This window comes from Xyrauchen texanus, chromosome 43 (genome assembly GCF_025860055.1).
Source record: "Xyrauchen texanus isolate HMW12.3.18 chromosome 43, RBS_HiC_50CHRs, whole genome shotgun sequence".
Lineage (NCBI taxonomy): Eukaryota > Metazoa > Chordata > Actinopteri > Cypriniformes > Catostomidae > Xyrauchen > Xyrauchen texanus.
In genome coordinates, this window is record NC_068318.1 from 10,301,894 (window position 1) to 10,358,916 (window position 57,023).

At 42.4% G+C, this 57,023-nt stretch overlaps 1 protein-coding gene, 2 long non-coding RNA genes and 1 pseudogene across 3 annotated transcripts in view; all 4 read left to right on the plus strand.

Moving 5' to 3' along the window:
• LOC127636056 (uncharacterized) overlaps positions 1 to 595 on the plus strand; it is a 1,907-nt gene extending 1,312 nt beyond the window's left edge. The window contains exon 3 of the long non-coding RNA XR_007969548.1: positions 446 to 595. This is a non-coding gene — a long non-coding RNA (uncharacterized LOC127636056). The remainder of the gene's footprint in view (positions 1 to 445) is intronic.
• Positions 596 to 8,709: 8,114 nt separating this feature from the next.
• LOC127636055 (uncharacterized) lies at positions 8,710 to 15,930 on the plus strand. Its single transcript, XR_007969547.1, has 4 exons — positions 8,710 to 8,893; positions 12,303 to 12,424; positions 13,679 to 13,721; positions 14,345 to 15,930. It is a non-coding gene; the product is annotated as an uncharacterized LOC127636055 (long non-coding RNA).
• Positions 15,931 to 20,965: 5,035 nt separating this feature from the next.
• On the plus strand, positions 20,966 to 22,139 carry LOC127635704 (fish-egg lectin-like; annotated as a pseudogene).
• A 1,686-nt stretch (positions 22,140 to 23,825) lies between these two features.
• On the plus strand, positions 23,826 to 30,321 carry LOC127635703 (fish-egg lectin-like). The gene is made up of 6 exons (XM_052115922.1): positions 23,826 to 23,978; positions 28,944 to 29,031; positions 29,125 to 29,352; positions 29,434 to 29,645; positions 29,849 to 29,976; positions 30,061 to 30,321. Exons 2-6 carry the CDS (start codon positions 28,974 to 28,976, stop codon positions 30,200 to 30,202), a joined length of 768 nt encoding a protein of 255 aa, XP_051971882.1. The 5' UTR covers positions 23,826 to 23,978; positions 28,944 to 28,973; the 3' UTR covers positions 30,203 to 30,321.
• Positions 30,322 to 57,023: the final 26,702 nt, after the last annotated feature.

Sequence of the window (57,023 nt, forward strand, 5' to 3'; positions counted from 1 at the left end):
AGCTCTATAGGTCCAAATAATGCAAATGAATGGGTGCCAAAATGTTGATGCTCCAAAAAGCATTAAAGGCATCATAAAAGTTATCCGTATGACTCTAGTATTTTAATCCATAATTTCAGAAGTGATATGATGGGTATGGCTGAAAAAACAGATAAATATTTAAGTACTTATTTGCTTGAAATTCTCTGTTTCTCACTCACACCTATCATATCGCTTCTGAAGATATTGATTTAACCAATGGAGTCTCATTGATTACTTTTTGTGTTACCATACCAGCAGATAAATATTTAGTTATTTTTATTCACACATATTTGCTTTAAAAATATTTCCTTGTTCAAGTGTAAAATAATGAATCTTTCTTTTTTAGATTTAATTTGCTCTGAATGCAAACAGAGCTTTGTCTTTGAATTCCCCTTGTTGGCTCACTAAAGATTTTTCTGCACAGAGAAACAAACAAACAAAAATAGCAGCAGAAAGAAGCTTATCAAGCAAGAAATGAATTCACTGAACAGCAAACCTTCTACAGACTTACACAATTTAGCACGAGAGCTGGAGAACTCCAAGAACAATCTACCAGTAGATGCAAGAAAAGGTAACAACAAAACAAGGCAATCTCTTGAATCAGGAACTGATGAGAGTGATGTGGAACCATCATCTTTTGACAACCATAGAGATGACAAGCTTTCAGTGAAAAGGTTTTGTGTTAATAGATTGAATGGACAGTCCTGGCTGCCCTCCAGCAACCAATCTTTCAGTAAGGGCCAAAATTCTCCATGCAGCCCAACAAAATGCCATGACGACCACTCTGCAGATCCAAACGACAAGGATTTGAAGTCTAGTACCATGGTTTCAAAGCTTTCATCCACCACTAAAGGGTTGCAAAATGTTTCAGGTGATATAATTTCAAAAAACCAGGACAGGAAGAGTGCTTTCACACAACCTCCTCGTGTCATGCCCCATATCCCAGTAGTGATGTAAGCCAGGCTTTTCAGTGACCTCATCCCAATCAGGACAACTCTCCTCCCCAGCATTCAACCATTCACTTCACCTTCTGTGTTCAACTTCCAGAGTTCCACTTTACTATTGTCACGATTCCCTTGTTGTCTGCCCTGGGTTTCACTTGTCATTGTTAGGCCTAAATGTACTACACTTCCCAGAATCCACCTGCCATCACCACTGCCATTTTGTTCATTGCTCTCACCTGTGTCTAATTCAGTCATCACTCCCTGGTTATTTAAGCCCTGCTTTTTGTTCACTCCTTGTCGTTCGTTGAATGTTGTCAAGCCTGATCTGTGTTTCCCTGCCTGAGTTCTTAGTTTATGTTTGTTTCCCCATCGAGGGTTTTTCCTTTGTGTTTGTTTTGTATTTTGTTAATAAGACCACCCAAGACCACCTGGTTTCAGCAACCACAGACTACCCCTTTGCCATCCCTATTGCCTCACTCTCTCTCTCCTCTATTGGTTTACCTATGCAAAACTGGTGCGCTAAATGTAACATTTCTTTCCATATGACGTCAGGCCTGATGCAACACATGAGGTCTCACCACAAGAGGCCGCTGTCCAACGAGAGGAGAGGCTGAAGTGTCGGATCGGAGAGCACCAAAGAGTGCCATCATCTGTCGCAATATGACCTCACATACACGAGCGCGTTTGTAAACGGAATTCAATGCTGTTTCTCAAAATGTAAACTCTTTTAAATATGTTTTCAATGCTGTAGCGTCGAATGTAAAATAAAGCGTGTTACAAATGATTCATTTGTCTAACCTAACTGTTAGATTTTACCAGAACTACCGTAATAATAATAAAACAAACATTTATTTTGAAAAAGAAATGCCAGTATAAATTTCTAAATGTCGTTTAATATTATTTGGCTTGAAATTATTTCGTCACTAGCTAATATGGCTAACACGTTTTCTAAATATTAAGATTTTGTGTTATTATTTAAGATTTATATGTATTATTTAGATTTTATTTATTGGTTTTTATAATAATAATGTATGAGAAGTTATACGTTTTAATTAAATACATATTTTGGTAAACCAGGAAAAACTATTATTTTTTTATTTATTTTCCGGTAGGAGGAAATCTATTGTTATTGATGGTTTTATTATTTGATTCCTCCAGGAGGAAATCTATTGTTATTAATGGTTTTATTATTATTATTATTAGATTCCTCCGGTAGGAGGAAATCTATTGTTATTGACGGTTTTATTATTTGATTCCTCCAGGAGGAAATCTATTGTTATTAATGGTTTTATTATTATTATTATTATTATTATTATTAGATTCCTCCGGTAGGAGGAAATCTATTGTTATTGACAGTTTTATTATTATTAATAAAAAAATAACTCTTTAAGAGAGAAGAGCGCTTGTGAAAGTGAAAGTAGAGATTTATAGTAACAAAATTACTTAATTATTGATCTGTTTCTCACCACTTCTCATTTACTTACATTGAATGGACAAACAGAGCTGAGATATTCTTCTAAACATCTTCATTCAGTTTCTACAGAAGAAAGTCATACACATCTGGGACTGCATGAGGGTGAGGAAATGATCAAATATCCCTTTAACATTCACTTATTTTTACAATGCATACAATGAAATCTTAGGACAAAATGAAAACCTTAGTGAATGCCGTATGTGGTATAATGACATAGAGAGCTTAAATAATTTTCAAGTAATTGCATATATTTCATATTTTTGCTGCGATCTTGTTTTATTGTTATCGAGTTCCAATTCCGGTTCAAGGTTCGGCCTTTCTCAAGCCAACATCAAAATTTGTCTTGACTTTTTTTTTCTAGTTCTGAAGTACTATGCAAAGAATGGCTCACATTCACCTATAGGGGTCGATACAGCCCACGCCCAAAAGTCCCATTTTCAAAGTGATGACATTTCCACCCCATTTGTCCAATTCTTCTGAAACTTGGTGTACATGCCTCGTTTCTCATGGGGGGAAAAAAGCCTCAAGAACCCATACCTTCCGCCATGATGGATTTTCCTGTTCAGTGAAAATTTGGGAAAACCTACAAAACTCTTCTTCTCCTGAACCTTAGTTCCAATTGACTTGAAATTTGGTACACATGTGTAGAATTGATGTCTTTCAAATTGTTATTTAGCAAAAATTTATAAAACACAAAATGGCTGAAAGGGGTGTATTTATGTAATTGTCCACATTGCCTCAATATATATGTGTCAATAAATCAAATGTAATTTTGAATGATGGTTTTTCAAACCTAACATTCTTCAAGATGGCATCACTCTGAAGTACTATGCAAAGATTGGCCCACATTTGCCTTTAGGGGCGCTACAGGCCATACCGAAAAGAGCCATTTTCTGGTCAAAAAATTTCTAATTGTGTAAATTGATACTACATGCCAACATGACACCCCACACCAAGAATGGCCCACATTCGCCTTTAGGGGGCGCTACAAGCCATGCCCAAATGTCCTATTTTCAAAGTGATTTCATTTCCACCCCATTTATTCAATTCTTCTGAAACTTGGTGTACATACCTCATTTCTCATTGGTAACAAAAAAGCTTCAAGGATCCATAAGGTCCGGCATGATGGATTTTCCTGTACACTGAACATTTTTAGTTTAGAATTCAGACAGAAAGACATGTTTTTGGATTCCTCTATTGGGAGGGTTTAACCCCAACCCTCTACTGATTAATTTTAAATGATTTTGAGGAGGAATAGCATTGCTGCTTGCAGCTATATTTATATTTATTTTTCTAAATACGCAAGCTCTCGAGTTTTGCAACTGATTTACCAGAATTAAGTTATTTGTGACTGTAGAGAAATGTTCTGGCAAATGATCATTGTAATTCAGTAATCACTCAACCAGTTGTCAGTGTGGTGCCATCAACCCATTTCCACACTCCCTCATTTCTCAGTTCATCCTCATTCCAAAAATACTTATTAGCAACAACAGCGTTCCACAAAAAATCCTGTTAAGATGGAACAGAGATATGTTCACTTCATAGACAGTTTTACATTTTAACAAACTTCCTCCTCCTGACCAATTCACACACACTCCCTATCTAAAAAGATAAATAAATAAACAAATAAACGGGAACAACACGCTTAGTTGATTAAAACGTTAGTTTATATTACAAGGTTTTGCTTTTTTTTATATATTTTACTAAAAGTTTGTTGTTGGTATTTAATGTTTTAACTAATTTGATATAATAAAGAATAAAATACATTTGTAAGTGGAAAACAACATAGGAATCATTCGCTCCTGCAAATGTAACCAAAAACAAGGAAGCTCCATGCCACAACTCTGAATGCAACTATTAATTAAACACACCTGAAACAACTAATGAGAGTGTTTTGGTTTAATACAAAAATTGCAGGCAGGTGTGTTTTGACATTTGTATTGTGAAGCATGTGATATGTTCCTCTGTTGCAATATGGAAGTTAATCTTGTACATGCTATTTGTTGATAATAAAGCCTTTTACGTTTTAACAAACTTCCTCCTTCTGACCAATTCATACACATATCTCTCTCTCTCTCTCTCTCAATTTCTCAATTTAAAAGTACTTTATTGGCATGATTGTGTTTACTTACAATATTGCCAAAGCATTAATACACAAAACAGATAATGACAAGACAAATAATGATAATAAAATAGTAACAAATAGCAATAAAAATAGAATTAAAATAAGGTGCCAGGTAATGAATCAAATAAAATAAAAAACTGATTTTAGTTGGTGAGAGTGCTAATGAAAGTGAGAAAATAAGAGATAATGCGAATGCTTGTGATGATAGTGAAGAAGGTATTCATGATACACAAATGAGCTTGAGTCAATATTCTGATGTAGAAGCTTTTGCTGAAAGTGTAAACCAAGGTGAATGCTCGTTAATGGACATGGACCAGGTTGTGTTTAAAACACATGTAAAGAGAAAAAAGAATGACAATGGTACTGCATTGAAACATGCAAGAAAAACAGGAAACCGAAAAAAGAACAACATAGATGATGATGGCAGTGAGAGTGAGTTCTCTGATGCCAATGTTTCAGTTTGTTCGCAGTCAAGTTGGACATGTCTAGATTATGGAGTAGAAGAAATAAAAAAAATCTTGAAATTGACCAAGAATGTAAGAGGAGTACAAATTGTAGAATACTTTCGAGATCTTAAACGACTTGTTGAAAATTGTAAGTGTTTAATGAGTGAAGGACAATTTACAGACAAAGAGGTCTATCGTTTAAAGAAGATTGTCACAAAAATCCAAACTCAATTGAATGATGGGGATGGTGAAATGGCTTGACATTCAAGAATGAGTGACATTCACATTGCTTCAATAAATGTGAATGGAGCTAGGGACTACAAAAAAAGAGCAGAGATATATGAAGTATTGAAACACAATAAAATTGATGCCCTGTTTGTACAGGAAACGCACAGCTATGAGAAAAACGCCATTGAGTGGGCTAAAGAATGGGGTGGTCTCTCTTTTTTTAAGCCACAACACTTCACTAAGTGGAGGAGTTGCAATTTTATTTAATAGAAGTTTCACTCCTTTATCTTTTCAGGTAGAAGACATTGTAAAAGGTAGATTATTGAAGATTAGAGCTTTTCGAAGATCATGTCTTTGTTTTTGTTTGTGTATATGTACCAACTTCACAAGTAGACAGAATGATTTTTTTAGATAAATTATGTGTAGAATTAGAAACATTTAAAAATGATGAGTTTCTAGTTTTGGGTGGAGATTTTAATTGTGTGGAAAAAAGCATAGATAGGAATCATATTAAACCGCATATGACTTCACGTAGAAAGCTTATACAAATGATAGAAACAAATGAATTATGTGATGTATGGAGAAATTTCCACATAAATGTAAAAGAGTATATGGGCACATGCTCGCGATAATTTTTTATCATTGGCATGATTGGAAAGGTTTTATTGTTTCAAGTATCATTTTAGTTTTTTACAAATTGTTCTATTGTTCCAGAAGACTTTTCTGACCATAGCTTAGTTATATGTACAATAACTTTAAGTTCTGTAAAATTAAACAGTGCTTTTTGGCATTTCAATACAACTTTGTTGAGTGATTTACAGTTTAATGATGTTTTTGAGTTTTACTGGAAGAATTTTAGAGAATAAAAAGTTAATTTTGTTTCTATACATGAATGGTGGGATATTGGCAAAGTGCAAATTAAGCAACTATGTCAACAATTTACTCAAAATGTCACAAAACAATTAACTCAGTCTATAAAGAGTTTAGAAAATGATATATTAAAAGTCCAAGGTTTAATTCAGACATCTGGAAATCAAGGCCACATAGAGTCTCTCATCTCAAAAAGATCTGCTTTGTCTGAGTTATATAGAATGAAAGCGCATGGGGCATTGGTCAGATCACGATTCCAGAATATATATTTTTTGGTTTTTGGCACATTCAAAATTTGCGCTCTGAAAGCGGGGTTTTGTTGTCAGATCCAGCTGAAATGCGTAAGAGAGCAGTTGCTTTTTATAACGATCTTTATAGTTCTGAACAAGGAATAGACCAAGATGATAAACATTCTTTTTTTGAAGAGCTTCCAAAAATATCTGAAAAAGATAATGCTAAACTTATTAAGGCTATTAGCTTAGAAGAACTTCATAAAGCTTTACAAAGTATGGATAAAGGGAAGGTTCCAGGGATAGATGGTATCCCTTTTGAATTCTATAAGGTATATTGTGCTATTATTGGTGAAGATCTGCTTGAGGTTATTAGTGATAATTTAGCAAGAGGGCTTCTACCACTGAGTAGTCAGAGGGCAGTTATTACTCTTTTAACCAAAAAAGGAGACTTAAGTGACATTAAAAACTGGAGACCGGTTTCGTTATTGTGCTTGGATTATAAAATTCTTTCTAAAGTTTTAGCAGTTAGACTAGGGAAAGTCTTGGAAGACATTGTCAATCCTGACCAATCATATTGTGTGCCTGGCAGATCTATCTTTGATGACTTTCATTTAATTCGAGACTTAATGGATTTTTCAAAGATTGGTGATTTAGATTTTGGCTTGATTTCCATTGATCAGGAAAAGGTGTTTGACCGAGTGGAGCATAATTATTTGTTGGAAACTCTAGATGCTTTTGGTTTTAATTTGGATTTTATAAATTATATTAAAGTATTGTATTGTGACATTGAGTTTATTGAAAGTTAAGGGTGGCTTATGTGCTCCTTTCAAAGTTCAGCGTGGGTTCAGACAAGGATGCTCATTATCAGGGATGCTTTATACTTTGGCAATTGAACCAGTTCTGCACAGGTTAAGAAAAGTTTTAAAAGGCATTTCTTTGAAATCCCCTCTGTTTGTCAGCCTATGCTGATGATATTGTTGTAATAACTAAGAAACAAGCTGATGTAGATATTTTATGGAAAACGTTGGAAGATTTCAAAATGATTTCAGCTGCAAAAGTTAATTGGACGAAGAGTGAAGCAGTCCTGGTGGGGAAGTGGACAACTGGGGTCCCTAAACTTCCAAATGGACTGACATGGATAAGGGCTTAAAATATTTAGGAGTCTATCTGGGTGATGAAACATTTCAGTCAAAGAACTGGGAAGGGATATTTGAAAAGCTGAAAGGACGTCTGGATAAATGGAAGTGGATCAAACCAACATTGTCTTACAGGGGTCGAACCCTGATTATCAGTAATCTTGTTGCTTCCTCCCTTTGGCATCGACTTACTTGCGTTGACCCACCAACACTTTTACTTGGAAAAATTCAATCAATGCTTATAGACTTCTTTTGGGATAAAATGCACTGGGTTATGCATAATGTTTTGTATATATCAAAAGAGGAAGGTGGACAAGGACTTGTGAATTTGCAGAGTAGGACTGTAACATTTCGAACACAATTTATACAGCGTTTTCTGACAGGACCAGAGTTCGTAAGTTGGAGACCAGTGGCCAGTGCTATTTTAAAGACTGTTGGAGTCGTGATATTGGACAAATCACTGTTTTTAATGAACTCTGGAACCTTCAACACAGCTAAATTGCCTGTTTTTTACTGAAACCTTTTTAAAGTCTGGAACCTTTTTCAATTTCAAAGGACAAGTAACACAACATCCTTATATTGGCTTCTTAAAGAACCTCTGTTGTATGGTGCAAGATTAGATGTAACTGAGACATGTGTTTCTTTGACTGAAGCTTTTATTAATGCCAAAATAACAACACTTGGTCATTTAATCAGATTGTCAGGACCAAATTTTGGACAAGTCGATAAAGTGGCAGCTTTTTTAGGAGTTAGATCCACTCGAGAGTTTGCAAAGTTACTACAAAAGTTACAGACTTTTCTTGCAATAGAGGAAAAAAATATGCTTAGGGAATATTGTGTGGAAAAACTTATTTCTAATGATAAAGACTGTTTTCCAAAGTTGCTAATATCACCTAATTTAGATGAATATATGGGAATTTAATGGATATGGATTTTAAAGAAACTAATGGTAAGAAGTTATATAAATCATGTGTAAAATATTTTAATACATTGGATATAAAAGTTGATTCTCCTTGGCGCACTGTTCTAGGGCTGAACAAAGATGTAAAACCACAATGGAGAGCTCTTTATAAGCCACCACTAACTAAAAAAAATGGAGATTTACAGTGGAAAATTTTACATTGTATTATTTTTAGTATACACAGAGATGACAGAGGGAATGTCAATTGTTAAATTTTGTTTTAGGCAAAGCTAAAATGGAAATATATATGACCAGAAAAGAACAAGCTCCGGATCAAACGTCTTGGTCTCTGGGTCATTCGTCTCAGGACCGCTTGGGAGCCTTCCGGGTCCTCGAAGGGATTCGTGAGACGGGGGGCGTGCGCTTCCTGCGGGGTGCTTGACGCAGGGGCTGAGAGCTGGGCCTGGGTTGAGGCGGAGCTGCGTGTTTTTGGAAGCCGCAGGAGGACGTCTTCGGTGAGCAGACCCCCTTCAAACTTTTAAATGTGCACTGTCTTGACATTATTCTTAATTTTTTTGAAGCAATTCAGGTTAACATAACATGGATATGTCAAAATCTGTTAAAAGTGACACACTTCCTTCCGCCAGTTCGTGGCACTATGACCGTGACCCACAATAGTCACATCAATGTGATCATCCTGCAAGGACAACATTTGGCTCAATTTTGATGTTTTTAATTTTCTGCATGCAGAAGATATGAGTAATTTCCTTATTCCATTTTTTGACATAATTTTATTGCTTCACCATGGCAACACTGTTCGATATATCAAAAATCCCTTCGCAATTTAGCATCGTCAATGTCTTGGCATGATATCGCCCACATTTGGTACCTGTAACATTAAATTCTTGGGTGGAGTATTTCAAATTCAAATTCCTCAGCATGCATTTTTCAAACAGTCCAAAATGGCAAACTTCCTTTTGGGCATAGCCTATGACTGTCAGCGCGAAAGTTGTCCGGCTTGATGAGATCTATATGTGTACAAAGTCTGGTGACTACCTCAAAAGGGATGTGCTAGATAGCCCCCCAAACATGCCCATGTTCTAGGTGGCGCTGAAGAGCCCCTTCTGCCCCCCACCCCCCACCCCCCTAATAATCCTAATAATCTTTAGAAGAACAATAGGGCTCGACACTTACAGTGCTTGGGCCCAATACTCCTTAAAAGAACAACAGGGCCTAGCACTTTCAGTGTTACTAATTATATGTGTACAGTATATATAGCTATAAAATATCATAAATTGATGTTTAAAATAGATGAAGAAAGTGTCACACAGCAGGACACTGATGACAATGCTTAACATTTTATATCAATTGCTCACATAAATATGTTTATTTAAAAAGCTATGAAAACAAATTTGGCCAGAATATGTACATATATAAATATAGTAATGTAAATATATGTCAAATAAAATTATAATATACATACCTCTTAAAGTGTTTTAAATGTTAAAAAGATATTTTGCAGATTAATTGCTTGTATTTTCACTCTCTGTGAGTTTGTTGCATCTTTATATGTGCAGAATTTTAATTCCTTCACCAGATTATTCTTGAGAAAAAGTGAAATGCCCAATGCTTTGACAAGCAATGTTTCTGCTGTCCATTAAACAAAGTAAGCCTCAAAGACTCAAATAGCTATAAAGTAATATTTTTTCACTTAATTTCTCCATGTTTATCAGGCGTGAGCATTATTCAACAAGCCGCACTTCAGCTCCCAGAATGCTTTGCGTTATGAATGAATTATACAAATGACATGTACATAGCTTTACTGTTTGCAGATTTTATATATGCTATTGTTATTGTATTTGTTGTAACTTGCAGTTATTTGTCATTTAGTCATTATTCAGAGCTGATCTTATACTTAATATGTTGTTTTTGGTTGTCACCATTATTGTGATTTGTAGGTCAAATAATAAGTTCGGCACCAGGTGCAGAAATAATGTGTTTATTGGATATGATCTGCGATGCAGTGATGGGTGAAAACACTTATTTTCTTTTCGATCTGATACCAAGTACTTTTAGGCCAGTATTGCTGATACCTCTAATAAATTACATTTTTACAAATTATTTGGATAAAATTAGTAACTTAAATGATAATTTTTTTAAATATATTTATAGGCTTATGCAGAAAATTATTAGGCTGCTTTGTTTACCTTTTAAAAATTAGTAAGTATAGGCAACATATAAAACCACTAAATTAACAATAGATATTATTATGTAGTTACTATTACTAAAACCAAGTTATCATATGGATACTACAGTAATGCTGTAGCAAAATCATGGTTAATTGTATCAAAACCTTGATTACTGCCAAAAAATAAAAAGAAAACATGGTTACTACCGTTGTGGTTGCTAGTCATGGTTAATACAATATTACTACAGTAAATCCATGGGTAGTTTTCATGAGTTTTCATTACTCAGAGGTGGGTAGAGTAGCCAAAAACTGTACTCAAATACAAGTACAATTACTTAAAAAACATAATTACTCAAGTAGAAGTAAAAGTGCTAACATAAATAATTACTTGAGTAAAAGTAAGAAAGTGTCAAATTAGAGAGTACTATAGTAGTGAGTAACTATTTACTTTCACAAATGACATAATAGTTGTTTACTCTATTTACCTGTTTACCTATATTCCATTACATAATACACATTGAACATGTACTACAGAATAATTATTATTATTATTAATAGAAATTCTGTCATCATTCACCATCATGTTGTTCCAAACCCGTATGACTTTCTTCCATGCAACACAATAAGGAGATATTAGACAGAATGTTTGCTTGAGTCACTATTTTCTTTCAGTGACTGTTTATATATATATATATATATATATATATTTATATTGAAAGTGAATAGTGACCGAGTCTGACAGTCCCTAATATTCTGTCTAACATATTTTGTGTTCCACATAATACAAAGCCTCACACTGGTTTGGAACAACATGGGGGTAGAGAAATGATGACAGAATATGAAATTATGGCTGAGCCAAAAATGAACCAAAAAAAGAAAATGATCTCATCATTTACTCACACTCATGCCATCCCAGATGTATATGACTTCATTTCTTCTGCAGAACACAAATTCTGATTTTTATAGAATATTTTAGCTCTGAAGGACAACATTTTGATGCTCCAAGCACATAAAGGCAGTATAAAAGTAATCCATAAAACTCCAGGGTTTAATCCATGTCTTCAGAAGTGATATTGTCAATCGGCCACCGGAGGTCTCTCTCACCTGAATATTAACATTGGACTACAATTCCCTAATGCCCACATACCTGGTCTGATTACCCCACAGCTGTTCCATATCATCACACTATTTAAGCCATGTCTGTTAGTTCGTTCATTGTGAAGTCTTGTTTTGCCTTGGCTACATTTCTGAGTGTTTTGATTATCCCCTGTATTGCCTTTTCTGTGTTTTGACCTTGCCTTGGATTACCACATTATGATCATTTGCTGCCTATCTATTTATGACTCTGCCTGGAATACTACTACTACTACTGCTGTTTACCCCATTTCTGCTCTGTCTCTGATATTGTTGATTGCCCTGATTATTCGACCCTTGCCTGTCTGTACTCTGGACTTACCTGTTTAAATAAACCGCATAAGGATCCCTCTCGACCTGAGTTTGCGTTACAGATATGATAGGTGTGGGTGAAAAACATTTCAATATTTGTCATTTTTTGCTAGACAGCAGGGGACGATATGCAGGGAAGTATGTGAATCACCAAAATCACAAGAAGAACATTAAAGTGATCTGTTTCTATGTTTCTCATCCACACCTATCACATCGCTTCTGAAGATACTGATTTAACATCTAGACTCTTTTGGATTACTTTTATGTTGACTTATGTGTGTTTTGTTTAGCTTTAAAATGTTGCCACCCATCCACTTGCATTGTATGGACCTACAGAGATGAGAAATTCTTCTAATCTTCATTCAAGTTCAGCTGAAGAAAGAAAGTCATACACATCTGGGGTTGCATGAAGGTGAGTAAATAATGAGAATTGTAGTTTTGGGGGGAACTAACCCTTTAATGGCTCTTGTCAGATCTGGATGAATTTGTCAATAAGAAGAGAGGTTTGGAAACATTCTTTTTAATTATTACTGTGAAAACGTGAAAATGTCCCACAAGGACAATATAAATAATGCTGAAATAAAAACCAAAGCAAGATCATGCTTTATTAATGCCTTCTTTCGCTATTTCATAGCTTTTAAAGTCCTGTGTGGATTCTTATTTCAGTGTAGTTACAATGTGGAAAAAATGTAGATCATTATTTCTGTACAGCAGCACCGCCACTCTCTAAATGCAGAGTACATAACCTGCGTAGTGCACCAACCCTGAACGTGGAACACTCGCTGTGTCTGAAACCATCCCCTATCCACTATAGTGCACTATTTTGAGATTTTGCTATTTTGTTGGAGTAACTAAATTCTGAGTATGCCACTTGCCCCCTACTTTTGATCACTCATTCTTACCCACAATGCACTCTAATTTCAAGTGTTCATTTCAAGTACACTCGATGACGGTTAATTTCCCACAATCCACCACGGGGGAATATTTACGATCTAAGTTTTCTGCTTCCTTCTCTCTTGCAATGTGTTATTTAATTCTGAATGTAGTAAAAAACCTTTACTGGATAATTTACTGGATTAAAATAACATAATAACATATAGAGAGACAAAACATACAGATACTTTTTAAAATGTACTCTTTATTTGATCAAATGTGTTTACTCTTTATATTAACACACAGTATATATTAAAAATGACAAACAGAATGAAGATTTTATGTATTAATATATTATTTAATAAGAATAATACTTAAGGCCCAAGTATTTTAAAATGTAATATGTGACGTTTCTGTACCAGCACCAGAGCTCCGACACTCTCGTCCGAATTAACTCCACTTCGTTCACTTATTGCTGATATATAGTGCACTAACTGACATTTACTATATAGGAAATAGTCCCATTCAATAATCGCTTAATAAATTACACATTAATTCAAATTAAACCCAGTAATGTACTGACAGTAATGCCACACATTGTAAAGAAGTAAAAGTAAAAAAGAATCATTAGAAATTTACTTGAGTGAGAGTAAAAAGTATCCACTTTTAAACCTACTCTAAAAGTAAAAAATTTTTTCCCCAAAAGTTCAAGTAAATGTAACGTGTTACAACCCACCTCTGTCATTACTTACTGTGAATAACTCCAGATGCTGTTTTTCTGTCATTACCTCAGGAAAACCTTTCTCCCTCTTTGAACGAGTGCTGCGACTGAAAGGGTGAGCAATGCACTGACTGCATGTGTATTTTAATATTTCTGTACGTCAAGATGAGCGAAGAAAAAATTGTTCCAGTGTGTGGGAATTTACATTTAAGAATTCGTTTTTTTTATTATATGTGTATCAGATTTGTTAGTTTAGAGAAGCAACAGCATCAGCTGTATTACACTGTTAAACAGAGTTGCTAAGTGGAGGTCTCTGCCAGATCCTGTTCACACTTTTGTGAGTCAAACAAGAATGGCTTAGGTGTGGACCTTCTTTTATCTCTATGATTGTCACGATTCACTGTTGTCAGCCCTGCGTTTTGCCTCTGTCATCTGTTCCCCATTGACTACACTTCCCATAATTCCCTGCTCTCATCACTGCCAGCTGTCTTTCATTGTCTTCACCTGTGTTTCATTAAGTCATTACCCACTGTGTATATAATGCTCTGTTTTTTGCTTGTTCTTGGTCAGTTGTTGTATGAATGTATGGATTTGTATGTATCTAGACCTACCGTGTTTTGCCCGTGCCCATCGTGGATGTTTTCTTTGTTGCTGTGTTTACCCGTTAGTTTGTACTTGTTTATTTTTCATTCAAATCTAAAGCTGCACTTAGATCCAGCTCTCTTGACTTTTTCCCAGCGTTACAGAACAACTGACCACAATATGGATCTAATGGCGTACTTCATGGAACTAACCCAGGCGGATTTAACAATTCAAGAGTTCTCCCACTTCTTCTCCAGTGTGGCCATCCACACCGGTTTAGATGACAAAGCCCTGAAGGACATCTTTCGGATCGGTGTACTAACATGCCGATGGGGGGATTTGCCGGAGACCGGTGCTTACACATGGAAGGAGTATGTGGAGCTCGTTTTGGAGACATTCGCTGCAGAGGAACCACCTCTCTCAATCCCGGGATCAGCTTCTGAACATTCCACGCCTGCCACGGCCAACGCGCCAACGACCACGCCTGCTACGGCCAATGAGCTGGAAGCCTCGTCCGTCCCAGAGCCAGCGTTGCCAGCCTCGTCCATCCCAGAGCCAGCGTTGCCAGCCTCGTCTGTACGGAGGCAGAGGAGAAGAAAGGCTTCTGTTCCCCAGTCTACGCCTTCCACGGCTCCGCCTTCCACGGCTCTGCCTTCCAGGGCTCCGCCTTCCGAGCCTTCCAGGGCTCTGCCTTCTCCGCCTCCTGAGCCTTCCACGGCTCCGCCTCCATAGCCTTCCACGGCTCCGCCTCCATAGCCTTCCACGGCTCCGACTTCAGAGCCGTCTACGACTCCACCTTCTACGCTCCGCCTCCTGAGCCTTCCATGGCTCCGCCTTCCACGGCTCTGTCTCCTGAGCCCCTTCCTCTGACCACCTCCCCCGGCCTCCTCACTTCCCATAATTCCCTGCTCTCGTCACTGTCCGCTGTCTTTCATTGTCTTCACCTGTGCTTCATTAAGTCATTACCCACTGTGTATATAATGCTCTGTTGTTTGCTTGTTCTTGGTCAGTTGTTGTATGCATGTATGGATTTGTATTTATCTAGACCTACCGTGTTTTGCCCGTGCCCTTCGTGAATGTTTTTGCCTGTTTATGTTTTTGTTTCCCATCATGGATGTTTTCTTTGTTGCTGTGTTTACCCGTTAGTTTGTACTTGTTTATTTTTCATTCAAATCTAAAGCTGCACTTGGATCCAGCTCTCTTGACTTTTTCCCAGCGTTACAATGATAATGAAGTATATGCTGATTGGATTAAGGGCTGGTGAAACTTCAGGGTCAGGGGAGGGTTCCTACAACTGCTTACTTCCTTTGTATGCTTTGTTACAGTCATCACCTGAGTGCTTTGTCTTCTCATGGAAGGACAACCCCCTAAATATCTTTAAAACTACAATGTATAGCTCATTGATTTAGACTTGATGACTGCAGTGCCACACAGCACGTTCTCAATAAAGAATTCTGCGGAAGACGTACTCAGAGTCTCCTGGTTTTCATTTCTGAGTTTCCAACAGGTGTCATGCAACAATTCGCTAATATAATTATTTTTTCCACTTCGAAGCTTATGAGATTCATTAATATTCATGTTATCTGAATAAGATCACTAGTTTTAAAAAAAAACCTCAGAATTTATATTTTTATGTGAGGATCGATATTCTTGATACCACATCAGTATCGGAAGTATATCCGCCCATTCCTACTGTGACGTGTAAGCAATTTTAAAACAAAAGTCATTACATTATTTCAAAATAAAAGCCATTGCATTGTAGAGTTTATTACAATTTTGCTTGTTATAAGAAATGGAGCCCAGGGTGGCCACTTATATCTCCTGTAGTACGGGCAGGCACTTGCGCAGCAGCAGGCAGACCCAAATTAACTAGAGGCTTACCAGGAAAACTCCCCATGGCCTTGGTCTGTGCATGTATTTATGTGAATGTAATTTTACAAAAGTTTTTATTTATTTTCTCCCCTTTTATTCTCCAATTTGAAATGCCCATTTCACAATGCACTCCAAGTTCTCGAGGTGACATAGTGACTCGCCTCAATTCAGGGTGACTGAGGACAAATCACAGTTGCCTCTATGTCTGAGACCATCAACGCATCTTATCATGTAGCTTGAGCACGTTCACGGAGCACGGAAACATGCCGCGTGTGAAATCTTCACGCCATCCACTGCGACATTCACGCACAACACACCACGTGCCCCATCGTGAATGAACCACACTATATGAGGTTACCCTATTTGACCTATTGGACTGGTAATCTGGCATACCAGGTATTATTCCGGTGGGCCGACGAACTTTGGGGCCGATCAGGGGCGGACTGGGCATCGGGAGAACTGATCTGGCCGGTGGGTAGGCCTTGATATGCTAAAATGAGCAGCCGCGTTATGCAGAATGGACCACAAAACGGTGCCGTGATATGCAGAAAAGGACAGTTTTAGGCCAGTTGTTATGTAAAATCCTGGGCCGATTTCTCTTCCCTGTCCAGCTCTGCTCCCTAGCAACCGGGCCAGTTTGGTTGCTTAGGAAACCTGGCTGGAGTCAGCTGGAATCTGTGTAGGATAGTTATTAGTACCTGTAGAGAAAAGTTCTGGCAAATGATCAGTGAAATTCAGTAATCATTCAAGCAGTTGTCAATGTGGTGCCATCAACCCATTTCCACACTCCCTCAGTTCATCCTCATTCCAAAAATACTTAATTAGCAAAACTTCTGACCAATTCACACACAAACACACACACTCTCTCTCTCTCTCTCTCTCTCGTGCGCATGTGCGGTGTGACTGTGGGGAGGGTGTGTTTTGAGTGAGCGTGTAGCTGCTGTGTGAGGTACGAGTGTTTTTTCTCTATCTATTTTTTCTTCTTTATTTAGTTGTCATTCTTTAGTTACAGTTTGTGGTTTTCTTTTTTTTTGTAGATTTATTTTGTAAAAAGGAAAGCAAGTGTTGTGTCTTAGCCGGGTTGTCAGCCCCGTTTGTCGGGAGCATGGCTGCCCCAGGCAGCGGGAGTTTTAACTCTCTGACAAGACGTCATGGTGTAAAAATAGATTCAGCTGCTGGTGTGGAGGGAAGCAGTTTAGCGGTGGAAGAAGTAATTGGTTATGAGAACATTGTATCGGCGTCCCGTATGAACAGCGCTGTTGTTGTATTTGTGAAAACTGTTGATCTTGCAAATGAGCAAGTGCAAAACGGTGTTGTGATTAACAGTATTTTTACACCAGTACTGCCGTTGTCTACACCTTCAAAAAAAGGTGACGTTATCAAATGTGCCACCATTTATCCCAAATGAAGTTTTGATCAAAATGCTTGCCCGCTATGGTAAAACAGTTTCTCAGATTAAGATGATTCCGATTGGTACCAAATCCCCTCTCTTAAAACATGTGTCATTTAGGCGATACGTTTATATGATCCTGCAGGACAACCTTGATGAACTGGATTTGTCTCAAAATTTTAGATTTGAGGATTTTAACTACGTTATCTTTGCCACTACGAACAACATGAAATGTTTTAACTGTGGCGAGATGGGGCACTTGATCCGTGCGTGCCCAAGTAACGGTAGACAAGATAGGCCAAATGAGGGACCTGTACAGGTGGTAAATGACAGGGATGCTTTGAATGTTACTGAAAATCAGAGCGTTGTTGCGATTGTCACTGATAATGAGGTAGCTGGACCAAGTTCAGTGCAGACAGCAGCTGCTGTGATTGTTGCAGAGGCAGTGGATGTAGAGCAGGTAGATCACTCTGTGGAAGATGAAGGTATGATGGTTACTGTGGGTGAAGAGAATGAAGTGGAGAATGGAGACGCTGTTGCTTATGCCGCAGACATACTTTGTTAATGATGAAGCTGCAATAATGACTGAGCTGGATGAGTGTGATTTTAAGACGCCACCAAAGCGAAGTTTAGGGCAACGTCCTTCAAAGCAGCAAGCGAAAAGAGGATTCAGTTGCGATCTGAGTCAAACAGACACTGAAAGCGAAAGTGATCTCTCGGATTTTAGTGTAACGTGCAGTTTGCCACAAAGTGGTTTTTCTAATAGGGATTATAGTGCGGAGGATATCAAATCCTTTTTAAAAACAACAAAGAAAGATATTGGCAAACATCTAAAATTAGACTTTGGTCTACTGTCCATTGACCAAGAAAAAGCTTTCGACAGAGTGGAACACACGCATTTATTGAATCTTTTAACAGCTTTTGGTTTTAGTAATGATTTCGTTTCCTTGATAAAAGTGTTGTACAACGATGTTGAAAGTGTCTTGAAACTTAATGGAAACTTGTGTGCCCCTTTTAGAGTTTTTAGAGGAATCAGGCAAGGCTGTGCCTTGTCTGGTATGCTGTATACTTTGGCTATAGTGCCCCTCTTAAACAAAATAAGAGCAAATTTGCATGGTTTACATGTCCCAAGGTATACGCATGTTTTTAAGTTATCTGCATATGCTGATGATGTTGTTGTTTTAATTAATGGACAAAGAGATATAAATGTTTTGTTGGGGATCCTGAATGATTTTAAAAAGATTTCTGCCACAAAAGTTAATTGATCCAAGAGTGAAGCAATATTGGTGGGTAATTGGGCCAATACGGAGCCAAGGCTCCCAGAAGGTTTATCTTGGACCAAGGATGGTTTTAAATACTTGGGAGTGTATCTAGGGGACAAAATATTCATGCAAAAGAACTTCAAAGGAATTGTCGAGAAGTTTAAAGGTCACCTCAACAAGTGGCTTTTTTACTCCCTAAAATGTCCTATAAGGGACGAATCTTGATTATTAACAACTTAATTGCTTCTGCTCTTTGGCACCGATTAATTTGTGTGGATCATCCACGAGATCTATTGCCAAAGTTACAATCAATTTTAGTTGATTTCTTTTGGGACAAAATGCATTGGGTACTGAAAGCTGTTCTGTATTTACCCAAAGAGGAAGGGGGACATGGCTTAATTCATATACAGAGCAGAATAGCAGCTTTCAGGGTTCAATTTGCTCAAAGACTCTTGACTGGACCAATAGACTCAAGCTGGAAATTCGCTGCTTGCGTCATTCTGTGGGATTTCAGAAATCTGGACTTTGACAGATCTTTTTTTTTGTTGAACCCACAATAAATGGATCTGTCCAAGATGCCCACCTTTTACCAGAACCTTTTTAAAGTTTGGTCTTTGTTTATGGTACAGAGGCTAAGCACCACAAGCTCTTTGTACTGGTTACTGCAGGAACCTCTGATTTTTGGGTCACGTTTGGACTTATCCAGCGAAAAGTCTTTTCCTGCAATTTCCGATATCCTTATCAAAACCAGGTTGTTAACACTTGGACATTTACTTAATCTGGCTGGACTGGCTTTCGAGGATATCGATACAGTTGCTGGACATTTGGGGGTAAAGTCAAAACACGTCACAACCAAACTACTTGAAAAGTGGAAGTCAACACTTGCGTCAGAAGAATTCATGCTGCTGAAAGAATACACTGAAGGCTCAATTACCCCAAATTGCAATGACCCCTTTCCTGATCTGTACCTGTTGGCTGACTTTGGAGAATGTGAAAGTGTTTTTTTGCAAACCAGCACTTTGATGTTAATGGGTTCGAACCCAGTGTCTCGAAAACTCCTGTAAAAAAACTGTGTCAAAGCTCTGAACAAACAGTCTTTCCACAAAAGAGTCGACACGCTCTGTCCTCCATCTAGGGGAGAGTAATAAACCAGAATGGAGAGCATTGTACACGTCACCTTTGCCCAAGAAGGTGGGGGACTTACAGTGGAGAATTCTGCATGGCGCTATTGCGGTGAATGTACTTGTTTCAGTTATAAACCCCGGTACTAGTTACGAATGTCCCTTCTGCTTTCAGAAAGAAAATGTTTTTCATGCCTTTCTGCATTGTAACAGACTTTTACCTTTGTTTCAAGTTTTAGAGGGTTTATTTGATCATTTTGATGAGATTTTCACTTTGGAAATGTTTATTTGTGGTTTTAAATATACTCTTGAGTCGTCGATTTTGTTGCCAACTACTGAATTTCCTATTAGGGCAGGCAAAAAAGGCTATTTATGAAACCAGGAAGATAAAAATTTAACGAAATTCAAGCATCAATTTACCAATTATGTTTTTTAACCTTGTGAAATCTAGAGTCTTAATTGACTTTCAATATTATAAGTCTATGGGGGATCTTATGTCTTTTGAATTGATTTGGTGCTATAAGGGAGCTCTGTGTGAAGTTATTAATGAGAGTTTACAATTTGTACATGCTTTAAAATGACAGTGTGAAAGTATTGCTTTTCTGACTTGTTTTTTTGTTATGAATGAATGTGTATATTTTGTACTTTCCTTTAGGTAGGAACAGATTGTATTAATTTAGGTAAATTGTAATAAAGGTGTGTTGAACATTTCTCTCTCTCTCTCTCACACACACACACATACACACAAACACACACACACAGTTGTTCCTCTGGGCTGTTTAAGATCACAAGATCTGTTCCTCTTTCTATACAGACTTTTCTGATGTTACCCCAGCTTTTATACTCAATGAAATGTTATTAAAAAAATTGAATTGCCGTAAATCAATTCAAACTTGTCTGGTGATCTGTTACACTAGCAACTGGGCCAATTTGGTTGCTTAGGAGACCTGGCTGGAGTCACTCAGCTTGCCCTGGATCCAAACTCGCAAATTCCAGGGGTGGCAGTCAGCGCCTTTACTCGCTGAGCTTCCCAGGCCCCCCATTTTACACATTTGTGACTTCTTGTCAGCAACTGTGAATTCGAAACGCAAGCTTTGAAATATTGTCTGTGAGTGCAGATTGCAACATTCAACTTCAAATTTTTATTTTACTACTCTTCAGCTGCCAGTTCTTTTACACTTTGGGTACGCTTGGGTGTTTTTATTTTTTTTTTTTTTTTATTCCCATTCTTTCATAAAATTGGAATATTGAATATGCATATTTGTTTTTTTCTAGCTCTGAATTGTGAGGTGATGAGTGGAACACTGAAGCAGATAGATGCTGGTTCGGGCTCAGTGGTTGGAGTGAACAATCAGAATGAAGTCTTTGTCTTGTTTGATAACATCTTTACAAAGATAAATGTACCTCTCAAACACTTCAGTATTGGTTTAATTATGTTTTCATAGGCCTTCTAAAACAGGTGGATGCTGGAGGTGATCAGTTAATTGCGGGTGTAAATATGAATGATGACATATTCTGCTTCAATATGGATGCTAACAACAATGGCCCATCAGCACAATTCCTTGGGTACAACTTACTGGGAAGCTGAAGTATTACAGCTGTGGCCCGTACAGCTGTTGGGGAGTGAACAGCAATGACAACATCTACATAATGAAGGTAATGTTTCAATTTGAAGTTAAACTACTTGACTAAAGAATTGGTAGGTCGATATTAGATGGGGCTGGTAAATTTACACCAGGTTGTAACTTTACACCAGTAAAGTTGGCTTCATGCATCTATGGTAAAGTTGCAACGAAGTTGTTTTTGCTATGAGTGACTGCATCTTTTTGTCTTCGTACATAGGGTGTGTCTAGTAATAACTGCGGAGGCTCTGGCTCCTTTGAGAATGTTCCTGGACTTCTGTCTATGATTAAAGTAGCATCTGATGGCAGTGTCTATGGTGTCAACTATCAAGGGGTCTTGTTCCAAAGGTGAGCTGGATTGTCCAATAGCATGTTTTTAGAATTCATCTCGTACTCTCTACAAGAAATCACAATCATTCTTTTCTACTGCAGAGTTGGCGTCTCTCGATCCAATCCCACTGGCTCTGGCTGGACCTCGTATGATGTCTGTCCCAATAGCCACAAGCATGTGTCCTTTGACCTGGGAGTGCTTTGGGTCATTTGTGGCGACGGCTCCATCCGAAGATGTACTTAGTCCTGTTCATTATTGCATCAACGAGGAACTTAATAACAGAAAACCGTAATGAAGTTTTATTTATCTGGTTTTATTCCTCCCTTTTGCAGTGAATTGAATAAAGCTTTTTGATTGACTTCACATTCGTTTCTCTTTTGTGCAGTAGTTAAGTCGTGTTGCAGGTTTTCCCTTAATAACAAGAAAAGTCACAATTTCTGGAAGATGTAATGCACTGCTTTCAACCACTTTGCAATCTGAATAACCTTGGAGGTGTATTTATGGTGCATGTTGAATATCAAACCATTTGGACCTTTTCCGATGCTTGACAATTTACAAATGGGTGGTCTCTATCAAAGTTGCAATAAACTTAGCTGAATAGTTATCAGAATCAGAATCAGCTTTATTGCCAAGTATGCTTACACATACAAGTAATTTGTCTTGGTGACAGGAGCTTCCAGTCTATAACAATACAAACAATACCAAAAACAGCAGCAAGACATAGGTAATTAAAAACAAAAAAGAATATACGTACATACACTCGCCTTCATACATACCCACATACACACACGTAGCCAGCAAAACGTCTTAATATTCAAAAACCGGGAAAAGATTATCTGGTATGTGCTGCCGAATGTTCAGCAGTTCGTCCATGGTAAAACTGACTGGTAAAAGATTGCTAAACACAGGACATACAAACAAAAACAACAAAAGAATTGGAGAGCTCCACACCGAGGCAGCCATCTATGGCGCCATCATGTTATATACTTTGAAAAAACATTAACTACATTTAACATTCATAGTTAAGAGGCTTTTTAAAGTTGTCAAAATGTTAGATTTTAAATTAAGAAAAAAATCTAAATGGCACTCAAGCCACTTGATAAATGTGTGGATTGATGGTCTCTGAAGCGGAGGCAACTGAGATTCGTCCTCCGCCACCTGGAGTCACTACGCCACCACGAGGACTTTGAGAGAGCATTAGGAAATGGACAATCCAAATTGTGGAGAAATACAAATTAAATTTACATTTTTGATTTTGCCAAACAGAATTAAGATTCTGAAGAAAATTCTCATGCTTTCACAGAGTTTATTCTAATTTATTCTCACCCTTTAGTCTATTTGGCATTTGTACTTGCTCTCCACAAAAACAAAATGCTATGTCCTGAAACATTATCTTTTGGCAGGTTCATGAGTAGTTATAAATATACACTAATGTCATGCACATAACCTTTGAAAACCCAGGTTGATATGCATGGTAAGTGGACATGCTACCACTAGACCAACTGAACCCATGAAAAGAGATCAAACATTTTATCAAGGTATTATTTTTCATAAATAAATGTAATTTAAGTGTACAGGCCAATTAGTTGATTAATAAGTTGCCTCTGTGTCTGAGACCATCAATCCATGCATCTTATCATGTGGCTTTTTGAAAGCATTACCCCAGAGACATGGTGCATTTGGAGGGTTAATGCCATCCACTGCAGAAATCACGCACAACAACACACCACGTGCCCTAACGAGAGTGAACCACACTATAGGAGGTTAACCCATGTGACTCTACCCTACCTAGCAACCGGGCCAATTTGGTTGCTTAGGAGACCTGGCTGGAGTCACTCAGCATGCCCTGGATTTGAACTCATACATTCTCAGTGTTTTTACTCCCTGAGCTACCCAGGCACACCATTTTACACATTTGTGACTTCTTGTCTTGTGAATTCGAAACACAAGCTTTGAAATATTGTCTGTGAGTGTGTGATGCCCCAATTGTTAGTTCGTCACAAATGGTGAAATTAATATGGTCTTGTATGTAAAAATACATTGAGGGAATGGTGGTTCTGCCAGACCAGTAGAGTGTGCTATGGAAGTGCAGTGTGTTGCGATGGGTCTGCTGCGTTGTTCGTGATAACCCAGCAAGACCAGAGCTGATCACACGCACATTGTTGTCCTGTGTTTATTTCACCATTCCACAGGTTAGTCGATTGTTTTATATGTCAATCTGCATGGATGTTGAAAGAATACCTGTTAGTGCATATTAAGTGTTGGAAATTGATTCGTTTTGATAACATTTTGCATGGTTAAAATGAAATGAAATCGCGATGCTCACCCGCGATTGGATGATATGTCTGTCCAAGTACAGTGTTAATTTGAAGGTGAATGTTTAAATATGTCTATATTAGGTCATAAAATGTTTAGTTCACTTTAAAAACGCATGATAGTGGTCTAGAATGGGTAAAACACAGAAACTTCATGGTTGAAAACGGGTTTGATATCATTTATTTTATTTGAACTGAGTGAAATCTCTGAAAGTCATGTAATACTGAACAGCATTTTGAATATGCAAATGAGTAACACAGTGATTGGCTGATGGACAGATCTTCATGAAAACACTGTGTATTTGCGTAAAGAAAACAATTTGTTTTGACAATTTATCTTTTTGACATTTGTGTTTGTTCTAATGTGAACATTTTGCTAAAATAAATAACCCAGCAAGCCCAGAGCTGATCACACGCACATTGTTGTCCTGTGTTTATTTCACCATTCCACAGATTGCTGGGAATGCTTATATGGAGGACAAAACATGCAAAAATAATAAATAAATACATAAATAAATAAATTTAATAATAAGAAAATAAATAAAGGAATACATTTCTTGATAAAACAAATATAATTAGTTTTTAATGAAAGTTATTCCTGAATTTATTTTTGTATGACTTTTTTTTCCTTTATTTGTTATTTTCTCTTTTTATTTTTATTCTTTAAAACATTTTTTATTCTTTCATTTGTTTTAGTTTTTTTTTATTATTTATTTATGCATTCATTTATTTTTATATTTATTTATTCCCACATGTATTTATTTCTATATTTAAATATTCCCACATTTATTTTAGGGTTGTGCCGATGGACGATATCATCATCCATCGTGATGGCTGACCAACATCACGATGTAGAGCCACCATCGTGATGCCACACCCCCTTTTGCGAGTCTTGCTAGTGCGATTCACTAATCCAAGTCTCTTCTATAGTTAACCTAAAAACTTTGCAGGGATTGCGCTGTAAATTAAATTGAGAATATAACTAATGCATATATGCTATTTTAAGTAGGCCTATATGCCAGAGACGTGACGTGATAGTCTGTGAAAATACCGTGTCAGGCAGGCTACACAAATATTGATCTTGACATTGTTAGCTTCTTGTCATTTTTTTACATGTCTTACACTGTACATTTAGATTAAAATATTTTATTTTAAGCCTTTATTAATTAATTATTAGTAGTTGTAGTGTCTCAGAAAATCTTGCTCATTGTCACATAGCTCTTGTATACACTGAAGCGGCAGTTTAAGATAAACCCAGACCAGCGATCATCAAATAACTTTTGTCTGGTTAATACTTTTAAAGAAAAATTTCCTTGGCCATAAATCCATAATGTCAAATCAAATGAAAGAAACAAGTTGAATATGAATAACACACATTTATTAAAACATAGAAGAACAACAAATAAAGAACAAGAAAACGGGACTCAGACCGAAACTCGGCATTAACATTTCACTTATAATTAGCAGCACAATTAACTTCAGCACAGGCTACAAAATAAATTATGTTATTGAAATATTGTAAAGTGGTCATATGAACTACACAAATTAATGTTTAAAAAATAATATGCAAAATCGAATAGCTCCGCAACGGATGGCGAAAAATGCGTAAAGAAGTCTAATATCTTTCACCATAGACCATGTTTAAATTTCGATGTTTCTGGCCAGAAATACCAACATATTCACTTTATCTGGTTTTAATAAGCTGCGGATTGGAGTAACTACACTACCCGCTGTGCTGAAGACCCGCTCTGATGGAGTACTGGTAGCACATATGCACAGATATTTCCGTGCTAATCTTGCAATGAACGGAAACATTTTGTCGTCCTCTTCCCCATCAATGGCCATTTCCTGCAGGTACATGGTCATTTCTGCCTCGACCTTTTGCTCATCAGTGAGCGTGGCTGTGGCTGCACTCTTCGCAAGAAGGCTGCCCAAAGACGGCTTTTTTTTCTTAGGCGCAATATATTAAAAAGCCCGGATGAGTAGGCTACTAATTAGTTGGGCTAGTAAAATAACGAAATTATAGTTTTTCAGTAGAAAAAAAATATCTATGTAAAGAGATATATTAAAATAAAAAGTGCTTAAAAGTGCACAACTCTTCTTAAGTGGAAGAAATATTTTTCCCCCTTACGTGCAACCTATTGGAAAGCGCGGATGAGTCAGTTGGGATAGTAAAATAACGAAATTATAGTTTTTAAGTGGAAAATAGTATTTATGTAAAGAGATAGCTATATTAAAATAAAAAGTGCACAACTCTTCTTAAGTGAAAGCTAAAAAAAAAATGCTTCACGTGTCGTGCATCTTACTGATAAAGCGCCGACGAGTCATTAGTTGGGTTAGTAAAATAACGAAATTATAATTTGTCATATCATTTTTGAAAATTATATGAAATTATATAACTTAAATAAATATGTATGGGAATATATAAATATGGAAATAAATATATGTGGGAATAAATAAATATAAAAACTAAATTAACACAAATAAAAAAATATGCAAAATAAATGAATAAATAATTAAAAGCTAAAACGAATAAAAATAAAGTTAAAAATGAATATAGAAAATAATAAAAGGAATAAAGTCATACAATAATAAATTCAGGAATAAATGCAATTAAAAACTAATTATATTTGTTTTATCAAGACATTTATTCCTTTATTAATTTTTTTTATTATTACATTTATTCATTTATTATTTATGCAGGTTTGGGCCTCCATATGCTTAACTGTCAGCTGATACTGAGATCCTGTACCCGCTACAAGTGCAATTGCAACATTCAACTTCACAGTTTTATTTGACAAGTTTTCACATCGGGGCTGTTAGTGTATGTTTCAACTTACGAGTACAAATATTTATATATTTATTTTTACAAATATGCAAGCTGTCGAGTTTTGCAACTGATTTATCTCCATACAAATCTGTGTAGGATAGTTATTTTTAGAGAAATGTTCTGGCAAATGATCAGTGAAATTCAGTAATCACTCAACCAGTTGTCAGTGTGGTGCCATCAACCCATTTCCACACTCCCTCATTTCTCAGTTCATCCTCATTCCAAAAATACTTATTAGCAACAACAGCGTTCCACAAAAAATCCTGTTAAGATGGAACAGAGATATGTTCACTTCATAGACAGTTTTACATTTTAACAATCTTCCTCCTCCTGACCAATTCACACACACTCCCTATCTCTCTCTCTCTCTCTCTCTCTCTCTCACACACACACACACACACACACACACAATCACACACACTTGTTCCTCTGATGAAATGTAACCAAATGAGAATGTTCCTAGAACGTTAGGAATTGGTTCCAAAGATAAACAAATAAACGGGAACGACACCCTTAGTTGATTAAAATGTTAGTGTATATTACAAGGTTTTGCATTTTTTTAAATACTTTTACTAAAAGTTTGTTGTTAGTATTTAATGTTTTAACTAATTTGATATAATAAAGAATAAAATACATTTGTAAGTGGAAAACAATATAGGAATCATTCGCTCCTGCAAATGTAACCAAAAACAAGGAAGCTCCATGCCACAACTCTGAATGCATCTATTAATTAAACACACCTGAAACAACTAATGAGAGTGTTTTGGTTTAATACAAAAATTGCAGGCAGGTGTGTTTTGACATTTGTATTGTGAAGCATGTGATATGTTCCTCTGTTGCAATATGGAAGTTAATCTCTCAGTATTTACATCAGAATTAATAGCAATTATATTAGAATTACAGTGGGTCGAAGAAGTTCAGCCAATCAGATCAGTTATATGCACTGACTCTTTATCTGCAATTGAAAGTATAGCAAGTGGTACTTCTATAGCTAGACAGGACTTAATTTTTGAAATATTACAAAGTCTTTTTAGAATCAGACAATTGAGAATCATGATTCAGTTTCTTTGGATACCAGCACATATGGGGGTGGCAGGAAATGAAGAGGTGGATAGTTTAGCCAAACAGGCCATAAAATTTCAAGAAGTTGATATTAAAATTGCATTGAGTAAGACCGAGATAAAAAGTATAATAGCAAAGGAAATTAGGAAGAAATGGCAGAAGGAGTGGGATAGTGGAAATACAGGTCAACATTTATACAAAATTCAAGAAACAGTTGGTTTTGAAAGAAGAAATTTTGGAAATAGGAGGAAGGATGTGATAATTTCAAGAATGCGCATTGGCCATTGTCTACTAAATCAAAGTATGGTCAGGATTGGGAAACACCAGACAGGGTATTGTGACAAATGTAGTTCCGAAAATATGGAAACAGTAGAACATGTATTATTAAAATGTGAGGCTTATGCAAGAGAAAGATTTAAATTATTTCAAACATTAAGGAAAATGGAAATAGAAGTTTTGTCTATCCAAGCATTATTAGATAATGGCCCAAAGCAATTTAAAATATATGAAGAAGTATTTAATTTTTTAAAAGACACTCATTTAAGTAACAGGATTTAGGTCACAACTACCATAACGTTATCCACACTCCAATCCAGTAGGTGGCGGGAATGCACCATTAAAGTTTGGTTTGCCAACCGCCATTAAACTTGAAAGAAGAAGAAGAGGAAGTTAATCTTGTACATGCTATTTGTTGATAATAAAGCGTGAAAATAAAAAAGGTGTGTTTTGTCATGGCTGTATATAAAACTCTGCAGGAAAGTCTGGAAGGTAATTCTTGTGTATACAGCAGATGTGACAGTTGTCTAACCAGGTAATTCATTACAGGTAATGCAGAGTTAGGAAATCAAGAGAAACACATGTAATGTTTTTATAATTTTTATATCTGCTAAAAAGGAAAAACAAGCTTGTTCTTGAGTTCACCGATTAAAATGCATTCTGTTTATGAACAGGTTCAAGCAAACAATTTTCATCGTGGAACAATGGGGGCTTATCAGTGCATCCTACTACTCTTCAGCTGCCAGTTCCTTTACACTTTGGGTAGACTTGGGTGTTTTTAAAAAAAAAAAAATAATTATTCCCATTCTTTCATAAAATTGGAATATTGAATATGTATATTTGTTTTATTTCTAGCTCTGAATTGTGAGGTGATGAGTGGAACACTGAAGCAGATAGATGCTGGTTCGGGCTCAGTGGTTGGAGTGAACGATAAGAATGAAGTCTTTGTCTTGTTTGATAACATCTTTACAAAGATAAATGTACCTTTCAAACACTTCAGTATTGGTCCTGCTGGTCAGCTGGGGGTGAATGTGGCAAACAACATCTTCAAGTTTCAGAGTGGCCATTTTGTGCAGTTTCCAGGTAAGTGTGTTTACTCCCATTTACATTAGTTTATAGTTCTTATTAGTATGCAGTATAGTCAGATTAATCATGTTTTCATAGGCCTTCTAAAACAGGTGGATGCTGGAGGTGATCAGTTCATTGCGGGTGTAAATATGAATGATGACATATACTGCTTAAATATGGATGCTAACAACAATGGCCCATCCAGCACAATTCCTTGGGTACAACTTACTGGGAAGCTGAAGTATTACAGCTGTGGCCCGTACAGCTGTTGGGGAGTGAACAGCAATGACAACATCTACATCATGAAGGTAATGTTTCAATTTGAAGTTAAACTACTTGACTAAAGAATTGGTAGGTCGATATTAGATGGGGCTGGTAAATTTACACCAGGTTGTAACTTTACACCAGTAAAGTTGGCTTCATGCATCTATGCTGCAAGTGCTATATTGGTGAAGTTGCAACAAAGTTGTTTTTGCTATGAGTGACTGCATCTTTTTGTCTTTGTACATAGGGTGTGTCTAGTAATAACTGCGGAGGCTCTGGCTCCTTTGAGAATGTTCCTGGACTTCTGTCTATGATTGAAGTAGCATCTGATGGCAGTGTCTATGGTGTCAACTATCAAGGGGTCTTGTACCAAAGGTGAGCTGGATAGTCCAATAGCATGTTTTTAGAATTCATCTCATACTCTCTACAAGAAATCGCAATCATTCTTTTCTACTGCAGAGTTGGCGTCTCTCGATCCAATCCCACTGGCTCTGACTGGACCTCGTATGTTTTATGTCCCAATAGCCACAAGCACGTGTCCTTTGACCTGGGAGTGCTTTGGGTCATTTGTGGCGACGGCTCCATCCGAAGGTGTACTTAGTCCTGTTCATTACTGCATCAACGAGGAACTTAATAACAGAAAACTGTAATGAATTTTATTTATCTGGTTTTATTCCTCCCTTTTGCAGTGAATTGAATAAAGATTTTTGATTGACTTCACATTCGTTTCTCTTTTATGCAGTAGTTAATTCAAGTATTGCAGGTTTTCCCTTAATTACAAGATATGTCACCATGTCCGGAAGATGTAATGCACAGCTTTCAACCACTTTGCAATCTGAATAACCTTGGAGGTGTATTTATGGTGCATGTTGAATATCAAACCATTTGGACCTTTTCAGATGCTTGAAAATTACAAATGGGTGGTCTCTATCAAAGTTGCAATAAACTTAGCTGAATAGTTATATAACTTGAAAAAACATTAACTACATTTTCCATTCATAGTTAAGAGGCTTTTCAAAGTTGTCAAAAAAATGTTAGATTTTAAATTAAGAAAAAAATAAAAATGGCACTCAACAAGCCACAAGATAAATGTGCGGATTGATGGTCTCGGAAGCGGAGGCAACTGAGATTCATCCTCCACCACCTGGAGTCACTACGCCACCACAAGGACTTGGAGAGAGCATTAGGAATTGGGCAATCCAAATTGTGGAGAAATACAAATTAAATAAATAAAAAAAATTACATTTTAGATTTTGCCAAACAAACAGAATTAAGTTTCTGAAGAAATTTCTCTTGCTTTCACAGAGTTTATTCTAATTTATTCTCACCCATTAGTCAATTTGGAATTTGTACTTACTCTTGTACTTGAAAATGCTATGTTCTGAAACATTATCTTTTGGCATGTTCATGGGTAGTTATAAACATACGACACTGTCATGCACATAACCTTTGAAAACCCAGGTTGATATGCATGGTTAGTGGACATGCTACCACTAGACACACTGAACCCATGAAAAGAGATCAAACATTTTATCAAGGTATTATTTTTCATAAATAAATGTAGTTTAAGTGTATAGGCCAATTAGTGAGACATTTAGGCATATGATGCTTTACTTTGCATATAAAATAATTCAACTTGCAATTTACTGCTCTGACAAGTGTTCCCATTCAAAGCAATGTCCAATGTTAACATAGGTAACCATGTTACCCTGTGAAACCGTGAAAATCACTCTTAAACTGTGTCAAATTCATTCGAATAGACGTCAATTAAAAAAAGCAGGAAAATTATCTTACCAACATTTTTATAATGTGCAAAATGTGTTTTCTTTGCTCCTTGGAAATTCACATTGAACAAATCTGTTGAAAAGTCAAGTGAAATTATTCACATGCGTGTGCACATCCCCAGAAAAACTCAATCCAGACCGGTGGCTTTCATTGGGTAGGTCTCCACCAATAAAACGACTTCATTGACCCCTCCCCCGCCAAACACTGGTCTTGCTCTCTCGCATCAGGATTTACATGTAACCTGCACACACACACAAGACGAGACAGTCACAATGTTGGAGGAAACTGCTTTTATTTAATAGCAGTGCAGGCAAAAGTACAAACAATGGGCAAATCCAGTGAAGAGTAGTCAAGGGGAGCGTGAGGTCAAAGCCGGGGAATCGGAGAATTTAAAAGGGGCAAATCCAAAGAGAGAGGTCAAGGAAAGCGTAGGGTCAAAGCCGGGGTAATCAGAATCAGCGAGACGGGACTAGAGAGAGCAAAAGACAGGGGAACAAGGGGAGCTGGCAAGCTAAGGGGTAAACGAGAGGAGTACTAAACTAGACGAGACTAGCGGGGGGCAAAGAGACGGGAAACTAAATACAATAACCAACACCCGTGAAACGGATGTGCTGTGGTATTTATAGGGGAAGGTGCAGGTGTAAACAATGAAAGGTGATGAGACGAGTGCAGGTGAAACGAATAAAGGGGTGATTGAGACGAGTGCAGGTGGTCATAATGTTCTGGCCATAGGAGCGTGCATGAGAGCCCGAGGGAGCAAAACGAGCGTGCGAGCTCGAGGGAGCAAAACGAGCGTGCGAGCTCGAGGGGGCAAAACGAGCGTGCGAGCTCGAGGGGGCAAAACGAGCGTGCGAGCTCGAGGGGGGCAAAACGAGCGTGCGAGCTCGAGGGGGCAAAACGAGCGTGCGAGCTCGGGGGGGCAAAACAAGCGTGGAAGCTCGAGGGGGCGGAGCGAGGGAGCGGGGTTCGTGACAGTACTCCCCCCTCTAAAACGGACGGCTCCTGACGGCCGCGCTCGGTTGCGAGGAAGTGGTGCTGGACGATCCCAACAAACAAAAAACCCTGAACAGACAACCCACAAAACACACAAACAAAATTGAGGGCAGTCCAAGGGGCACAGAGGGAAATGAGACAGTCCATGGGGTCAATGGGCAGTTTCAAGGCAAGGTCAGGGGGAACATAGCGGACAGGCGGGTGGTCGGGAGATCTAGGGGGCATCCAAAGGGCAGAGACTGGGTCAGGGGTCTGGAAGGCGACTGGAGGACAAGGACTGGGTCCGGGGGTCTGGAAGGTGACCACCGGACAGGAATAGGGTCCGGAGGCCAGGGAAGAGGCCACAGGACAGGAAGGGGGTCAGGAAGTCCAGGCTGAGCCGTGAAAGGCGGTGCCGTCAGAGGCGGCACTGTAGGCGGCTCTGGAGGTGGGGTTCTGGAAGGCTCTGGAGGTGGAGCCGAAGGAGGCTTTAGGGGCGAAGGCCTGGAAGGCTCTGGAGGTGGAGCCGAAGGAGGCTTTAGGGGCGAAGGCCTGGAAGGCTCTGGAGGTGGAGCCAAGGGAGGCGGCGTCGTGGGAGGTTTCCAAGGCGACGGCCTGGCAGGCTCTGTAGTCTCGGGGGGTAGAGCCGTAGAAGGCCCGAGAGGTGGAGCCGTAGGAGGCTCGAGAGGCGGAGCCCTAGAAAGCTCTGGAGTCTTTGGGATCAGAGCCGTGAGAGGCTCGGGAGGTGGAGCCGTGGGAGGCTCTGGAGGGGGAGCCGTAGGAGGCCCGAGAGGCAGAGCCGTAGGAGGCTCTAGAGGCAGAGTCCTGGAAGGCTCGAGAGGCTTGGGGGACGGAGCCCTGAGAGGCTCGAGAGGAGGAGGAGCCCTAAGAGACTCGAGAGACGAAGCCGTGAGAGGCTTGAGGGGTGGAGCCATGAAAGACTCGAGGGGCGGAGGAGCCCTGAGAGGCTCGAGGGGAGGAGGAGCCCTGAGAGGCTCGAGGGGAGGAGGAGCCCTGAGAGGCTCGAGGGGAGGAGGAGCCCTGAAAGACTCGAGAGGGGAAGCCCTGAGAGGCTTGAGGGGTGGAGCCATGAAAGACTCGATAGGCTGAAGCCATGAGAGGCTTGAGGGGCGGAGCCCTGAAAGACTCGGAGAGGAGAAGCCCTGAGAGGCTTGGAAGGAGGGGGAGCCCTGGGAGGCTTGAGAGGCGGAGCTCTGGGAGGCTCGAGGGATAGAGCTCTGGGAGGCTCGAGAGACTTGAAAGGCAGAACCCTGGGGGGCTTGGGAGGTAGAGCTCTGGGAGGCTTGGGAGGAGGAGCCTTGAAAGACTCGGGAGGAGAAGCCCTGAGAGGCTTGGAAGGAGGGGGAGCCCTGAAAGACTCGAGAGGAGAAGCCCTGGTAGGCTTGAGAGGCGGAGCTCTGGGAGGCTCTAGGGGTAGAGCTCTGGGAGGCTCGAGAGACTTGAAAGGCAGAGCCCTGGGGGGCTTGGGAGGTAGAGCTCTGGGAGGCTCGAGAAACGGAGCCCTGGGAGGCTCGAGAGGAGGAGCCCTGGGAGGCTCGAGAGGAGGAGCCCTGGGAGGCTTGTGAGGCGGAGGCCGCGAGGGCTCTGAGGGGCGAGCAGAGGCTGGCAGAGCCATGGAAGACTCGAGAGACTTGAAAGGCAGAGCCCTGGGGGGCTTGGGAGGTAGAGCTCTGGGAGGCTCGAGAAACGGAGCCCTGGGAGGCTCGAGAGGAGGAGCCCTGGGAGGCTCGAGAGGAGGAGCCCTGGGAGGCTTGTGAGGCGGAGGCCGCGAGGGCTCTGAGGGGCGAGCAGAGGCTGGCAGAGCCGTGGAAGACTCTGAGAGTGGAGCAGAGGCTGGCAGAGTCGTGGAAGACTCTGAGGGCGGAGCAGAACCCGGCAGAGTCGTGGAAGACTCTGAGGGCGGAGCAGAACCCGGCAGCGCCGTGGAAGACTCTGAGGGCGGAGCAGAACCCGGCAGAGCCGTGGAAGACTCTGAGGGCGGAGCAGAACCCGGCAGAGCCGTGGAAGACTCTGAGGGAACCTCTGCGGTCTTGAGCACAAGACGAGACTGGGGAGAAGGGGCCCTCTTCCTTCTCTTACGTCTTCGGCCAACAGGGGACGTGGCCATGGGGACGGTCGAGGCTACAGGCGCTGGCTCTGGGGCGGTCGAGGCTACAGGCGCTGGCTCGCTGACCGTGGCAGACATGGGCGCTGGCTCGTTGGCCGTGGCAGACCTGGGCGCTGGCTCGTTGGCCGTGGCGGGCATGGGCGCTGGCTCGTTGGCCGTGGCGGGCAGGGGCGCTGGCTCGTTGGCCGTGGCGGGCATGGCCGCTGGCTCTCTGGCCGTGGCAGGCATGGGCGTTGACTCGCTGGCCGTGCCAGGCTTCGAGACTGGGGCCGTGACAGGCTTCGGGACTGGGGCCGTGACAGGCTTCGGGACTGGGGCCGTGTAAGGCTTCGGGACTGGGGCCGTGTAAGGCTTCGGGACTAGGGCCGTGTCAGGCTTCGGGACTAGGGCCGTGTCAGGCTTCGGGACTGGGGCCGTGTCAGGCTTCGGGACTGGGGCCATGTAAGGCTTCGGGACTGGGGCCGTGACAGGCTTCGAGACGGGGGCCGTGGTAGGCTTCAAGACGGGGGCCATGGTAGGCTTAGGGGGAGCCGTAGGAGGCCCGAGAGGCAGAGCCGTAGGAGGCTCTAGAGGCAGAGTCCTGGAAGGCTCGAGAGGCTTGGGGGACGGAGCCCTGAGAGGCTCGAGAGGAGGAGGAGCCCTAAGAGACTCGAGAGACGAAGCCGTGAGAGGCTTGAGGGGTGGAGCCATGAAAGACTCGAGGGGCGGAGGAGCCCTGAGAGGCTCGAGGGGAGGAGGAGCCCTGAGAGGCTCGAGGGGAGGAGGAGCCCTGAGAGGCTCGAGGGGAGGAGGAGCCCTGAAAGACTCGAGAGGGGAAGCCCTGAGAGGCTTGAGGGGTGGAGCCATGAAAGACTCGATAGGCGAAGCCATGAGAGGCTTGAGGGGCGGAGCCCTGAAAGACTCGAGAGGAGAAGCCCTGAGAGGCTTGGAAGGAGGGGGAGCCCTGGGAGGCTTGAGAGGCGGAGCTCTGGGAGGCTCGAGGGATAGAGCTCTGGGAGGCTCGAGAGACTTGAAAGGCAGAACCCTGGGGGGCTTGGGAGGTAGAGCTCTGGGAGGCTTGGGAGGAGGAGCCTTGAAAGACTCGGGAGGAGAAGCCCTGAGAGGCTTGGAAGGAGGGGGAGCCCTGAAAGACTCGAGAGGAGAAGCCCTGGTAGGCTTGAGAGGCGGAGCTCTGGGAGGCTCTAGGGGTAGAGCTCTGGGAGGCTCGAGAGACTTGAAAGGCAGAGCCCTGGGGGCTTGGGAGGTAGAGCTCTGGGAGGCTCGAGAAACGGAGCCCTGGGAGGCTCGAGAGGAGGAGCCCTGGGAGGCTCGAGAGGAGGAGCCCTGGGAGGCTTGTGAGGCGGAGGCCATGAGGGCTCTGAGGGGCTGAGCAGAGGCTGGCAGAGCCATGGAAGACTCGAGAGACTTGAAAGGCAGAGCCCTGGGGGCTTGGGAGGTAGAGCTCTGGGAGGCTCGAGAAACGGAGCCCTGGGAGGCTCGGAGAGGAGGAGCCCTGGGAGGCTCGAGAGGAGGAGCCCTGGGAGGCTTGTGAGGCGGAGGCCGCGAGGGCTCTGAGGGGCGAGCAGAGGCTGGCAGAGCCGTGGAAGACTCTGAGAGTGGAGCAGAGGCTGGCAGAGTCGTGGAAGACTCTGAGGGCGGAGCAGAACCCGGCAGAGTCGTGGAAGACTCTGAGGGCGGAGCAGAACCCGGCAGCGCCGTGGAAGACTCTGAGGGCGGAGCAGAACCCGGCAGAGCCGTGGAAGACTCTGAGGGCGGAGCAGAGCCGTGGAAGACTCTGAGGGAACCTCTGCGGTCTTGAGCACAAGACGAGACTGGGGAGAAGGGGCCCTCTTCCTTCTCTTACGTCTTCGGCCAACAGGGGACGTGGCCATGGGGACGGTCGAGGCTACAGGCGCTGGCTCTGGGGCGGTCGAGGCTACAGGCGCTGGCTCGCTGACCGTGGCAGACATGGGCGCTGGCTCGCTGGCCGTGGCAGACCTGGGCGCTGGCTCGCTGGTCGTGGCGGGCATGGGCGCTGGCTCGCTGGTCGTGGGCGGGCAGGGGCGCTGGCTCGCTGGTCGTGGGCGGCATGGCCGCTGGCTCTCTGGCCGTGGCAGGCATGGGCGTTGACTCGCTGGCCGTGCCAGGCTTCGAGACTGGGGCCGTGACAGGCTTCGGGACTGGGGCCGTGACAGGCTTCGGGACTGGGGCCGTGTAAGGCTTCGGGACTGGGGCCGTGTAAGGCTTCGGGACTAGGGCCGTGTCAGGCTTCGGGACTAGGGCCGTGTCAGGCTTCGGGACTGGGGCCATGTAAGGCTTCGGGACTGGGGCCGTGACAGGCTTCGAGACGGGGGCCGTGGTAGGCTTCAAGACGGGGGCCATGGTAGGCTTCAAGACGGGGGCCTTGGTAGGCTTCAAGACGGGGGCCGTGGTGTGGAGCGCTGGATCAGTGTCTGCCTCCCCCACAGTAAACGAAGAACCAGCGTACAGTAGGGCGAGGTCAATAAACTGAGCCAGGTTGAGAGAGCAGCGACCACCAGGCATGAATGATGAGGCTGGCTCATTCAGTCCATATTGAAAAATGTCTTTTAGAGCCACCTCATCAAAATTCACCTGGTTAGCCAGGGCACAAAAGTCAACCACATAAGCCTCCAAGGGTTGACTCCCCTGATGCAAAACCAAGAGTTGGGCCGCTGGGTCTATAATGTTAAGGGCACGGTTTAAAGTTCTACAACCGCTGCCCTGCATAAACAACCCTTGGCAAGCGCCCGAAGAGCCATCAAACCTCTCTCAAACTGTAGCTCCCGCTCGCCCCTCAGGCCGCGAGGGCTCTGAGGGGCGAGCAGAGGCTGGCAGAGCCGTGGAAGACTCTGAGAGTGGAGCAGAGGCTGGCAGAGTCGTGGAAGACTCTGAGGGCGGAGCAGAACCCGGCAGAGTCGTGGAAGACTCTGAGGGCGGAGCAGAACCCGGCAGCGCCGTGGAAGACTCTGAGGGCGGAGCAGAACCCGGCAGAGCCGTGGAAGACTCTGAGGGCGGAGCAGAACCCGGCAGAGCCGTGGAAGACTCTGAGGGAACCTCTGCGGTCTTGAGCACAAGACGAGACTGGGGAGAAGGGGCCCTCTTCCTTCTCTTACGTCTTCGGCCAACAGGGGACGTGGCCATGGGGACGGTCGAGGCTACAGGCGCTGGCTCTGGGGCGGTCGAGGCTACAGGCGCTGGCTCGCTGACCGTGGCAGACATGGGCGCTGGCTCGTTGGCCGTGGCAGACCTGGGCGCTGGCTCGTTGGCCGTGGCGGGCATGGGCGCTGGCTCGTTGGCCGTGGCGGGCAGGGGCGCTGGCTCGTTGGCCGTGGCGGGCATGGCCGCTGGCTCTCTGGCCGTGGCAGGCATGGGCGTTGACTCGCTGGCCGTGCCAGGCTTCGAGACTGGGGCCGTGACAGGCTTCGGGACTGGGGCCGTGACAGGCTTCGGGACTGGGGCCGTGTAAGGCTTCGGGACTAGGGCCGTGTCAGGCTTCGGGACTAGGGCCGTGTCAGGCTTCGGGACTGGGGCCATGTAAGGCTTCGGGACTGGGGCCGTGACAGGCTTCGAGACGGGGGCCGTGGTAGGCTTCAAGACGGGGGCCATGGTAGGCTTCAAGACGGGGGCCTTGGTAGGCTTCAAGACGGGGGCCGTGGTGTGGAGCGCTGGATCAGTGTCTGCCTCCCCCACAGTAAACGAAGAACCAGCGTACAGTAGGGCGAGGTCAATAAACTGAGCCAGGTTGAGAGAGCAGCGACCACCAGGCATGAATGATGAGGCTGGCTCATTCAGTCCATATTGAAAAATGTCTTTTAGAGCCACCTCATCAAAATTCACCTGGTTAGCCAGGGCACAAAAGTCAACCACATAAGCCTCCAAGGGTTGACTCCCCTGACGCAAAACCAAGAGTTGGGCCGCTGGGTCTATAATGTTAAGGGCACGGTTTAAAGTTCTACAACCGCTGCCCTGCATAAACAACCCTTGGAAAGCGCCCGAAGAGCCATCAAACCTCTCAGGGGGTTGAAGGCTCACGGCACTCAGAAATGCACTGGAGGCATAAACGGGCTCAGGGGCAGACACAGGTGAAACAGGGTGACATAAATCAGACAAAGAACATACCTGCTGCCCCTGGGCCACGAGCGCTTGGTCCTGCCTCCAAACTGTAGCTCCTCGCGCCGAATGTGACGTGCTCCTCCGCTCTAGTGAGCTGCGCGAATCCTCCACGTGACGCATTGTGACTGTCTACGGTGAGGTTGGTTATTTTGTAACCTGCACACACACACACAAGACGAGACAGTCACAATGTTGGAGGAAACTGCTTTTATTTAATAGCAGTGCAGGCAAAAGTACAAACAAGGGGCAAATCCAGTGAAGAGTAGTCAAGGGGAGCGTGAGGTCGAAGCCGGGGAATCGGAGAATATAAAAGGGGCAAATCCAAAGAGAGAGGTCGAGGAAAGCGTAGGGTCAAAGCCGGGGTAATCAGAATCAGCGAGACGGGACTAGAGGGAGCAAAAGACAGGGGAACAAGGGGAGCTGGCAAGCTAAGGGGTAAACGAGAGGAGTACTAAACTAGACGAGACTAGCGGGGGGCAAAGAGACGGGAACCTAAATACAATAACCAACACCCGTGAAATGGATGTGCTGTGGTATTTATAGGGGAAGGTGCAGGTGTAAACAATGAAAGGTGATGAGACGAGTGCAGGTGAAACGAATAAAGGGGTGATTGAGACGAGTGCAGGTGGTCATAATGTTCTGGCCATAGGAGCGTGCATGAGAGCCCGAGGGAGCAAAACGAGCGTGCGAGCTCGAGGGGGCAAAACGAGCGTGCGAGCTCGAGGGGGGCAAAACGAGCGTGCGAGCTCAAGGGGGCAAAACGAGCGTGCGAGCTCGGGGGGGGCAAAACGAGCATGGAAGCTCGAGGGGAAGGAGCGAGGGAGCGGGGTTCGTAACATTACAACTGAGTTTGCTACAGGTTTTCGTAAACATAGTTTCAAAAGTCAAGGTGTGAAGATTTAAAGTTTTAATGGCAGATTTTAGAGATTGTAAGAGCAAAAGTGAACGTTTTCAAAAGTTAATGTGTAACACAAGTTTGTGTCTGTAGAAGGTGTGGAGTGGGACTAAAATGTGGCCCTGGACTTTCTGGCCCAGAGCGGCATACCACTCCATAACACTAATTGATTTAAATTTATGGCTCGATTTCAAATTTTTGCATTGAAAAAAAGACATGTCTATTGACTGCTAGTCATGACAACGGGCCCCACAGTGAAAACATTGTCATAACTTTAAAATATATAAAACCACTGTAAATGTGAAAAGTGGATTTTTTTTTTTTTGAGAAAGCACTAAAAATAAGCACTTAATACCTTAGACAAATAACATGTCCGAACACTTTTCCCAACATACAGATATAGGTTCAAATGTACATGAAAGTACATGGGAGAGTGTGTATTTTAGGTGCTGTGACAAGTCAACATTTCTTCACAGTGTTTAAAGATCTTGTGATGAGGTTGCCGTAGGAGGGGATCGGACCCAGGTCTGCAGTGCTCTAGTGTTAAGCGTCTTACCACTGAGCTAACTCCCCGATAATTGAGCCCAAGAGCAGATGAGCAAAGAGTCAGGAAACTAGCGTTTCTTCCAAAAAATATAATCTTTACTTGATGAAAAAGGCAAAGAACAAAATAAACAAGGAAAGTCAAGCTTTCACTAAACAGAGAAATAAAAATAGACACGAGGTTCAAAAAGGTATAAGAAGAAATTGGAGAAGCTAAGAAAGCGCTGTACCTGCTTCACTGTGGTTGGATGCAGCCAATCCAAGACTGCCCGAATCTTGCCAGGATCCATCTGGAGACTGCGACTGGACATGCAGACACCGAGGAATGAGACTGCTGGGACATGAAATTCACTCTTCTCCAGCTTCACAAAGAGCCTATGCTTCAGCAACTGTACTATGACCTGCCGAACGTGCTGAACGTGTTCTTGGTAGTTGCGGGAGAAAATGAGGATGTCGTCCAGATAAACAAATACAAACCTATTTAGCATCTCTCTGAGCGTATCATAAATAAAGGCCTGGAAGATGGCTGGGGCATTACCTGGTATTCGTAGTGACCCGTCAGGGTGTTGAATGCTGTCTTCCACTCATCTCCCTCACGGATTCTAACAAGGTGGTATGCATTTCGAAGGTTAAGTTTGGTGAAGATGGTGGCACCCTACAGGATCTCAAAAGCCATGGATATGAGGGGGAGAGGGTACCGGTTCTTGACAGTAAGACGATTTAGACCTCGGTAGTCAATGCAGGGACGGAGGCTGTTATCCTTCTTTTCCACAAAGAAAAAAACAGCAGGTGAGGTGGAAGGGTGGATGAATCCACTGTCCAGAGATTCTTTGAGATACTTGTCCATGGCTATCCTTTCAGGGCCAGAGAGAGATTAGAGCTTCCACGAGGTGGGCAGGTGCTAGGAAGCAGATCAATAGAGCAGTCATAAGGTCTATGAGGGGGCAGTGAGGCAGCTCTGTCTTTACTAAAGACTTCGTGGAGGTCTGCATACTCCGGGGGTACTCGAGATAACTCAGGAAGGTGCGATAGAAATTTGGGCTTCGCCAGCTACATCTTGAGAGGAGCCACGACCTCCATGGACAGAGTCTCGGGAACATAAGTATTACTCCGCCTGGGGACATCAGGTGAAAGTTCTGGGAATGTTCTTAGCGGGTTGGGTGTTCTGAAGAAGGCGATGTCTGAGACACGACAGTCGGTTCCCCAGGTTCTAACAACCCCTCGGGACCAGTCAATGTGGGAAACCAAGCATTAGAGGGAGCTTAGGAGAATGAAATAAGAGGAACTGTATTTGTTCCTGGTGTTGTCCCACCCTTAGCTGGAGAGGTGGGGTACGTTGACAGACTTGTCCAGAACCCAGGGGGCTGCCATCAACTACTGTAATGTTAAGGGTTTCTTGAAGGGTAACAGGCAGAATAGATAGTCTCTTGGCCAACTCAAAATCCATAAAACTCCCGTCGGCCCCATAGTCTACAAAGACATAAACTTGATGATGTTGAGTGCCGTGGGTAAGAGTGGCATGGATGGACAAACCAGAGGTCGCCGAGCAGGGTGTGGTTCCTATGCTCGCCCTGGCCCCCCTCCTCCTGGGTGAGAGTTGGCTTTTCCCGACAATTCAGGACATGCAAGGCGAAAATGGCCCGACTTGCCACATTAGAGTCAGCAACTGTTCATCATCCGTCGGTTGCGTTCCGCTTGGGAAATTCTGTGTCTACCCAGCTGCATGGGTTCCTCAGGGTTGATAGGGGACAAAGGCAGTATGATTGGGTTGGCAGACTCCAGCAATCTGACCTCCTGCTGTCGCTCCTGTTGGCGTTCTCTAAGGCGATGGTCTACCCGGATGGCTAAGTCAATGAGGGACTCGAGATCAGGCGCGGGGTCCCGGAATGCCAACTCGTCCTTGAGCTCAGGAGACAAGGTGTGGTGAAAGGTGGCTCTCAAGGCTTGTTGATTCCATCCACTCTCCGTGGCAAGGGTGCGAAACTCGATGGCAAACTCTGCTGCACTCCGGGTACCTTGGGAGAGATGGAGCAAGCGATGATCCACATCTCCCCCACTAGCTGGATGCAGGAATACTCTCTTAATCTCAGAAATGAAAGCTTGACTGTTGGTTATGAGTGGGGATTTCTGATCCCATAAGGGGGTCCTTTTGAGTGCAATTGCAACATTCAACTTCACAGTTTTATTTTACAAGTTTTCACATCGGTGCTGTTAGTGTATGTTTCAACTTACGAGAACAAATATTTAAATATTTATTTTTACTAATATGCAAGCTCTCGAGTTTTGCAACGATTTATCACCATACAAATCTGTGTAGGATAGTTATTTGTGACTGTAGAGAAATGTTCTGGCAAATGATCAGTGAAATTCAGTAATCACTCAACCAGTTGTCAATGTGGTGCCATCAACCCATTTCCACACTCCCTCATTTCTCAGTTCATCCTCATTCCAAAAATACTTATTAGCAACAACAGCGTTCCACAAAAAATCCTGTTAAGATGGAACAGAGATATGTTCACTTCATAGACAGTTTTACATTTTAAAAAACTTCCTCCTCCTGACCATTTCACACACACTCCCAATTCACACACAGTCTCTTGGCCAACTCAAAATCCATAAAACCCCCGGCGGCCCCATAGTCTACAAAGACACAAACTTGATGATGTTGAGTGCCGTGGGTAAGGGAACTTAGAGGGTTGGTGGAAAAAGTCCCATTGAGATCAACGCCCATTGTACGTTTGACGGATGCGAGGGACGGTGACAGGTCCGTGTACCGCCCTCCTGTAGCCTATCTCATGGGACAGATGGAGGCTATCGGTCTGTGGATGGCCAAATTTCCACGTAGCCAGTGGTCCGGAAAACATGCCCGAACGGACACACTTTGGGGGTGCTGTAAGCTGCGGTGAGACCCCCGGCGTCCCACGGTCCCACTATCTGCCCGATGACCACTCACGATGCCGAGTGACCACCCTGGGGTGGCAGGGCTGTCCACGTACCCATTAATCATCCCCCTGACCCACTGTTTTGCCCAAATTGACCAGTGAGACCCCCTGACCACCCTGGGGGGAGGCGGGGCTGTCCACGGACCCATTATCATCCCCCTGACCCACTATTTTACCCAAATTGACCAGTGAGACCCCCTGACCACCCTGGGGGGGGGGGGGGGCGGGGCTGTCCACTGACCCATTATCATCCCCCTGACCCACTATTTTACCCAAATTGACCAATGAGACCCCAAGACCACCCAGGGGGGGTGGGACTGTCCACGGACCCATTATCATCCCCCTAACCAAATGTTTTTCCCAAATAGGTTTTTACGCTCTGGGATTTCACGGGCCACACGTTTGGTGGCTGGGGTGCCTGCCCACACCCTCGAAATGGCATATTTTGAAGGTGAAAAAAAAGAATGGCAGGAGGTGTCTGCCCTCTTAGTATGTGATAGAGGGGCACCAGGTGTGCAACCGAGTGAAATTTCGGCTCCGTCGGAGCTCGGGGAGCAAAGTTAGAGCACATCCCACGTACGATTTGTACCTTGTATTTACACAGCGGGTCCGTGTACGCAACCCCGAAAGGTCCAAACGGCTCCAAATTGACAACAGTAGCTTCTCAGGGGCCCCCGAGCCAGGTCCTACATTTTGGAGGCCCTTGGGGCTTGCTAAGTATTAAAACCCCTGATGAATGTACTGTTGCACACAGGCCTAAAATGCAGCCTGTCTCATTGATTCCTGTGACAGGCAGAGAGATCTGTTGAAAATAATGAAAAATACTTTTTTACATCCTAGACCTTAGTCCTCTTAGTATGTCGATAAGGGGCTTTTGACGTGTCACCGTGTGAAATATGGGGTCCGTTGGAGCTCAGGGTGCAAAGTTAGAACACGTCCCACTCTCCTTTTGTACCATTCATTTTCACAGCAGGACCGTGTACACGACTCCGAAAGCTCCAAACGACTCCAAATTGATATCAGTAGCTTCACAGGGACCCCCCTAGTCAGTGTGCAAAATTTCAAGTCCCAATGGCTTCGATAAGTGCTTAATTGGCTGACTAATGTGTGTAATGTGACAATAATTTTCCTCTAATATTTTTCTTGATTTTTTTTAAAGTACTTCCTTAACTCTGAGGGACACACCTTTATGTTGTTTCTGAGGGCCCAACAATGAAGCATTCGAAGCCCCCAGGTCTGAGCATCAATTTTAACCCCGTACACGAAACCGCTGTAGAATTGCATTGGTTCAATGGGCAAGTGGGATTTCTTGTAAAAAGAGGTCAAAAGGTCGCAGGACCTCGAAATTTGGGATTCTGGAGCAACAGGGGCACCCAAATCAGTGCCTAAAATTTGGAAGCTCTAGACATTTTCCGAATGCACTCTTTCAGCTCTAGACCTTAAATGAACACCCAAATGACTTTGCACATGCAAGAGGCTCTTTCTGGCTTTGAGAGCAAAAGGCCTGTGAGGTTGATTCTCGCAATCAATCCATAAAAAAAATGGAAAAAAAAAATCATTCTAGAGAGTTGCGCTTTTAATACGACACTCTAGGGGCTATAGTCCGGGGACTACCAGCACGTGAAGTTTGGGGCCCAGAGGAGCTTTCTAGAAAAAGTCCATCTGCCATTAATTTCATTCATTTTCTACAACAGGTCGATGGACGGGGCACCGAAAGGTCCAAACGACTCATAAACGACATATGCGAGTCGTCAGGGCGTCCTTAGACAGCGTGGGGAGTTTCGTGACCTTTTGACCTTTTTTTCCATTCATTTGGCCCATTTAGGGACGTTGTCCACAAACACGTTGTGAAAAATGCATGGATTCAAAGGGATAGTGGGACGTCTGGAAAAGAGGGGTCAAAAGGTCGCAGGCTCTCGAAACTCCCGATCCGCGAGCGTCCGGTCCCCACGAATCAGGAACCAAAGTTTGGGGTCTCTAGAACCTTCCTGAGCTTATATTCAAACCCTAACCCTAGTGGCCTCTCATCCTTCAAGAGGCTCTTTCAAGCTTTAAGTGCAAAAGGATTTTGAGGGAATCTTGCACAAACTCCCCAAAAAAACTTTTCCATTTTTCTAGAGCCACGTGCTCTCGGTATGTCTTTCGGGGGACGTCAGGCTACCGCCGTGTGAAATTTGGGGGCTGGGGTAGCTATCTAGAAAAAGCCCACAGGCTATTTGTTTCATTCGTTGTCTGCAACGGGTTGGCGGACGGGGCTCCGAAAGGTCCGAACGACTCTAAATTGACATATGCGCATTGTCGGGGTGCCCTTAGACAGCGTTGAGAGTCTCGTGACCTTTTGACCTTATTTTCCATTCATTTGGCCCATTTAGGGACGTTGTCCACTAAAACGTTGTGAAAAATGCATTGATTCAAAGGGATAGTGGGACGTCTGGAAAAGAGGGGTCAAAAGGTCGCAGGACCTCGAAATTTCAGATATTCGATCGCCAGGGGCCCCTGAGTCAGGTCTTAGAGTTTGGAAGCCCTGGGGGATTGCTGAGTATTAAAGGCTCCGATGAACGGACTGTCGCACACAGGCCCAAAATGAAGCCTGTCTCATTGATTCCTGTGACAGGCAGAGAGATCTGTTGAAATTAATGAAAAATACTTTTTTGCACCCTAGGCCTTAGCCCTCTTAGTATGTCGATAAGGGGCCCTTGACATGTCACCGTGCAAAATCTGGGGTCTTTGGGACATCGGGAAGAGCAATCCCACTTAACATTTGTACCATTAATTTTCACAGCGGGACTTGGAAAGGTCCAAATGGCTCCAAATTGAAATCTGTAGCTTCTCAGGGGCCCCTTAGACACCGTGAAAAGGTTCAAGTCTGAATTACTTTGTTAAGTGCTTAATTGGCTGACTAATGTGTGTAATGTGACAATAATTTTTCAGGAATATCTTTCTTGATTTTTTTTTAAGTACTTGCTTAACACAGAGGGACTTGAATTCGTTACATGTTGTATCTGAAGGCCCCAGGAAGGAGTACTCGACGGCTAAAGTTGCTGGCATATGATTCAAGGCTTTTTTCACTGAATCATACAGGAAGTGCCCACTTCCAACTGGTTTGAATGGCACCAAATGCATGGCTCGTGGGAATTAATTTTTTATGCTCATTGTGCATGTTTATGAGTTGATAGTTGCATCAGCTTGTTATATTAGGCTGAGTTGAGTACTAGTTCATAAAGGAACATAATAAAGCATACTGTTTCCCCCCACTCCAACCTCAATTGCATGTTTTGGCTTGTATTTGGATCCCCTCCCCCCATCTCCATTTTCAAGCCAGTTTCAATGGTTTTCCAACTATAAGACAATTACAATGGTAATGATTAATCATTACCTTTGAGTCTCACTCTGAAGCTAATTGTGCATGTTTATGAGTTGATAGTTGCATCAACTTGTTGTATTGTGTATTCTGAGTGCGGCCAAAGGGATTTTGTCAATAAAACTGCATGTAAATGTTAAGTGTTTCAAATGAATAGCCCATACACCTGCTGTTGATTCTCCATAGGACAAAATGCTTATGGACACTTTCATTTTTTAGGCAAATGATGCATGTTTATGAGTTGTAAGTTGCATAAACATGTTGTATTTGTGTATTCTGTACAGGAGAACAGGTTTCAGCTTCCTACGTCTGTCCAGAGCTGAGATCTGGACATACCACCAACAATTTATCCCATTCACAGAAATAGTGCTTTCGTAGATAGTGGAATGTGATGTTTTGTGATGTGTTTCAGGGGGCTTCATAGAGTCACCTAAATGTGATTTTTAGTCAAAAATGTGATCCTGGAGTTATAAAAATGATCCTGGAGTTATAAAAATGAAGTCCACCAAGTGATGATTGTTGACCCATTCAATTGATTGGAAGTGGGTGTACCCACTTGACATTTATTTGCATTGGCTGAAATCATCACTTTTTGGACAAGGTTTTTTTTAACTCCTGGATCAAATTTATGACTTAAAATCACATTTAGGTGACTCAGTGAAGCCCCCTGATCAACCTGAGCCCTTCAAAACAAAAAAATGTCACTGACCACGAAAACTTTATTTCTCCGAATGGGACAAATTGTACTCTGGATTGACTTAGGAAGCTGAAACTTGTGTTTCTGTCCTAATCTCAGCCTCCTCTATCTATCTTGTGAGTTTCAAGAAAATCAGAGGAAGTCGAAATTTGCGCGCACAAATCCTTAAAGGGCTACGCACGAACTTTTCGACATCCTCCGATCTTAATGAAATGTATACCATAGATAGAGGTGGCTTGGAGAAGAACAGAAATACCAGTTTCAGCTTCCCAAGTCTGTCTAGAGCTGAGATATTCATATCCCACAAATTTAATGTGGGTAGTCCCAATTCCAATCAATTTAATGGGACAAATTGTATGTGGGATCTCAGCAATCCCTGTCTGTGATTCTTTGCTAAGAATTCCACTTTTTAGCACTTTTGCACAGTGCAGTTCTCAATATGTCCAATATATGTCTATGTATGTATGTATCTATCTGTAGGACGTTTGTCTATCTGTCTGTCTGTCTGTCAGTCTGTCTATCCTTTTAGCCCATTACTTTGATTGGAAGTGGGACTACCCACTTCCAATCAGTTTACCTAACCCAAAATCATCACTTGGTGGACTTCATTTTTATAACTCCAGGATAACATTTATGACATATAATCACATTAAGGTGACTCAGTGAAGCCCCCCTGATCAACCTAAGCCCTTCAAAACATAAAAACTTCACTTACCACGAAACCTTTATTTCTGTGAATGGGACAAATTGTACATGGGATATCCAGATCTCAGTGTGGCAGCGGGGGCGTGGTCAAGCGCCCGTCCGGGAGAGAAAAGCGGTAAGGGCGCTCACACCTGAGCTAAATTATGTCTAACACCTGTCTCTAATTGCAGTAGCATGAGGAGAGCGGATAAAAAGCCAGCAGCCACAGAGCATCGGGAGAGCCTGACAGCAAGGCAGAGAATACGTGTGTGTTGTGAAATTGAGTGAAAAAATAAAGCTTACCCCTTAAGCTGACGTCTGTTTCCGTCCCTTCCTTGGTCCGCTTTACACTCAGCCTTTGGGCTATGACCTCAGGACTGACCTCGTTCGAAAGGGCTGCCTGAGACCTTTACAACGAGCCCAGCTTCGTCTCACTAGCCCACCAGGAACATAAAAAGGGCCCATGGTGCTGCCTGAGGGGGAGATAGCCTCTAAGTGGTGCTGAAAGGAAAGCATCATTTGCCAATGCATATAAATTGCATGTGGGCAGTCCCACTTCCAATCGATTTAATGGGACAAATTGTATGTGGGATCTCAGCTATCCCCGTCTGTGATTCTGTGCTAAGAAATCCACATTTTAGCACTTTTGCACAGTGCAGTTCTCAATATGTCTAATATATGTCTATGTATGAATGCATCTATCTGTCTGTCTTTCTGTCTATCCTTTTAGCCCATTACTTTGATTGGAAGTGGGAATACTGGATGTTTTCCCCTTTTCACACCATTCTTTGTAAACCCTAGAAATGGTTGTGCGTGAAAATCCCAGTAACTGAGCAGATTGTGAAATACTCAGACCGGCCCGTCTGGCACCAACAACCATGCCACGCTCAAAATTGCTTAAATCACCTTTCTTTCCCATTCTGACATTCAGTCTGGAGTTCAAGAGATTGTCTTGACCAGGACCACACCCCTAAATGCATTGAAGCAACTGCCATGTGATTGGTTGATTAGATAATTGCATTAATGAGAATTTGAACAGGTGTTCCTAATAATCCTTTAGGTGAGTGTATGTCTATGTATGTATGTATCTATCTGTAGGATGTTTGTCTATCTGTCTATGGGACTACCCACTTCCAATCAATTTAATGGACCCAAAATCATCACTTGGTGTACTGCATTTTTATAACTTCTGGATCAAATTCAATGATTTCATCCAATGCAAATAAATTGCATGTGTGTAGTCCCATATACAGTCAAATGAATGGACAGTGGTCTTTTGAATAAATTGTATGTGGGTGGTCCCACTTACAGTCAAATGAATGGGCAGTGGTCTGTTGAATAAATTGTACGTGGGTAGTCCCACTTACAGTCAAATGAATGGACAGTTAGTCTGTTGGTGTATATATATCTATACAATCAATTGCTAATGGGCAGTTAGTCTGTTGGAGGACATACAGCTATACAATCAATTGCTAATGGGTAGTGGTGGACGAAGTACACATACCATGTACTTGAGTTAAAGATACTCAAGGTAAAATATTACTCAAGTAAAAGTAGAAGTGCTGCCTTTAAACATTCACTTGAGTAAAAGTCCAAAAGTATTTGCCTTCAAATGTACTTAAGTATCCAAGTACTATGATTTTTTATGGCCATAATGTCCTATTATAATTTGTCACAAGACTCTTGCTTAACTCAGTCTACATGAAGACTAACGTCACTCTTGGCACACCAATCTATTAATAAAATGACATTAATTAGTCAGATGCATGTATATATTGTGTGTTTAATTTTGGAGGGAAGGGGACTGTTCCCATAAGGTATAATACATTTACAGTATTTACTGTATATATTTTTCTCGAGTGTTTATGGTCATAATTATTAACATCCTAATGTTATGATACATTCACATAAACCTGCATATATATATACACACACACGCACACACACATATATATATACACACACACACGCAGCACACACATACATACATACATAGAATATATATAAATATATATATATATATATATATATATATATATATATATATATATATATATATATATATATATGTAACTTGTTGCTCCACTACCGTAGTAGCCTACGATGCACTGTTGAAGAAATCAACTTGCTAGTCACGACTGTTTCCCGAAACCTTATTGTCGCAAATTGGTTGTTCAACCACGTTGGTTAATGATGTCACACATGTGGTGGAGTAAAAACTACTTTTAATGAATCTGTTTGCGGAATTAATGCTAGATATTTTGCTATAAATTACAGACATGTCATCTGAGGACTATCTCATATTTTTCTCAGTTATTTGCTTTATTTCCAGATTCAATCATAGGCTCGTTCTTACGCACTAGAGCACGTTCACACATGCGCACTCTTCAAAAACGGTGCTTTAACAAACTAAAAACATAAAGGACATTTGTATGTCTTCTAAATAAAAGATACTGATTGTACTGAATGTCATCTTGCTTATTTGGCTCAAGATAATAATTTATTAAGCCCACATGTTATAATAACAAGAAACTCTGCTTCTAACCACAGGTCGAGAGCTGTCGTTCCAACCACACAACTCTGCGATGCTGTTTGCGAATGTTCGTTGGAACGATGGTTTCGGGAAACACCAACTCGTTGAACTATGATGATAACGACGGAACTTGCGACCATAGTAGGCTAACTATGCTTTTGGGAAACGCACCCCTGGTTCGCGCTTAGTAGATGCCGCCAAGGCAAGTTCAAAACAAAGCATGCGCGCTGTAGGCTACTGTGATTGGTGGCTCGTTTGACCAGTTACGTTTTTATCCACTCATATATAAAAAGGAACGACTGATTTTGAAAATGTAGTAGAGAAAAAAGTAAGATATTTGACTTTGAAATGGAGTGGAGTTAAAGTAAAAGTCTCCCCAAATTTAAATACTTCAGTAAAGTACAGATACGCAAAAAAGCTACTTAAGTACAGTAACGAATTACATTTACTTTGTTACTGTCCACCACTGCTAATGGGCAGTTAGTCTGTTGGAGGACATACAGCTATACAATCAATTGCTAATGGGCAGTTAGTCTGTTGGAGGACATATATCTATACAATCAATTGCTAATGGGCAGTTAGTCTGTTGGAGGACATATATCTATACAATCAATTGCTAATGGGCAGTTAGTCTGTTGGTGGACATACAGCTATACAATCAATTGCTAATGGGCAGTTAGTCTGTTGGAGGACATATATCTATACAATCAATTGCTAATGGGCAGTTAGTCTGTTGGTGGACATACAGCTATACAATCAATTGCTAATGGGCAGATAGCCTGTTGAATAAATTGTACGTGGGTAGTCCCACTTACAGTCAAATGAATGGGCAGTTAGTCTGTTGGTGGACATACATCTATACAATCAATTGATAATGGGCAGATAGCCTGTTAAATAAATTGTACGTGGGTAGTCCCACTTACAGTCAAATGAATAGGCAGTTAGTCTGTTGGTGTACATACAGCGATACAATCAATTGATAATGGGAAGTTAGTCTGTTGGTTGACTCAGTTTGTGCAAAATAGATGGTTAGTGGGCAGACAGCGGGTCCGTGGACAGCCCCGCCCCCTCAGGGTGGTCAAGGGGTCTCCCTGGTCAATTTGGGAAAAGTAGTGGGTCAGGGGGATGATAATGGGTCCGTGGACAGCCCCGCCCCCCCAGGGTGGTCAGGGGGTCTCACTGGTCAGTTTGGGTAAAAGGGACCCTCGGACACGTTCCCATATCGCAATGGGCTATTGACCTCATATTTGACGAGGTTTGAGGTGTTTTGACTTGGTTTGACTTGACTTCCCTTATGTAGGTAAGAGTGGCATGGATGGTCAAATCAGAGGTCGCTGAGCAGGGTGTGGTTCCTATTCTTGACCTGACCCCCCTCCTCCTGGGCGAAAGTTGGCTTTTCCCGACAACTCAGGACATGCAAGTTGAAAATGGCCACGACTTGCCACAATAGAGACAGCACCGGTTCATCATCTGTCGGTTGCGTTCCGCTTGGGAAATTCTGGTTCTACCCAGCTGCATGGGTTCCTCAGGGTCGTTAGGGGACGAAGGCAGTTTGATTGGGTTGGCCGACTCCCGCAATCTGACCTCCTACTGTTGCTCCTGTTGGCATTCTCTAAGGCAATGGTCTACCCGGATGGCTACGTCAATGAGGGACTCAAGATCAGGCGCGTGGTCCAGGAAACGCCAACTCGTCCTTGAGCTCAGGAGACAAGGCGTGGTGAAAGGTGGCTCTCAAGGCTTGTTGATCCATCCACTCTCCGTGGCAAGGGTGTGAAACTCGATGGCAAACTGTGAGAAATATGAAATTGTACATTATGTTCTGCTCCATGTGTGTGTGTGTGTGTGTGCTTATGACCTTCCATGTGTGGCTGCAGTGCGCACGATAGTGAGTCAATATATTTAGCAACTGCTGACCGTTTTTTCCTCTTTATCATGTTCTGCATACTTATTTCTGTGATCTGAATAAGGTCACACCCGTCCACAAGGTCAACCGTAAGTTATCATGGCTGGAACATCTGTATATGGCCTCTACACCCATTTTCTCCCCCTTGACATTGAGTAGATTGAAGACAGACCGACTGTGTGTTGTTCTTTCTACTTCCTCGCAAAGTCTCCAGAGACTCACGACTGCACCTCACTGGGCACGAACATAGACAGACAGGACCAGGGAATTGGAGATTGCGACTAGATCAAAAATATTCCTAACACAAACTCTGCTGCACTCGGGGTACCTTGGGAGAGATGGAGCAAGCGATGATCCACATCTCCCCCACTAGCTGGATGCAGGAATACTCTCTTCATCTCAAAAATGAAATCTTGGCTGTTGGTTATGAGTGGGGATTTCTGATCCCATAAGGCTGAGGCCCAGTCCAAAGCCTTGCCTGTGAGAAGGGTAATGATGTAGGCCACTTTACTGCTTTCAGCGGGAAAGCTGCTGGGCTGGAGCTGGAAGGCCAGGGTACACTGGGTAATGAAGCATCTACATATGTCAGGGCTGCCATCAAATTGTTCAGGGGCTGGTAGTCTGGGCTCTGACGGCAAAGAAAGTATAGGTCCTGATGAAAGATCAGGTGGTGGGTCTCGGGATGAGGCGGCTTGAGACTGATGACTCTGAAGGTGAAGGTTCTCTGACAGAGCCTGGTCATGCCTCTGAATGGTTGTGGATTGATAAGAGAGGGCTGACAGAATCCGTTCTACGTTTGATGAAGACCCTTCTGCTGGGCTCGCTTCCATGGTTAAATAAATGTAAGATTTTGCCAAACAAACAGAATTAAGATTCTGAAGAAATTAATCATGCTTTAACAGAGTTTATTCTAATTTATTCTCACCCATTAGTCAATTTGGCATTTGTACTTGCTCTGCACAAAAAAAAAAAAAAATGCTGTTCTGAAACATTATCTTTTGGCAGGTTCATGGGTAGTTATAAACATACGACACTGTCATGCACATAACCTTTGAAAACCCAGGTTGATATGCATGGTTAGTGGACATGCTACCACTAGACCAACTGAACCCATGAAAAGAGATCAAACATTTTATCAAGGTATTATTTTTCATAAATATATAAATGTAATTTAAGTGTACAGGCCAATTAGTTGATTACTTAGTTAGTTGCCTCTGTGTCTGGGACCATCAATCCACACATGTTATCATGTGGCTTGTTGAAAGCATTACCGCAGAGACATGGTGCATTTGGAGGGTTAATGGCATCCACCGCAGAATTCACGCACAACACACCATGTGCTCTAACGAGAGTATACCACACTATAGGAGGTTACCCCATGTGACTCTACCCTCCCTAGCAACCGGACAATTTGGTTGCTTAGGAGACCTGGCTGGAGTCACTCAGCATGCCTTGGATTTGAACTCATAAATTCTCAGCGTTTTTACTCCTTGGGCTACCCAGGCACCCCATTTTACACATTTGTGACTTCTTGTCTTGTGAATTCGAAACACAAGCTTTGAAATATTGTCTGTGAGTGCAATTGCAACATTCAACTTCACAGTTTTATTTTACAAGTTTTCACATCGGCGCTGTTAGTGTATATATTTCAGCTTACGAGTACAAATATTTATATATTTATTTTTACTAATATGCAAGCTCTCGAGTTTTGCAACGATTTATCTCCATACAAATCTGTGTACCCAGATAGCAGACGGATGTGGGCCACTTCAGGCAATGATTCGGCACTGCAGGCCTTCTTATGGCCCGGACCAAATGTATCTGAGCCTGAAGTGGCCCATATGTAAAATGGCAAATATGGCCCAAATATTTTAAATCACATGTGGGCCTTTTTAGGCAAAGATGCGGCACTCATGGCAATGTGTAATCTGAATGTGAGCCTAAAGTGGCCCATATGATAGATAAAGAATATGGCCCAAATGTCACAAACCAAATGTGGGCCACCTATTGCAAAAACGTGGCACAATCGACAATGACTAATCTGAATTTAAACCAAATATGGCCCACATATGTTGCAGCAAATGTGTCCCAGTTATCTTAAAACATATCTGGGCCAGTTTTGGCAAAGATATGGCACAGTCGCACTGGCTCATCTGGATGTGAGCCAAAAGTGGCCCACATATAATGCTGCAAATGTGGCCCAGTCATCTTAAAACATATCTGGGCCAGTTTTGGCAAAGATATGGCACAGTCGCACTGGCTCATCTGGATGTGAGCCAAAAGTGGCCCACATATAATGCTGCAAATGTGGCCCAGTTATCTTAAAACATATCTGGGCCAGTTTTGGCAAAGATATGGCACAGTCGCACTGGCTCATCTCGATGTGAGCCAAAAGTGGCCCACATATGTTGCAGCAAATGTGGCCCAGTTATCTTAAAACATATCTGGGCCAGTTTTGGCCAAGATATGGCACAGTCGCAATGGCTCATCTGAATGTAAACCAAATATGGCCCACATATGTTGCAGCTAATGTGGCCCAGTTATCTTAAAACATATCTGGGCCAGTTTTGGCAAAGATATGGCACAGTCGCACTGGCTCATCTGGATGTGAGCCAAAAGTGGCCCACATATAATGCTGCAAATGTGGCCCAGTTATCTTAAAACATTTCTGGGCCAGTTTTGGCAAAGATATGGCACAGTCGCACTGGTTCATCTGGATGTGAGCCAAAAGTGTCCCACATATGTTGCAGCAAATGTGGCCCAGTTATCTTAAAACATATCTGGGCCAGTTTTGGCAAAGATATGGCACAGTCGCACTGGCTCATCTGGATGTGAGCCAAAAGTGGCCCACATATGTTGCAGCAAATGTGGCCCAGTTATCTTAAAACATATCTGGGCCAGTTTTGGCAAAGATATGGCACAGTCGCAATGGCTCATCTGAATGTAAACCAAATATGGCCCACATATGTTGCAGCTAATGTGGCCCAGTTATCTTAAAACATATCTGGGCCAGTTTTGGCAAAGATATGGCACAGTCGCACTGGCTCATCTGGATGTGAGCCAAAAGTGGCCCACATGTAATGCTGCAAATGTGGCCCAGTTATCTTAAAACATTTCTGGGCCAGTTTTGGCAAAGATATGGCACAGTCGCACTGGTTCATCTGGATGTGAGCCAAAAGTGTCCCACATATGTTGCAGCAAATGTGGCCCAGTTATCTTAAAACATATCTGGGCCAGTTTTGGCAAAGATATGGCACAGTCGCACTGGCTCATCTGGATGTGAGCCAAAAGTGGCCCACATATGTTGCAGCAAATGTGGCCCAGTTATCTTAAAACATATCTGGGCCAGTTTTGGCAAAGATATGGCTCAGTCAGCACTGTCTCATCTGGATGTGAGCCAAAAGTGGCCCACATATGTTGCAGCAAATGTGGCCCAGTTACCTTAAAACGTACCTGGGCCAGTTTTGGCAAAGATATGGCACAGTCGCACTGGCTCATCTGGATGTGAGCCAAAAGTGGCCCGTCTCAGTCAGCACTGTCTCATCTGGATGTGAGCCAAAAGTGGCCCACATATGTTGCAGCAAATGTGGCCCAGTTACCTTAAAACATATCTGGGCCAGTTTTGGCAAAGATATGGCACAGTCGCACTGGCTCATCTGGATGAGAGCCAAAAGTGGCCCACATATAATGCTGCAAATGTGGCCTAGTTATCTTAAAACATATCTGGGCCAGTTTTGGCAAAGATGTGGCTTAGTGGCACAGGCTCATCTCGATGTGAGCCAAAAGTGGCCCACATATAATGCTGCAAATGTGGCCCAGTTATCTTAAAACATATCTGGGCCAGTTTTGGCAAAGATGTGGCTTAGTGGCACCGGCTCATCTGGATGTGAGCCAAAAGTGGCCCACATATAATGCTGCAAATGTGGCCCAGTTATCTTAAAACGTATCTGGGCCACTTTTGGTAAAGTAAGCACTGGCTCATCTAGGTGTGAGCCGAAAGTGGCCCCCATTGAGGACATTTCATTTTGAATTTAACAATACTATTACAACATTATTTTCCTGTTATCTCTGTAAAGCTGCTTTGAAACAATTTGTATTGTAAAAAGCGCTATATGAATAAGGGTGACTTGACTTGACTATGACATGGCAAATATGGCCCTAATTCATAACATTTTGGGCCACGTTTGGGAAATATACGGCACAGTCAGCATGGCTAATCAGGGTGTAAGCCTAACTTGGCCCACATTCGACGTGGCAAATGCCCCAAAACAATTAAAACCTACGGGGTAAGTCCATTTCTGGCTTGGATGCAACACTTCTGACAATGGCTTAGCTTAAAAAGGACAGAGTTTGAAACTGTAATATCCTGAATATTTTTTAAGACATTTATTTTTAAACATTTAACAATACATTTTGGTATGGATGCAGCAGACACTTAGGCTGGATGTGAGGCTACATGTACTTACATCTATAGCTTATGCTATTGCTGAAATATGTTCTGTAGTTTCTAGAAAAGTTCAAGTGTCTAAACTTATGAAACGTGTTTATGGTTTTGGGATGTGCAAGAAGATACTTTAGTTGCTGTTTGTGCAAAGCTTGGGGCACAGTGATTATGCCAAGTACATGTTCCTGTATCAACATATGTTTTTGATCTTGGAACAACATTCCTGGCCATAAAAATAGCCCTAACCCTAACCCTACCCCTAAACCACCCCTAAACCTACAATCAGAGGGAAATGATCTGATCTAGAAACATGGTTTAACTGCAAACTTCAAAACTAATTGGTCGATTTGAATGCTGTTCCAGGATCAACAAAGATGTTGAGCCAGGAACATGTAGCCTTGAAACCTTGCTTGCTTGCTGTG

Coding starts and splice junctions, on each gene's coding strand:
- LOC127635703 (XM_052115922.1), top strand. CDS start 28,974: ATGGGGGCTTATCAGTGCATCCTACTACTCTTCAGCTGCCAGTTCCTT. Junction 29,032..29,124: donor CCAGTTCCTTTACACTTTGG/GTAGACTTGGGT, acceptor TTTTATTTCTAG/CTCTGAATTGTGAGGTGATG. Junction 29,646..29,848: donor ACAACATCTACATCATGAAG/GTAATGTTTCAA, acceptor CTTTGTACATAG/GGTGTGTCTAGTAATAACTG.